Raw genomic sequence first — 66,900 nt, 5'->3', positions numbered from 1 at the left:
ATATATATATATATATATATATATATATATATATATATATATGTGTGTGTGTGTGTGTGTGTTTTTCCACTGATTTTTAAACAAGCAGGCAACTGTTTATTCATGAGAATCATGAGATATAACGTGAAGACGCTCAGGCTGAAAGAAATACAGGTAATTTACTCCTCCCCTGTTCTGTGTAAACCCTGTGTAACTTCTTAATTTTGCTCTCTGATGGACTTATTTTTAAATAACCTCTTACATACCAGTGACACAACTTTAGATAAACAAATCAAAATGTATCTTCCTAACACTCAAACTGAAAACAAATCTCTACAACTTCATATAAATGAATTAACAATATAAAATCCAGCTCCCTGATGAAGTGGTGTAGAGGAGGATTTGTTTAAAAAAGAAGACCAGATAGTTCAGCTACAATTTGCCAGAAAGTACATTTTTGATGAAAGCCTAGATTTAATGTTTTGATGAAAGAAATTTTTGTATTTCTTCAGAATTGATGAAAACAACATCCAAGACATATTCAGTGACTTGCAAATATTCATGTTTCCATCCCCTGACTTGTCTGAAGAAAACTGGCAATAAAACTGATTATTATTTCCAGGTATTATCAAGTTTTAGAGATTTGCTTTCAGTTTGAGTTTCAGGAAGATAATTTTACAAATTTGTATTATTTATTTTTGTATTTCTTGTATTTGAAATGGCATAAACAAATTAAAATGTGTGAAATACCAAGTGTTTCTGTGCAGGCCCTCAGTTGTCCAGGTGGTTTCCATAGTAGAGAAGCTTGAATCTTCGACTGGACTGGGTTGCTTGACGTGAGGACGTTTCGCTTCAAATCACAGAAGCTTCCTCAGCTAAAATTCTTGCTCTGGTAGTCTGACTTCTGTCTTGACTCTTGTAGAGAGTCTATGGTGTCTAATCAGCATCTTGATATGGCACACTTGTGAGGTGGGATGGATTATCTCAGCAAAGGAGAAGTGCTCACTATCACAGATTTCGACTGGTTTGTGAACAATATTTGAGGGAAATGGTGATATTGTGTATGTGGAAAAAGTTTTAGATCTTTGAGTTCATCTCATACAAAATGGGAGCAAAACCAAAAGTGTTGCGTTTATATTTTTGTTGAGTGTACTTACCCAAACAAATACTGTAAATCTAATATATCCTTAAATTTTGTTATATCTTACCAACTGTTGGCTGCTGCACACAGACAGTCTTTCCCAAAGGCCAGAACTGGTGTGGGCCTTGAACTGACCCATAATGGGCCTGTGGGCTTCCTGTGTGCAATATCAACTGTGATATCCACACACAAAACCCACAGGTGGCGCTAAAGGGTAAAATGAACTGTGGACCCTGTACTATTATTGTATCCACATAAGTCTTTGCACGTTGAGCCCATGGCCACTGATCCTCACTGGCCCTAATCACCAGCAGATGGCACCTCTCCTGCAGTGCACTGTATTTAAATAGTGCTGAAAATAAAACGTAACAGTGTGTGTCAGCAGGATAAAAGCCAGCAGTCAGTCTGTCTCTGCGGCTTTATTGGACACAACAAGACAGAATATCACATCAGCATCTATATGCTGCACCCTGTGGCGTCAACGCCCCAACAGCACCACCCTCACAGCCACAGAGATCTGTCAAGTCAGCCAAACGCAGGCCGGACTCTACAGGAAGATCATCTTCAAAATAAACACATGATAGCCTTTTAAAATGTATTTCATGTACTAAATGCAAGATGAATTCACTCATCCACTTCGCAGATCATGTTTGTATGTTAGAAGACAGCAAGCACTGACCTGACGTCACCAAATCAACAAGCGTTGAGCTGATTTCGACCAAAATTTATATATCACTGATCATCAAAGTGGAATGTTTCTACAAAATTAAGATTCATTCACAAGAACTGTATGGATCTACTGACGTTAAAGTAACTGGGCCAATGATGATCACGGCCTGTCCACTGAATTTTTTTCCCTCAAATTTTAGGTAATAGAATTTTATTTTTTTAAGAAAATAATTTCATCCCAATCTTGATGCATTGATAAAGCTGCATTTCTGATCCCAGTGCATTGATATCAAACTTTGTTCCAGTCCCAGCTTTGATCCAATTCTAACATTACAACTTGAAATAGGCCCAGTGTCCATGTCATGTTTTTTATGGGTGCCAGCAACTTTTTTTTTTTTTTGAATTGTTCTAAATGAGGCATGTGACTGCAGGTAGGCACTGACAGAAAACAAACAAACAAACAAACAAAACAACAACAAAACTAACTATAGCCACTGCTCACATTTTCAAATAAATCCAGAGGAATCAATTGGTGGGATCAATAAATAAATAGGCAATAATAATAATAATAATAATTAGATATTTGATCTATTGAAAACCCAGGGAATTGACTAAGAATTGGGCACCACAGTCTCGTTTGGGGACGGGCGCTAAAGGGGTAAAATATGATGCATATGATGTAATTTCTCTACTTCCTGGTGGAAAAAAACACAACATTTTCTCTGAATTGTTGGGAAAATTACATGCAAACAAAATGAAAATGCAAAGAAAAATTGACGATGCGGTGGAAAGTGGACATGTGTTGCAGTTTGTTTCTGACCCCGTGCACAAACATGTCGAGGCGGTTTTGCATTCGAGAGAATGCAACTACCCTGGTTAGCCGTGTAGGCTAACACTTAGCGACACGACGTCTTCCATTTGCCTCGTCTTCCCTTCTCCACTGAGAACTGAAATATAACCACTTTTTGCGACTGCTTTGGTCATTGGAGCCGAAAACAAAACAGTACACTCTTTTCCATGTGAAGTTATGCTGTGTATATATTGTACAACGGGACTGGCGGCCCACATAAGTGGTCAAATCCCGCAGTATCACGCAGGGTTCAAACGAGACTGCGCTGCCCTATTTGATTAATAATGAATTAAATATAACTGCCCTCCATTTCAGTGAGACTTGTTAGTTGTTCAATAAGTCTCCTGAAAATGGGCTTCTGAAATGCCATTTATCTTAATAAAAGAGAGAGAAAACAATGAAATACATATTGTTCTACTGTAAAAATTTCAAATCTGACATTAAGATGCAAAATTCAAATTTCAAATATTGTTGCACTTTATACTGTAATTACTGTACGACTGTCAAGTGAAAGTTTATTAACTTTGAAGGTCTTTTCGGGAAATGGATGGAATGTGTTTGTTGGTTCCAGACATAGTGTTCTCCTGTGTTCATCTTTGGATAATTTATGGTAATTTTTGTTTAGGTTTTGGCCCTGCATGTGTTTTTGCCAAACATTTTTCTCCACAAAACACAAAATAATTATACAATAACATGATATGGAAGAACCCTATGGTCGATTATCGGCCCTCCATCTACGGTTTGCAGACGCCATTTTATTAGCAGCATCGGGCTGCTAACCATACAGTAGTGTTCAGAATAATAGTAGTGCTATGTGACTAAAAAGATTAATCCAGGTTTTGAGTACATTTCTTATTGTTACATGGGAAACAAGGTACCAGTAGATTCAGTAGATTCTCACAAATCCAACAAGACCAAGCATTCATGATATGCACTCTTAAGGCTATGAAACTGGGCTATTAGTAAAAAAAAAAGTAGAAAAGGGGATGTTCACAATAATAGTAGTGTGGCATTCACTCAGTGAGTTCGTCAATTTTGTGGAACAAACAGGTGTGAATCAGGTGTCCCCTGTTTAAGGATGAAGCCAGCACCTGTTGAACATGCTTTTCTCTTTGAAAGCCTGAGGAAAATGGGACGTTCAACACATTGTTCAGAAGAACAGCGTAGTTTGATTAAAAAGTTGATTGGAGAGGGGAAAACTTATACGCAGGTGCAAAAAAATGATAGGGTGTTCATCTACAATGATCTCCAATGCTTTAAAATGGATTAAAAAAAACAGACGCGTGGAAGAAAACAGAAAACAACCATCAAAATGGATAGAAGAATAACCAGAATGGCAAAGGCTCACCCATTGATCAGCTCCAGGATGATCAAAGACAGTCTGGAGTTACCTGTAAGTGCTGTGACAGAAGACGCCTGTGTGAAGCTAATTTATTTGTAAGAATCCCCTGCAAAGTCTCTCTGTTAAATAAAAGACATGTGCAGAAGAGGTTACAATTTGCCAAAGAGCACATCAACTGGCCTAAAGAGAAATGGAGGAATATTTTGTGGACTGATGAGAGGAAAATTGTTCTTTTTGGGTCCAAGGGCTGCAGACAGTTTGTGAGACGACCCCCAAACTCTGAATTCAAGCCACAGTTCACAGTGAAGACAGTGAAGCATGGTGGTGCAAGCATCATAATATGGGCATGTTTCTCCTACTATGGTGTTGGGCCTATATATTGTATACCAGGTATCATGGATCAGTTTGGATATGTCAAAATACTTGAAGAGGTCATGTTGCCTTATGCTGAAGAGGACATGCCCTTGAAATGGCTGTTTCAACAAGACAATGACCCCAAGCACACTAGTAAATGAGAAAAATCTTGGTTCCAAACCAACAAAATTAATGCCTTGCAGATGTGAAGAAATCATGAAAAACTGTGGTTATACAACTAAATACTAGTTTAGTGATTCACAGGATTGCTAAAAAAGCAGTTTGAACACAATAGTTTTGAGTTTGTAGCATCAACAGCGGATGCTACTATTATTGTGAACACCCCCTTTTCTACTTTTTTTTTTTTTTTTTTTTTTTACTAATAGCCCAATTTCATAGCCTTAAGAGTGTGCATATCATGAATGCTTGGTCTTGTTGGATTTGTGAGAATCTACTAAATCTACTGGTACCTTGATTCGCATGTAACAATAAGAAATATACTCAAAACCTGGATTATTCTTTTTAGTCACATAGCACTACTATTATTCTGAACACTACTGTACATGGAGGGCCAATAATCAACCATCGGGTTCAGAATAAAATCAGAATCAGAATCAGAAGAAGTTTATTGCCATTGCCAGTGAACAGGATTCACAGACTAGGAATTTGCTTCGGTACAATGGTGCAACATTAAGAAGAGATAAAATGCTAAGATAAAATATAACATATGTGTCAAAATAAGATAAAATATAAGATAAAAAAAAAGAAATATGAAATATGAAAGGCTGTGTGCAACAGAAAAACAGTGCAGTGGGAGGAGTGCAATTAAAAACCAAAGTACACTGTCTAAAGGGACCCGTGATAAAATGATAAAGTGACAGAGTTAAGCTTAAGGTGACTGAGTTATGAGGAGTTCATGAGTCTAACGGCAGAGGGGAAGAAACTATTCTTATGGTGGGAGGTTCTGGTCCGGATGGACCGTAGCCTCCTGCCCGAGGGGAGTGGTTTGAACAGACTGTGTGCAGGGTGAGAAAGGTCAGCTGTGATCCGACCTGCTCGGCCCAGAGTCCTGGAGACGTGCAGGTCATGGAGAGATGGAAGGCTACAGCTGATCACCTTCTCAGCAGAGGCCACAATGCGCTGCAGTCTGTGTCTGTCCCTGGCTGTGGCCCCGGCGTACCACACCGTGATGGAGGAGCAGAGGATGGACTCGATGATGGGCGTGTAGAATTGCACCATCAGCTGGACAGGCAGCTTGGCCTTCTTCAGCTGCCGCAGGAAGTACATCCTCTGCTGGGCCTTCTTGATGAGGGAGCTGATGGTTGACTCCCACTTGAGGTCCTGGGTGATGGTGGTGCCGAGGAAGCGGTGACAGACCACAGTGGTGATGGGGCTGTTGGTGAGGGCGAGGGAGGGCGGGGGGCTGTGGCTTTCTGAAGTCCACGATCATCTCCACTGTTTTCTGGGCGTTGAGCTCCAAGTTGTTGCTGCTGCACCAGGTCACCAGCCGGTCCACCTCCCTCCTGTAGGCAGACTCATCCCCATCCGAAATGAGTCAGATGAGGGTGGTGTCGTCCGCAAACTTGATGAGCTTTACAGAGTCGTGGCTGGAGGTGCAACAGTTAGTGTAGAGGGAGAAGAGCAGAGGGGAAAGGACACAGCCCTGTGGAGATCCTGTGCTGAGAACCCGAGTGTTCGAGACATTTTTTCCCAGCCTCACACGCTGACTCCGGTCCGTCAGGAAGTCTGTGATCCACCTGCAGGTGGAGTTGGGCACGTGGAGCAGAGAAAGCTTGTCCTGGAGCAAAGCTGGAAGGATGGTGTTGAATGCAGAGCTGAAGTCCACAAACAGGATCCTAGTGTAGGTTCCTGGAGAGTCCAGGTGCTGCAGGATGGAGTGCAGGGCCAGGTTTATGGCGTCATCTACAGACCTGTTGGCTCTGTAGGCAAACTGCAGGGGGTCCAGGAGGGGGTCGGTGATGGACTTCAGGTGGGATAAAACCAGGCGTTCGAAGGTCTTCATGACTACAGACGTGAGAGCCACAGGCCTGTAGTCAGTGCGTCCAGTGATGTGTGGTTTCTTGGGGACTGGAACTATGATTGAGGACTTGAAACAGACTGGAATATGGCATGACTCCAGGGAGGTGTTGAAGATCCCCGTGAAGACTGGGGCCAGCTCATCAGCGCAGTGTCTCAGGGTGGCAGGAGAGACACAGTCTGGGCCCGGGGCCTTATGTGGAAAATCATGTTATTATCATTATTACCATTACACCACACATGGACATAAACTATACCTACTACCGCTCATCAAACAAAGAGCATCCAGTGATGCAACATGACGACTAGATGGTTGCTAAAGAAAAAAATAAAAACAAATATGGCGGAATACTCTCCCAGACAGTTGCATTTCTGTATAAATCTCTTTAGCATTTTTTATATTATATTATGTTAGATGTTTGAATAAAGAAACACTGTAAAATCTGAAAACCTTGTTTTTGTAACCAGATAATACCTCTGAGATCATTTGCAAGACATCTGACTGTGATGTTAGCAAGCTAACTAGCATTATAAGAGTCACACTGTGACACACGTTTTACTGAAACAAATCAGTCAAATGTTGGTTCCATCTAGCATTTGGGGACCTGCCGGGTGCTGCTGCTGAACAGGGTGCAGTCACATTGTACAGATCAGTGTGACAATATCACAGTATTTAAAAAACATACTCTGTTCCATAGCCTAGTAAAGTCATGAGTAGGTGTTGACATTATCAGCTCAGCTTTGGCAACCGGTTACAGAGCATCAGTGTCCATGTGGATCCACCATCTACATCCACTGAGTTTGAACTCACAGTCACTGGCATAATAGGTCCTTCAACCATGAGGGTAAAAACTCATGGCAAAAATGTGTGCGTCATTAAGTCCGTTTTTTTGGCACTGGAGTGTGAGGTTTACTTCACTGTACAGCACTTCCTGCTAGCCACCATTACACAAAGTAATGCTCACCTCCAGGGAATGCCCCAGTAAGTAATAATAATAATTCATTCATTCATTTTCTATGCCTGCCTACCCCAATCAAGAAGCCTTTCCCAGCAGTCATAGGGCATAAGGCAGGGTACACCATGGACAGGACGCCAGTCTATATCATAGGGCCACATATAGACAGACAAACACACTCATTGCCACTTTTGTCACCTAACCTGCATGTCTTTCAAATTGAGAGGAACCCATGCAAACACAGGGAGAACATGCAAACTCTACACAGAAGGGACATGATCCCTTCTTCATGTGAGGCAACAGTGTTAACCAAGAAGCCATCATGCCGTCCATAATAATAATAATAATAAAAAAAAATAATAATAATTATAACATGATCAAAGCAACAGTGCCACAGGGGCTGGCTGAAGCTCACTGTATGGTGAAGCGAAGACGAAACCGGAAATGCCAAATGTTGAGTCGACACTGAAACCGGAAATGCCAAATGTTGAGTCGACACTGAAACTGGAAATGCCAAATGTTGAGCTCTGCCCAGAGTGACAGTGGAGGAGATCTCACACTAATAGGAGATATTGCGCGAATTCAGTGGACAGTCGACAATGAAACCAGAAATACTAAATGGTGAGACGACACTTAAACCGAAAATGCCAAATGTTGAACTCTTCCCTGAGTGCAGATCTCACACTAATAGAGGAGATCTCACATGAATTCAGTGGACAGTTGATACTGAAATTGGAAATGCCAAACGTTGAACTCTTCCCATAATGATAATAGAGGAGATCTCATGCGAAAAGAAGAGATCTCACACTAATAGAATAGATCTTGCGTGAATTTAGTGGACAGTTGACACTGAAACTGGAAATGCCAAATGTTAAAATCTTCCTGCATTGATAACAGAGAAGATTTTGTGCTAATAGAGATCTCGTGCAAATTCAGTGGACACTCAACACTGAAATCGGAAACTCTAACCTGAGCGGTGGCACACACCTTGACGGCCCTTGAGGTCAGTTAGTGACAATCTAGCGTGTAAATTTCATGTAAATAAAATAAAAATTTAGATCTTTGAATATAAGTACATTTCTCTATCCAGAATAGTCAAAATTGATAACTTTTGCATTATCTCTTAAAGAAAGGCTGTAATCATCCACACATTTGCTTGTGAATGGCTGAGGCCTTTGGGGATGCTCCGTTTATACCCAATCATGACACTCACCTGTTTCCAGTTAACCTGTTCACCTGTTCCAAACAGGTGTTCTTTGAGCATTCATCAACTTTCTCAGTCTTTTGTCGCCCCTGTCCCAACTTTTTTGAAATGTGTTGCAGGCATCCATTTCAAAATGAGCAAATATTTGTACAAAAACAATAAAGTTTATCCGTTTGAATATTAAATATCTTGTCTTTGTGGTGTATTCAATTGCATATAGGTTGAAGAGGATTTGCAAATCATTTTATTCTGGTTTTATTTACATGTTACACAACGTCCCAACTTCACTGGAATTGGGGTTGTAAAAAAGTGAACTTTTTTGAAGCAGTTTGGCTGTGAAATAACACATTTGACTGTTTTACTTTGAAAAGCAACATCGGGAAGTGGCTTCTGCACAGCGTGTCTAGCTTGACATCAGGTTGCGGGCTCCTGTGCCGCTGACGCAGGGCAGATGGAAAAAACTGATCCTTGAGGAGAGGGCAGCGGTGATGCGGGGCGGACTGTGTCTTTAATTTCACAGGTTCAAAGCCTGAAGCTCGGCCTGATAGAGGACATGCGAGTCACCTACATGTAGGCTTTCACCCTCTCATTCAGGTAGGCGTCACCCAGTCATAGCAGTCATGACAATGCAGCTTTTCTTTTTTGTGCACATTCATAATGTTTGCAGTTTTTAAATCTACTGTTGCGTGAATGTAACACCTAGTTTTCCTCCAGGTTTCTGCACATGGGAGAGCAGCTCATCCTTTCTGTATCTAACCTGCATCCGATCGGAGGATTTTTGGACGTTATTTTTTGCGCAAACCTCCATCATGAACTACCTGCGTCGGCGCCTCTCTGACAGCAATTTTATGTCCAACCTGCCCAACGGCTACATGACGGATCTCCAGCGGCCCGATCCGCCGCAGCCAAACCCCGCAGTGTCACCCGGAGCGGCGGAGAGGCGCCAGCAGCCCCCCGCGCAGCAGCACTCAGGAGGCGGCGCAGGATCCGGATTCTTCTCATCCATATCCAATGCTGTCAAACAGACCACCGCCGCCGCCGCGGCCACGTTATCCGAGGCGGCGGACCGCGCCGGAGTCACCAGTAGTGCCAAGATCCTCCTGGTTATCGACGACCAGCAGATCGACTGGTAGGAGCCGTGCGCATTGGCACAGTCTGGCACCGTTTGGCACAGTCGGGTCCGTACATGCGCCAGGCTGCGGGCCGCAGTGGCCCGACAGCTACGTGGTCACGTGATTCTACTGTTAAAAGAGGTGGTAGGACTGGTGTTATTTTGGTGCGCAGAGATGCGCCAGATTGGAGCCAGCAGTGGCAGATCCAGAATTTTTTAAGGGGGAATGGGGGGGGGGGGGTGATTATTAAACCTTATAGGCAGGCAGCATGAGGGATGTGTCCCAGGTCCCACATGCATCTGTTGCATCACGTGACACACACTCATCTAGACTTCAGACCTAGTGCCTATTTTTTATTTATTTATTTATCCAGTGCATGAGCAGCATGCAACTAAACAGAATAACTGACATCATACCGACAACATTAAATCATTAACACCTTTTACTGGACATTCTGTGACTGGGAAATAACTCACAGACATAAAAAATGTCTTTCAGATGACTATTTTGTTGTTATTGTTGTTGTTGTTGTTTTTTTTGTTTTTTTTTGCTTTTGTTGAATTTTTTTAGATCCACATTGGGATTCCTGACACAACTCCAGTCTTACCTGGAAAAACACACACATGAATCAGGACCACAGCCCTGAAACAGAAATAGAATTAAAAAAAAAAATTTCAGTGGTTTGAAAAAAGTCACATGAGTGTGGTCTGCAAGTTCTTTGACTCACAAGAACTGGATGATAATAAAATCATCTAAAAGGACAAAGTTGATGTGAGTCTACAGTTACCATTTATATTTTTATGTTATTTTTACATATTAAAATGTTTGACACAAGGTGCTTTCAGGCAGGGTGCACAGCTGTATGTGCTGAGCCAAAAACAAACAAACAAACAAAATGGGTGAATGTGAGGCATAATTGTAAAGCATGCTGAACTTCTGATGCAGATGGAAAAGCACTATAAAAATGAAGTCCATTTACAAAAAAAGAAAAACACGTGCGCACACACACGCACACAAGAAAGCCCAAACTGAATGGGCACTATGAGAAGGGTTACAGGAGATAGAAATTAATTATCAAACACATATGGACAGATGGACCATTGATGCACCTCAAAATGCCGCTGAAACGCTGCCCAGTAAATGCACATGTCTGACATGGTGTGATCGTGCTGTCTACAGTATGTTTCAGACGTAGGTCTTGGACAGATGAAATGTAGGTGAGTGAGCCGTCAAATTCATCCCAGCCAGGCTGAGTAGACAATCATTCAACAAGGCCATCTTCTTGTAACTCACCAAATTCAAAGTGCTGAGTCCTGCAGAACATATTTTTCACACAGCAGGAATCGTGGGTGTGGCTGTTTTTTGGCTGAGGAGTAGTTTTGCTGTAAAACAAATGCTTGCAGTTGATTCTGGATCATAAAAAGCCAGTTTGACCTCTCACGAGAACTAAATTGACATTTTCACTTTTTTTTCAGATAGGATTAAGGTAGGACCCCAACTTTCAGCAAGTTGTCACAGATTTTCTTGTGGGAGTTGAATTTAAACTTTCTGAAATTTGTTAATTGACACCTTCACCAACACACGTGAGGAAATTTCTTGGTAAGGAATTTCTCATAATATTCCCTGATTAATATAATGAGGACAAACCCTGTAGCATCATATTGATCAAAAGATAAACTTTATTGCCTCTGTCACCAAAGTTGGAGGTTATGTTACTGTCCCTGTTTATTTGTTTGTTTGTGAACAGCCTGGAGCTCACGCTATTTCATATGCTGTTATGAAATTTTTACTGAAGATTCATATCCTGATAGGCCAGAACTGATTCAGTTTTCAAAGTCATAGGTCAAAGGGCAAAGTCAGGAAAAATCTTGGAAACATCCCTGTCTTTAACATTGAATTAATTTTGCATGAGAGAACATGAGGGAACATGCAGATAGCTGAGGCTTGTGCATGTAACATGATTTATTAAGGTCAAAAGGAAACATAGATGGTGCTGAGAGCATCTGCATTTTGCACATTTGAAACATGCGTGTTAATTTATTGCAGTTGACGACCTGCTGGTTCAGCAGCCAAGATGCCTCCACGCAGACAGAATTTTCAAAAAAATAAAATAAAATAAAAATTTAAAATTCATTGTAAACATCACACATATTTATTGAGTTAATGCTCTACTTTGTGCTTGTTTCATTAAGATTAGATGTTTGCACAGGTGTAACACATGGACCAAAGTTCTGCGCTATTCCACACTGAACACAAAGTATATTTTGGTGCAAACTCCTGATCATTACTGTCATTCAGAGCAGTCCATAGGCCAAGTAGGTTGTTGGTACCACTTGAGGTAGCCAAACAGTGTTTAGGTAAAAATCTATGATCAGCATCCCAGGGTGGTAGCTGTAGCCAGGTAGGAGTCAATGAAGAATCATACTGGGGCAAAATAAAGTGCTCCCACCTACCAAGAATGGAGAGGTCTATAATTTTTATTGTAGGTAAACTTCAACTGTGAGAGACAGAATCTAAAAAAAATCAGATATGATTTTTAAATAATTAATTTGCATTTATTGCATGAAATAAGTATTTGATCACCTACAAACCAGCAAGAATTCTGGCTGTCACAGACCTGTTAGTTTTTTAAGAAGCCCTCCTATTCTGCACTCTTTACCAGTTTGAACTTGGTACCTATATAAAAGACACCTGTCTACACACTCAATCAGTCACACTCCAACCTATCCACCATGGCCAAGACCAAAGAGCTCTCTAAGGACACCAGGGACAAAAGGCTGGGATGGGCTACAGGACAACAGGCAAGCAGCTTGGTGAGAAGGCAACAACTGTTGGTGTAATTATTATAGTGGTGCAGCTTAGCAAAAATCTCCATAAAAATTGTTCATTTGTGATAAAAGTATGTAATTTGGCACAAATATTTTAAATTAACTAATGTTTATTTTAAGATATGGAGCCATCCTGGAGCTGACCTCTAATGAGCTACAGGGGTACACAGGGGTCAAAATTTAAAAATGCTCCAATCATGTTGAAAACTATACCACATTATTTGTCTGATCATAAAGATTCCAAAAAAGTATAGTTTAGACTATCTATGACTGAATTCCACGGAGTTATGGGGTAAAAAAAACATCAAAAATGGTGACAAAGGTCAGTTTCAGTTTGTACAGGGGTCAAAACTTAAAGTTGCTCCAATTTGGTAAAAAAAAAAAAAAAAAAAAAAAAAAGGATGAAAATTATTGGTTGAGTTAATAGCATTTTAAAAAGGAATAGTTTGCACCATCTGTCTTGCCTAGTTATCATGTTATGGGGTAACACATCATACGTCATAGAATCCAATGGTCATCAACCTTGTTTGACCTTTACTTTAGAGACCAAGCATACAACACAGTCAAAACTATTTCATTTATTAATCCCACATGTTTGAAGTTCGCCAGTGACCATCTGGATGATCCAGAGGAGGCATGGGAGAAGGTCATGTGGTCAGATGAGATCAAAATAGAGCTTCATGGAATCAACTCCACTCGCCATGTTTGGGGAATGAGAACAGCCCCAAGAACACCGTCCCAACCATGAAGCATGGGGGTGGAAACATCATATTTGGGGTGGTTTTCTGCAAAGGGGCCATGACAACGGCACCACATCAACGGGAGGATGGATGGGGTCATGTATCATGAGATTTTGGCAAACAACCTCCTTCCCTCAGAAAGAGCAGAAGATGGGTCATGGCTGGGTCTTCCAGCATGAAAATGACCCAAAACAAACAGCCAGGGCGACTAAGGAGGGGCTCTGTAAGAAGCATTTCAAGTTCCTGGACTCTTGAAAATCTTTGGAGGATGCTGAAACTCCAAACTTGTAAGATCAGGAGAAGAACTGTATGGAGGAGTGGACCAACATCCCTGCTGCAGTGCACAAACGTGGTTAAGAATTACAGGAAATGTCTGACCTCTGGAACTGCAAACAAAGAATTCTGTACCAAATATTAAGGTCTGTTTTTCTCAGTGGTGTGCACAGCTAATTGAAAAGTTACCGCTATAACTCTAAACAGATAAACCCAAGAAAAAGGTTAGCAGACGTTACAGCTAACCGCAAACTTTTGTATTGACTCGGCACACTGTTGGCTACTGATAAGACAGTTTCGAGTTTAAGCACTGCAGGGGCTTCTGAATAGATTCAAAGGCAATCACAAACCCAAAACAAACAACAAGCCAGAGCTTTAGTCATTTTTATTCCTCCTCCTCAAACACAATGCACTTTTCACTCATGGTTTCATTTATAAGCAAAACTAATTCCGGACAGTTTATCAACATTAACGGCAACTCTGTCATTTTATACAAAGTGAAAATATCGCACATATCTTTTAAAGTAATGCGCTAATTCTGAAGGTCTGAGCGTTAACCATTATGGGAAATGAGTCTCCTCTCCTTACTCCCCATACTCCCATCAAAATGCATTGAACACTGCCATCTACTGGATGGGAGTGTGAATAGCGACCAACATGTGATCGGTGATCCACAAATGTTGAATCACAATTCAAAAACAGAATTTTCAGTTTTGCAAATGCCCTTTTTTTTTTACAAATGAAAAAATGACATATTTACAAATACACATTTATTTGTAAAAACTAACACACAAGTTACAAATCATAGATTTGTGTTTGTGGGTCGCAAAATACGTGTGCAAATCAAGGACTATTTGTGGATCATCCTTTGTGCATTTGCAGGTATTAATGAGACAAATTTAACTCCATAAATAAGTGTCTTTTCACTTAAAAAAGTAAAGATTTGCATGTACACGCTGTCTTTAACGCAGACACACTCTTGATCGCTGCTGCAATGCATTATGGGAGTTTGGGGTTTGGGTCTCTTTTAAAATTATTATTATAGTAGTACATGTTGGTTTAGCAGTGTTGTTAGTGTTATAGATCTGTTGTGTTTTTATAGTTCAAGGAGTCTCGTTAGTTTGGTGAAGAGTTATGTTGTGATCATGCGTGAAAAGTGCCTTGTGTTTGATCTCTTCTGCCACTGTCTGTGTTGTTGTGTGTGAAAAGTAAATGGCACTTTTTTTGCTGGCGGAGGGCTGTGTTCCTCACAGTGGCCTGACTTGCAAAACACACAACAGACAGGAACTAATCTAATATGTATGATTTTAGGGTTTACGGATGTTTTTGACCATTAAGCTTTACTCGCTATGCCAGGAAAAAAAAAAGTTAGCTGACTGAAAGTTAGTGGAACTAAATTTAGCGGAAGCTACTGCTGATGGTTTTCAAAGTTAGCTGAAAGCTAATCCGTTAACAAAAAAGTTAGCTTTGCTAATTAGTGGTTAGTGGATTAGTGGAACTGTGCCCACCACTGGTTTTTCTGTTGTATCAAATACTTATTTCATGCAGTAAAAATGCAAATGAACTATTTAAAAATCATACAATGTGATTTTCAGATTTTTTTATTTTAATTTTTTTATATTCTGTCTCTCTACGATAAAAATTACACACATCTCTGTTCTTTGTAGTTGGGAAAAGTTTGAAAATCAACAGTGGATGAAATACTTAATTGTCTCACTGTAGAAATGTACATCACATTATTTGTCTGTTCATCAAGATTCCAAAAAGGTATATGGACTATTTATGAGTGAATGTTACATAGTTATTTGGTAAAAAAAAAAAAAAAAACAGCAAAAAATGGTGACAAAGGTCAATTTCAGTTTGTACAGGGGTCAAAAGATAAAGTTGCTACAATTTGTTGTGATTTGGCGCTATATAAATGAAATAAATTATCAAAATGTTCACCACAATCTAAGCTTTCAAGGATTTGAGAGATATACTGTACATGGTTGGTTGAGCTAATGAGGTTCTAAAAAGGATTCGTTTACACCATCTGTCCCATGTTACAGGGTAACATTTAAGCCCCCGTCACACATAGCAAGAATGTGCACAAACCAGCCTGACACAGCAAATATTGCCATAATCCGATGCAGTCGGGAGGAAAACAGGCATGGTCAGCCGTGTCAGAACACATCCGGAGTACCTCATCCACACCTGCACGATGGCACCCAAAGCGCATGTAGACAACAGGTAGATGACACAGACTGCTGTCAGAAGGCCATAAAAGGCGCTCAAGACTGCCCGATGTTCAAATGTCTGGATGGCAAACACAGGACTGGAGTGGAAAGGAGCGCTGTGTTCCTAAGGCGCACGTGCGCAGTGTGTGTGTGGCGCACGTGCGCTCCGCGCACACACGTGGGGCTGCAGTTATCACTCAGCCATATGTGTGTGTGCATGTGCGTGTGTGTGTGTATGCCTAACGCTGCATGAGCCACTAAACACACACGTGCAACTGAGCAGCTTTGCGGAAAGTTTGCTGGCAGTGTGCCATGCTGTCCCCTGTGTCAGACAGAGCCTTTCCAGCGAATTTTTTTTTTTTTCTTTTTTGCTTGCTTCAGGACCACAGCGCAACTCTGGACACCATGATGGTTGGATTATCACATGGGATTTATTTTTTTATTTTGGGTGAGAGATTTTTAACCACAGACTGCGGTTTAGCTCCACGTCCACGTGCGCTGTGAAACACTCCTGGACCACTGTTGGAGGTGAGATTCATGTTAATTAATGCTGTCACAGCCTGTCACAACAGTTTCATATCATATCTCCTCCTACAGAGTTAGAAGGTGATCATTTATTACATGGGTGAGGTCCATTCAGCTCTGAGCCTGACACGTGCAATGACACGTTACTGTGCACCACAGAGAGGGGCAGCTGCCTGTGTTATATACAGATATGATGGAGACAATAGTTCTCATTATTTATGTCACCCATGGGAAGGAATGGACAAATATCTGTACTGTAAGGTGTACTGTGGATATAACAGCCTGTTCAGATTTGCGGCGGTGTGCGCACAGTAGTGCACGGCACTTTCGGTTTGATAGCTGCTGTGCACATTCACGGTACATGATAATAATTCATAACTATTATCTGGATAAAGTGTGCCACATACATTTCAACAGTTCCTTTGCGCTTTGGGGGGGTGGAAATTATTATACGTGGCACGTGCAGGTCATACCGGCGGGCTTTGCCGTGCCAGATTCATCTTGCAGTTCCCTTATACACACTGAAATCGTTTCGGATCCTGTTTTGCCACCATCGGAATATGTAAATAGTGGTCAGATGGTCCTCAGACTGCACATGGACCGCCGTCGGATAGGTGAACCATTTCGACGGCGCCTGGAGGGTTTTTAACATGTGCATCACACTCGGAGCCTCCGGTCGATTTTGACCAACTATGTGGACTTTCACAGATGGCTGTCAGAATGTTTTGGAACTGAAAGATACTTTTCGGATGTGTGCCGATTTGTCATTCTGACGCCATTCTGTGCGATTCTGGCTATGTGTGAGGGGGTATTACTTTGGAGACCAAACATTCAGCAGAGTCAAAACTGTTCATTTTATTAATCCCTTTAGTTTAAGTTTAAGATGCCTTGTATTGTGCAACTACACATAGGTAGCCTATATGCCAGCAGCTGAACTCTTCACCCTACTGATTTGCCTGCTGTATCGATCAGGTTGCAGATTAGATTAGTCAAGACTCTATTCTGCTTTGCTCCAGATAGCATTAATACTGCACTTTGGGATTGCAGACAGGAGTGCCGAAAAGGGGAGAATAAGGAGAAGGATTCTACGGGCCCATGATTGACAGGGGCCCAGAGAGGCCCCTAATGCAGTTATAATACTGACAAAATAATAAGGGTTTTGTCCCAGTAAGATTTCTTTTCTTGGAGCTCAAAGTCCCTGCAGATGCTGTCCAGTGCTTTTGCCATGCTGATACAAATAATCTTGTGCAAATACTATTTTATTTTTAAATTGTGTGTCTTAAAATGGCCAGAATGCACATTTTCGTCTGGTCTTTCATTGAAAAACAACATGAAGAATAAACAAGTCTGAGCATTAAACTGTGCTTGCTCATGTTTGTTGGAAAATGCACAATATCTGTGCCAATGTGACGGTTTGGAGACAAAGTCAGAGAGGCAAGATTGAGATGGTTCGGACATGTGCAGAGGAGGGACCCAGGGTATATAGGGAGAAGGATGCTGAGGATGGAGCCACCAGGCAGGAGGAGAAGAGGGAGGCCAAAGAGGAGGTTTATGGATGTGCTGAGGGAGGACATGCAAGTGGTTGGTGTGACAGAGGAAGATACAGAGGACAGGGTGAGATGGAAACGATTGATCTGCTGTGGTGACCCCTAATTGGAACAGCCAAAAGACAAGAAGAAGATCTGTGCCAATGTGATATTTTAGTTTTTTGTTTAATACATTGCAAATAGTGTTAAAATTTGATTTATTTATTGCATCTTCAGTTTGGGGTATTGAGTGTCAAGGAATTAGTAGACAATTCTGTATCCCAGCGAGGAGGTCCTGTGTGCCCAGTGCTCTTTGTACATCTGGATTTGCATCAGGAAAAGCAACCGGCGTGACACTTGTGCCGATTCAATTCGCAGATCCATACCAGACCTAAACAGGAAAAACAAAAAACAAAAGTCATTTCGTCATGTGTATTTGTTTCTTCCTGAGGGGGAAAATAATTTAACATATGGAAAAGGAATGACATAAAACAATATTATGTGTATCTGACAAAATGTTTTTCTTGAAGCGTTTTCCTCATTGATTTTTATGTTTTCTTTTATGTCATTTTTCCATTGCACTTTACACTCAAATCCATAAGGCATTTAGAAAATATGAGAGAGCATGTCAGATGTCAAATTATTTTAAAATACCAACATTAGAGATCCATATTCTGCATGGATGGAGACAAAAATTCGATTCACTTTCTTGTTTCACATTTAGGGTGAAGATGTTTCGAGGAAGAAAAGTCCACAGTGAGTTTGACATCAAGGTTGAACAGGTATGTTTTAACACAAATACATTTCTCTTCTGTGTCCTTTTTATTTTCTGTACTATGAGGACAAGTAAAAGTGCAGCACAAGTAGTCGATAGAACATCTCTTCATGCTTTTAGTGGTGACAAACATTTTAGTTGCTCCAGTCAGCAGAAGACTCTTAATACAATAACATAAAAGCATCCGTATCTTAATCAGTTAATAAATGAATCATTCAGTACAAGAAGCACTTTTATTTCCCATCAACTACTTCACTGGTGTACAAGTGTTGATACTGTATAAAGGGGAGTGCTGCATTGATTTCTTACTGTAATGGTACTTCAGATCAGACTCAAAGGCAAATACTGATATTTTGTTTCACAAAAGCCTCCATAAGGTCATGTTATATAAATTTCTCATTGCTCACTATAGGCCCAAGGACTGAAGAATAACCAACTGATTACATATCACATGGACGGTAAAATAATGAGGGGAAAAAAAGAAGAATGTTCTAGTACAATTTATGCTTCTTTTGGTCAGAGGGCATGTGTCTCCTGTGTCATGTGTTCACCTGTCCTTCTGTTTGGCCATCTACATTAACATTCTTCTTTCGCTTTTTTTTTTTTACAATAAGTACAACACATTTTCATGGAATAACTGGAAGACATTTGCACAAGATGTTTGATAATATTGCACATAACTGAATAGGTCTGAATAACTCATTCATTCATTATGTATTCATCCTGCAGAAGGGGAAGGAATTATTCAGTCTGATTGCCACAGGTAGGAAGACCTCCTGCTGCATTCTGTGGTGTATCTTGGTGGTCTCAGTCTATGGCTGAAGGTGCTCTGACAGACGTCAGTGTGGCATGCAGGGGGTGGGAGGTGGGAGCAGTTTCCTCAGCATCCTCCTCTCCAACACCTCTACCACAGACTCCAGCTTAGTCCCTTAGTCCTCCTGATGAGCTTGTTGAGTCTGTTTGTGTCAGCTGCCTTCAGCCTGCTGAAGAACACACCACTGAAGAAGATGATGCTGGAGACCACCAAGTGATAAAACATCTGCAGCATATTTCTACAGGCATTGAAAGATCTGAGCCTGCTGAAGAAGTACAGTCAGCTCTGAAGTTTCTTCTACATAGCATCTGTGTTTACAGTCCAGTCCAGTTTGTTGTCTAGGTGGACACCCAGGTACTTGTAGTAGTCTGCAATGCCCACCTCAGTTTCATTGATGGTAAATGAGTTCAGACGGGTTTGGATGGTTTTTGACAACTTTTTTCTGGTCATGGATGATGTAAACGTGACCACTGACAGAGACAGGGCTGGTTACAATGACTGTATCAGTGATTGTGGATTTAGTAACTTCAGCGAAAATAGCTCATTGCTCCTTGACTTTATGAAGATTCCAGCATTATGAGTTGCTGGATCCACCTTTCAGCACCCAGAGCAGCATCATCAGCCATGGCATTGACAAAGACATGAATGACCATTTTCTCAAAGGAAGCTGCTGGAGATTTCTGCAAAACTGTAGGGTCTCTAGAAGTAGCCAGTTTGTGAATTGTCACCATAGACTTCTTGTAGCTTCCTGAAGGATTCAGTTGAAGCCTTGCAAACTGCTTTCTGCTGAGGCTTCAAGAATAAATCTGGGTACATGTCAAGATTACACAGTTTCACAGGAGTTTGCATGAAATCTGGTTGGAGAACTTGCAGACATGAACACAACAGGTGGCCAGAATGGAAGGATTAAGACCAGAACCTGAAAGTTGATTGGCATTGCATTGAAGTTGCCAGTGTCCACAGGAAGAGATGTTTTGCATCTGATGGAATTCTGAATGTCATCCAGAGGATTCATAGAAATTCCAGGTTGGGTAGAGAGCTAAGAAAGTGGTTTTGATGGCCCAAAGAGTAGATAAGGTGGGGTTTGTTAGAAGAATATGGGATCAGGTGTCTCATCATCTATGGTTTCGTGACCCATGGGTTGCTGACAAAGGAATCAAAGCATGAGGGACAATGTCTCTGTCCTGACTGCTGACTCTGCTGTACTGTCCCATTGCAGGGATTAAAGTGTGGCAGTGTGTTTGAGTGTGTTACAGAGCAGTGAGGACTGACACAGCGAGCAACGAGCAGAGTTTTACAAACAGATTTTTAAACTTTTCTTTCAAACTCTGCTCTGAGTATCTCTGTGAGTGTCCTCGCTGTTGTTAAACTACAAACACAGCTGCAGAACCCTCAGGGCATTAACAGCAAACACTAACGCTTTTTCCCCCACATTAAGCAGTACAACTAAATTGAGTGGTATCAGGGAAAGAAAATAGTCATCAAAAATCCTCCAGCATGCCTCCCTGGACATCAAAACCCCAACGTTTTCTGGGGGCCTTGAGCAGCACCCAGATTCCCCGCTGACTGAGTCCACTTTGACCAAAAAAGTGGACCCCCCCCCCCCCCCCCCCCCCCCCCCCCCCCCAACACACACACACACACACACACAAAACAACCCCCATTTCAGAGTTTGGCTACAGAACCTGAGATTTTAATTGGTATTGAATGAAGTAAAATTTCTGGAAAAGCTGTCCCCTTAAAATGTGTTTATCTTTAAGTATTCAAATAATATATTAACGTCTTTCTATAATATGATGCTGCATTAGAAAAGAGCAGCAGTGGTTTGTGTGTGAAATATAATCTTGTCTAGCAGGAGAACAGTTTGCTGGTTTTCTTAACTGTCTCCACGATCGCAGAGGGGTTTCTGTTAAAAGGTAGCTGGAGAACACCTTATGATGTGACCGTGAAAAACATTTTCAGTCAGATTTTATTTTTTTTATCTTAATCCCTACCCACTGGCTAGTTGCTTTGAGCAGTTGTAAAAAAGGTTACAGTGCTAAACTAGTCTGCAGTAATCTATCAACCCATCGCCAGACCTGGCCTGCCTGGAACCTCAGGACCTTTCCTCTGAAAAGAGACTGATGAGGTCTCTGCTGTCTGTCGGTGGGGGAAAAGGTGTGTGTCTATATGGCTGTCTCACCTCTTGCGAACAGCTCACTCTCCTTGTTCGGAAGAGAGAAAACTGACCCACCTTTCGTCAAAAAAGTGACAGCTGCCAATCAAAATCGATGACGTCACTATGTCCCGCCCCTAAACCCCTCCCCTAGTCCCGCCTCCAAGCCCCGCCCCTTATGATGTCACAGCCAATCATAATCGATGATGTCGCTATGCCCCGCCCCTAAGCCCCGCCCCTAGTCCCACCTCCTAGCCCCCGCCCCTTATGACGTCACATCCAATCAGAGTCGATGACGTCAGTATGTCCCGCCCCTAAGCCCCGCCCCGGCTCCTCCCCTAGTTCCGCCCCTGACTCCTCCCCTAGCCCCACCCCCCAAGCTCCTCCCCTAACCCCGGCCAAGCACCGCCTCCAAGCCTTACCTCCCCTCCCACCCAGGGTCTAATATTTTAATGTCATTTTATTTCATGAATTAAAGAACGATTAAAAATACCTAGATCTTTTTAATGTATTAAAGAATTAACTAATTCTGAAATAATTAAACATAAATCAGTGTCTATTATTTAATGCCCCTTTAATATTTTTAATTCTTAAATTATTATGTTTCCTTTTCTGTTTTTTAATTCGTAAATTAAAGAAGGGGGTACAAATAGCCGTCTCTCGGCTGTAAGTCTTTGCAGCAAGACGGTCAAATACCCACGCATAGAGCCGCTCGCGGAAACATGACCCCACGGCTGTAAAACCTGTTGCAGACGCTGTGTCTGTGTGAGTGCGTGTGTGTGTGTGTGTGCGTGCGTGTGTGTGTGTGTGTGTGTGTGTGTGTGGCGGGACACCCGCTGAGCGGAGATGCTGCCCCGAGGTGATGAACCCGAAGAACAATAAACAATGCTCCTTATCACTCACGCCAGATGATGTTTTCTTTTAAGATATTAGCCGATCGATCATGGTGCGCGGGACACCCGCTGAGCGGAGATGCTGCCCCGAGCCCGAACAATAAACAATGCTCCTTATCACTTACGCCAAACGGTGTTTTTAGAGCAAAAGGTAAGGAATTACGCCCCGCGGACGAAGAAGGGTTTAAAAATCCCCTTTCCGACGATAGAGTGACATACAGCATTCACCATGGCGAGACGAACTCCGATCCTCTGCTACATCTGCGAGACCCCGGTTAACATCACCATGACAACAGAAGGCTCGCTTGCTCCAAAAAAAGCGAGAATGTACGTCAGCTGTCTGAGCCAGCCGATACCGGAGGAAGATCTGACGTACAGCCTGGAGGGGCACGAACGTTTAACTTACACGTTCGACCCGTATTATGCCCAAGTAAGTTTCTTCACTCTGGCCGAGGGTGAGACCGCCACTCGAGGAACCCCACGGGTGGCGCTTACTTCCGCCGATTGGGGTGTCTTCTCCGCGGCGGCGGGCTCGATGATTCGCGACACGGTCAACCCTGAACCTCCAGGAGATCGGACGCCGGAAAAGAAGAAAACACGCTTCCAACTCACCTGGCTCAGCGCCCAGGGGCCTCGCTATAGGGTGATATTCCAGCGTGGACCTCCTGACACTGTCTCTGAGGGTGAAATTAAGTTGGAGCGGGTTAGTGCCAGCGGCCACGTCAGAAGCGTCACAGCTGCGGCTGAGAGCTGGCATGAGATGTTCAACACCTGCAACGACAGGATTACGGGCCTCTTTACAAGGTGCCTGGCCTGGAGGGACGTTATCGAAGTCCGAAAAAACTTGGCCCCTCTTTTTACTTAAAAAAAATAAATAAATAAATAAAATAAAAAAAATAAAAAAACCTCTGACGTAGCTCCTCCCCGCATGCACGGGGATTTCTATAAAAACCAGGGGACCACATCTCATTCAAGCATCGGACGACGAACCAGCATGAGCTCCTCAACCTCTCCCATTGCAGCGGCCGACGACATCGCTTGTGACTGCGCGCTCGACTGTGGAAGAGACCAGCCCTCTCTGAGCCAGGCTTCACGGACCCGCGGTGGGTACGAGAGCCCGTGGGGAGTTCAGCTCGAGGCGGTCTGGGGCGAGATCCATCCTTCTCACGCGCTTTCCAGCCCGGGAGGCGTGGGGTCTCTTCCCGCTGTCACGGAGGCCGCGAGTCCGCGGGAGGTACAAGACCTCGAGCCGGCTGAGAAATACGCCACATCTTTCGCATCTGACCGGCCTGACGGGTTCCTGTCAGAGGAATTCCTGAAAACGGTGAAAGTCGGCGTGGCACACTTACTTTTGGCTGTGATCAAAAGTTACAGACAAAAACTCTGTTACGGGTGTGAGATCGATCACCCCAGCCAGCGCCAGCACGAGTGCCTGGACCCGTTAAATGAATATTTCTTTACCGGACATTTTGAGAGATTAATGGTGAGACTCTGGAGACCGACCTTCATCCCGGCTGTGGTAAAGCTCCTAGCCCAGCGCTTCCTCAACCCATCGGCTGCGAGGGTTCAGGGGGTGGTAGAAAACATCCTCACTGAGCTGAAATACACTGATAATTTTGAAGCAAAGATCAACGAACTGTACACATGTTTCGGTGAAGACGCAGATCTCGACCTGGAGGGGATGGTAGCCGTCTATAACCCAGACGACTGAAGAAAAACCTGCTTTTTTTTGTTTGTTTGTTTTTTTTTAAATATCATTATATTGTTTTACAGTCATGGGTAATTGTGTGATGATTCTCTTTCAAAGCTTGCGGGAAGTTTATATTATACGTGGACTCTCGTATAAGCTGGAGCGGGTAGTCATTCGCAGGCTGGAGATCCCAGACGCCCCGCCTTCATGCGTTATGGAGAGGGTCTTCGACGTTATCAGACGTCGCCCCGGGCCCGGAGTCTGGACAGATCATATCTACAGCGCGGCTCTCCATTCATCTGAAAAATCTCTGTACAACGTATTACTGAAAATCTCTGTTTTGACCACTGACGATTTTACACGGTGTAATACGATGCATCTGCTTACATTATACACTCTGTTTGTGGATGTGATAGCGTGCCGGGTGAAACAGATGGGGGTGTCCAGAGGGGAGATTGTTCCTACACTTTTACAGCTGAATACTGAAATAAACCGTAAATGCGGGGGAGATGTATTACTGAGAGTTTTCCAGTTTTGTACGTGAACGTATGCTTTTTTCCTTCACGTATGCTGTGTTTAATAAACATGAACAATTGCTTTTTTCTCTGTGTGTGACTTTAATGAATGTAATAAAGCACATATTCTAAACCTTATACGGCCTGTGTTCTTTCCTATAATATTGTTGAAAAAGGGTGAAATGTTTTTCATATTGCAAGACAGAGTCATACAAACGAGGTTTTGGTGGAAAAAAGGTGCTCGTATGAATTAATGAGGGGTTTTAACACGGTCTCATTAAAAGCTCGAGGCTGCTCTGTGAGCGCTCTCCGCGGTGCTGAATCAGAGTTCAATTTAACGTTTCCAAGAGCTCCTATTTAAAACGTATACTTTTTTCCTTCACGCATGTTGTGTTTAATAAACATGAACAATTGCTTTTTTCTCTGTGTGTGACTTTAATGAATGTAATAAAGCATATATTCTAAACCTTATACGGCCTGTGTTCTTTCCTATAATATTGTTGAAAAAGGGTGAAATGTTTTACAAATCAAATTTATATAGTGCCAAAACCACAACAAAACAGTTGCCTCAAGGCGCTTCATATTGCAAGACAAAGTCATACAAACGAGGTTTTGGTGGAAAAAAGGTGCTCGTATGAATTAATGAGGGGTTTTAACACGGTCTTATTACAAGCTCGAGGCTGCTCTGTGAGCGCTCTCCGCGGTGCTGAATCAGAGTTCAATTTAAAACAAAAGACTAATATTTATGGTCGCTAAAACATATAAAAATGCAAAAGGACTATCCGGTTCATCATTCTGAAGAGATCCGTCTTAAAAGATGGGTGATGAGGGTTTAATGAAGGATGTATATTATAGTCCGGTAAATCCGGGGAGTTTTGGAGGGCCGGAGCGTTTACGCAGGGCTCTGCATGATCAACACAGCTCTAAAATTCGTATGAAGCATATCAGAGATTTCCTGTCGGGGGAAGATGCATACACATTACACAAACCTGCCAGGACGCATTTTCCAAGAAATAGAGTATTTGTCACAAACCCGCTTAACCAATTTCAGGCGGATTTATGCGACATGCAGGGGTTATCAGATTTTAACGACGGGTACAAGTACCTGCTGACCGTTATCGATATCTTCTCAAAAAAAGCGTATGCCAGACCTCTGAAGTCAAAGCAAGGGCGCGAAGTCTCACAGGCCTTTGCCTCACTCTTAAAGCAGAGCGGGGTGCCTCTGAAGATGCAGACTGATGCCGGGAAAGAGTTTTTTAACAAACCGTTCAAGGATTTAATGAAAAAACACCGGATTCTACATTTTGCCACCGCAAGTGATCTGAAAGCCTCGGTTGTCGAGAGGTTTAATCGCACGCTAAAGACGAGAATGTGGAGATATTTTACTGCTAAAAACACGAGAAGATACATCGACGTCCTACCGTCTTTACTCACGGCTTATAACGAGAGTTATCATAAAAGCATTAAGATGAGGCCGAATGAGGTTAATGATCGAAATGTCGATCAAGTGTGTCAAAATTTGTATGGGGCATCCACCCTACGCAGGAGGCCTGTGAAGTGTAAATATAAGGTTGGAGATATAGTCAGGGTCTCCAAGCTCAGGGGAGTTTTTGATAAAAAAATATGAACAAAGTTTTACGGATGAAATGTTCACGGTGTCAGAATGTATACAACGTACGCCGCCCGTTTATAAATTGAAAGATTATGACGGCGAGATCATTGAAGGTTCATTCTATGAACCGGAATTGCAGAAGGTTAAAATAGCAAAAGACAGACCGTATCAGGTTCAAGAAATTATTTGTGAACGTTTTACCAAGGGAAAGAAATTTGTATTTGTCAGATGGAAAAATTGGCCCGAGAAATTTAACTCCTGGGTTCCCGCGGACCAGCTGATGGCCGTATAAATATGAGAACTTCCATCTTCAACCGACATATGAGAAATGGATCGGGATCTGAAACACGGATTTTATATGACTCTGCCTTCAAACGCCAGCCTAAAAGTATTCCCGGACAACACAATTTCATGCTACCAGGTGGACTTGGCTCGACACCTGGATCTAGAGGGTGACTGGGATGTGGCGCTGACGGAAATTTGTTATCCGCACACCTGGTTAAATATCCCGGAAAAGCCTTCCTGTACGTTCCAGGTGATGAAAATTACGGGCAAGAACAAACTCGCCGTTCACTCGCGATATTTTGACACGGGATATTATGATAACTTTGAGGTTATTGCAGGGCTGATAAACCCTCGTTTGAAGACTATAGATCCGAATCTGACTTTAAAATATGACGATATCCAGAAAAAGTTTCTGTGGGAAGGAGACGGTACCAGCCAGGTATATTTTGAAGCCCCGACGGCGTACATGGTGGGGATGCACCCTAATCAATGGCTGAGATGCGGACCCGGGGTCACGAGCTGTCCCCGCTACCCCGATATAAAAGCAGGGATGTATCACCTGTTCTGTTATACAGACGTTGTACAGCCTCAGGCGGTGGGTGACGCTTTTGCTCCTCTCCTCCGAGCGTTCGAAATTGGAGGTCGTTTCGGGGAAATAATTACAAAGAAATTCAACCCCGCTTATTACATCCCGGTCTCCAAAAGACTTATTGAGACAATACGCATCGAAATCAAAAGCGATCAAGATCAAACGGTGGATTTCAGATACGGTAAAGTGGTTGTGACATTACATTTTAAACCGGCGGGATAAAAAAAATGGCTGGGGCAGCGCACAAAGCCGACATTTATAGATTTGTGCCTTACTATGAAAATCAAGTCGGGAACGGCCTTCACGGCTTCCACGGCGCTCCTGTTATGTACGGGCGCGGGCTCGGGAACATATTTTCGAAACTGTTCAAATTTGTGTCGCCACTGATTAAACAAGGATACACGATCGCCAAACCTCACCTGAAAAACGCAGCCCGAAGCATCGCTTCCGACGTAGTGAGCCGCGTTGTTGAGAGGGCCGGACGGAGTCAGGAGCCCGAGCAGCAGCGGGGGTCCGGGATCATGGTGCTCTCAAGAAGGCCCCGGAAACGCCCCCCGGGGAAACGGGTCAAAACGGTTAAAAAGCGGAAGACCCCCGGAAAAAGCAGAACAGTTCGAAGGAAGCATAAGAAGAGGAGGTTGTCCGGGGATATTTTCTCTTAAACAATGTCTCTTTTGCGAAATAATTCCCCTGAATGCACCATGAGCGAATTGGATTTATTCGCTGTCCCCGGGACCCAGCTGTCCATCGAGCAAAGCCAATACGTTGAAGTCAGCCCGTTATCAGCCCTGACGGACATGGGCCCTATCGAGTTTTTTATCCCCGGAGACGGTGAGAGGTATTTAGACCTCAATAATACGCTGCTTTATCTGCGAATGAAAATTACAAACGCCGACGGGACTGACCTGGCTAATGACGCCCGCGTGGGCGTCATAAATTATCCTCTCAATACGATTTTCTCACAAGTCGACGTGACTCTGGGTGACCGGCTGATTTCCCAGTCCAGCGCGACGCACCCGTACAGGGCAATGATTGAGACGCTGCTGAACTTTTCCCCCGCTTCATTGAAATCGCAGTTCACGGGCGGTTTGTTTTACAAGGACACCCCGGGTCAGCACAATTCGACCGCTGTGGATGACGCGGGCCCGAATAAAGGCCTCGTGAGCAGAGCGCGCTTTAGCGCCGAATCGCGTGAATTTCAAGTTCAGGGTCCGCTGCACGCGGACATATTTTTCTGCGAGAGGCTTCTTCTGAATAACATTGATCTAAGAGTTAAATTAATTCGAGCCAGCGATGCTTTCTGCCTGATGGGGCTGGCGGCCTCCACTTTCAAGCTGAAAATTCTGGGCGCGTCCCTATTCGTTAAGAAAGTCACCGTATCCCCTGCAGTGAGATTGGGCCACTCCGCGGCTCTCATGAAAGGGAACGCCGTGTACCCGTTATCACGAATCAACGTTAAGACTTACGTGATCCCCAGCCATTCCAGGATATGCAACCAGGAGAACCTGTTTTTAGGAACCATGCCCAAATATGTGGTTCTGGGTATGGTGAATCACAATGCATTCAGTGGGAGAAGAGATCTGTCCCCGTTTGAATTTGCACACTATGACCTGGAGTACCTCGCACTCAGTCAAAACGGGAGACAGCTGCCGGCTAAAGCTTTCCAGCCTGAATTTAACAACGAACTCTCTGTCAGGGAGTTTTACAATCTCTACACCGCGACCGGACGACACCTCAAAGACCAGCCTCTCTGTATAGACCGGGAGGATTTTGCGCGCGGCTACGCGCTGTACGTCTTCAATTTAAACCCGGAGGAGGACAGCGGCGCTCTGAGCCCCGTCTCCACAGGCACCCTGCGACTTGAAATGAGATTCAGAGTCGCGACTCCGCATACCACCACGCTGATAGTGTACGCGTGTTATGATTCTCTCCTGGAGATTAATTCCAAGCGACAGGTCCTTGTGGATTTTTACTGATGAACACCCTGGAATTGGACGCTGTTATGAGGGGCTTAATAGGAGACCTGTTTGCCGGTGTTTTTGCGTCTGACGAGTTATTCCGGATCAAGCCGGGCCCTCCCGTATATTTCATTGTAAACACCCACCCTAGACATTTACCGGGAGAACACTGGTTAGCGCTCACCGTTGAAAAAAATGGTCGAGCCACATTTTTTGACTCGTTCGGCCTCAGCCCTGACTTTGATTACTACCCTAAAAGCATCCTGCAATATCTGGAGAATCTCCCAGATGTTAAAAACATTCTGTATCACAACAAGCAGCTTCAGCACGAGTTATCCGATGTATGCGGACAACACTGCGTGTATTATCTGTATAACAGAGCCAGTGGGAAGTCGTACCGGGACGTGGTGTCTTTATACTCCGAAAATACTATCGCGAACGATGATTTGGTTTCTGATTTTGTGAAAAGATATCGTTATTGCCTTAAGAAAAGCTGCAATACCTCCTGTAACCAGCTAGCAGGGCCTCTGCATGAGTTTAAATATTGTCACGGCTTGTGTTAACCGGCGTTCCTATTTTTTTATGTTTTTCCGTGTGAAAATGTAACCCCCGTCTTAGAACGCTCTCCCGATCATACCTTTAAAGTTTTATCGCGTTTGGAAAATTTAAACCCCCGTTTTTTAAACGTAGAAAGAAGCTTTGACCTTTGACCTTTAATTTTTGTATGTGTTTTTTTCGCCTGAAAACGGGGTGGATGTGTGAGAGCGGCCTTCCGATCATAACTTTAAAGTTTTATCGCGTTTGCATGATGTAAACCCCCGTTTTTAAACGTAGAAAGAAGCTTTGACCTTTGACCTTTGATTTTTTTTATGTGTTTTTTTCGCCTGAAAACGGGGTGGATGTGTGAGAGCGGCCTTCCGATCATAACTTTAAAGTTTTATCGCGTTTGCATGATGTAAACCCCCGTTTTTAAACGTAGAAAGAAGCTTTGACCTTTGACCTTTGATTTTTTTTTATGTGTTTTTTTTCGCCTGAAAACGGGGTGGATGTGTGAGAGCGGCCTTCCGATCATACCTTTAAAGTTTTAACGCGTTTGCATAATGTAAACCTCCGTTTTTAAACGTAGAAAGAAGCTTTGACCTTTGACCTTTGATTTTTTTTTATGTGTTTTTTTTCGCCTGAAAACGGGGTGGATGTGTGAGAGCGGCCTTCCGAACATACCTTTAAAGTTTTAACGCGTTTGCATAATGTAAACCTCCGTTTTTAAACGTAGAAAGAAGCTTTGACCTTTGACCTTTGATTTTTTTTATGTGTTTTTTTTCACCTGAAAACGGGGTGGATGTGTGAGAGCGGCCTTCCGAACATACCTTTAAAGTTTTATCGCGTTTGCACGCTTTAAAACATTGTTATTAAGTACAGAAAGAAGTGTTAATCTTTGATCCTAAATTTTTTTTTATGTGTTTTTTTCGCCTGAAAACAGGGTGGATGTGTGAGAGCAGCCTTCCGATCATACCTTTAAAGTTTTATCGCGTTTGCATGATGTAAACCCCCGTTTTTAAATGTAGAAAGAAGCTTTGACCTTTGACCTTTGATTTTTTTTTATGTGTTTTTTTGTGAAAAATGTTCCGAATGTGTAGAAAATGCACCCCCGATCATACCTTTAATGTTTTTGCATCGTTGTTATTAAGTAGAGAAGTGTTGAAAGTTGTTTTTTAAACCGTATACCGAATAAAAGTGATGAAGGCCGGAGATGAGTTTCAGTCGGTGTTTTATTAGTAACAATATACAAAAACGTGACTGACTGCGATGTATTTTAAAGAATCTTGATCATAATATCCAGTCAGTTTTTAATTCGATACCCTCCTTTTATGGTGAGAAACCTTCCCAGCGTTGGAAGTCTTTTTTTTCTTAAGTTTCTTCCTGGCCGGCGAATCGGTTAAAAGAAGGGATTCATCCGGCGAGCTGCTCCGGCCTTTTTTAAGCTTCTGAAGCTGCTCGCGGGCTTGCTTGCGGGTTTGATACGCACGCCACCGGGATGTTCCGCTCCTGTAAAATATTGAGGAACTTCACCCAGCCTGTAGGGGGGCTCGATTTCTTGAACGAGGATCCGAGATGTTTCATAAGATCTATGGCGTGAGACCCCCTCACGACTTTCCCCTTGTAAATAAATTCCCCCGACGGACTCCAGCGCGTATCACCCTTCGATAATTTTCTCATAATATATTCAGCGTTTCTACGCTCTCTGGAGGGGATATTCTTCAGGACCTCTGTGACAGTCTCATCCTCCTCCTCCTCCTCCTCCTCCACCCCCTCCTCCTCAGGTTGCTTAGCGACGCGAGTCTCTTGCGGGGGTGAAACGCGTGATTCGAGTTCCCCCTGCTTGATCAGGGTTAAATAGCGCTGCAGCAGAGCCTCATACTTTTTAATTTTTTCATAAGGAGAGTGAGTACGTTCTTCCAGTATACCTCGCATTCACGAGTCTAAATCATTTTCCGCCGTTTGTCTGATGTTATTTCCGCTCGGCGGAACGGAATGACCGAGTTGAAGCATCTGCTGTGGAGTGAGTAAAAACATCTTTTGCGCCGCTTTGAATGCCATTATCCTCTGGGTACTATTAGACTCGTTATAACGGGCAGGGCCGCGGCGAGCAGAGGCAGGAGAAAGCCGCCCGTCTGAATCAGCGCTCCCCGCTTCTTTTTATAACTGGTTTTTCTGTCGGCCAGAAGACGTAAAACTCTTTTTCGTTTTTTCAAGGCCCGGAATTGAGAGTCGCTCAAGGCGATATTCCCCTTTAATATATTCAAAGCGATCTCGGATAAAGTTTTCAGAAGCTCCGGCCTGCAGGTCTTCAGGCTGTGGTGACGCTCCCTCGCCCCGGCTCTGATTAGCGCTTTAAGAGCGGGGGCGTTCCTTTTTAAAAGAGAGCTCATGTCCGTTTATCTTTCTGTAAATAAACTGTGGGCCACTCGTGCGGGAGTAATCCCGATCTCAGTCTGAACTGATCTGGACACTCCTGCGTGCAATCCAGTAATAAATACCCGTAAGGTACGCTCGTAGCATCATCAAGTGCCTCCAAAAAAAATTGTTTTCTGCCGGGAAACATTTGCTGAGCCAGAATGTTCATCTGTAACTTGTCTCTGGGATTTTTAAACAGCACCATATAATTACAATTCAAACTGATGGTTCGACTGTATTTCCCTTTATGAAACACGTTCTGTGTGATCATGATGACGCTCATATTCCGGTGATGTCTGTACTGGGTGAAAATTCTTACAACTTCAGGATGATCCGCTGCTTGAAAGATGAGATCGTCCAAAATAACCAGATGGCTCTGACCTTCAGGGAAAAGGCTGTCGTCCAGAAATGAGTCAGGGAGTCCTCTTACAAATTTAATATTTTTATTCTTCAGTTCAGAATACAGAGGTTGTTCAGACGTATACAGCCATACAATGTTGTCAGGCACATATCTCATAGCGTGGCTACAATTTTCCAGCAATGTTTTCACAAACACAGTCTTTCCCGAACCACTCGGTCCAACGATGAGACAGGAGAATGGGAGCTGAAGTCTGGGGTCAATCTCCACCGTATTTCCAGAGTGAGACATGTTTCAAAATCCGAACGGTTCGGTTTCCCCGTCCTTTAAAAGACGCCGCTTGTCATACACCACCCTGAAGGATTTTTGAAATGACACGTTTGTCAAACTGAAACTGCTTTTATGACGTTTAATTCCCTGCTGCGGCGTTATGATAGATGCAGCGAGGGCGGGATCTTTTATATAACCCTCGACCAGATCTTTGACGCTGTCAAAGTTTATTTTCTGACAGCTTTCGTGGGTTTGAGTGATCCCCTTCACACGCATGACCGTTTTACCTCGTGCGGTTTTATATGCGTAACTTTTAGGTCCCGCCGCTGCAAACTCTGTGATGACGTCGCCGTTCAACTCGTCGGTGAGCTGCCCCAGATAATTACCGGTAGGCAGCGGGGTTTCACCCCGCCTACAAACGTAAATCAGGCTATCGGTATCATAATACAGAATCCTGTCAGGATTTGCCACAGCCTCCATAAAACCGTACAAGGTCAAACGCGCGTACGCCGTTGTAAACGCCGCGATGAAAATATTGACGGTTTTACCCGGTCGGCTGACGTGCCGCGGGCCGTACCTCCATTGAACCATAGCCGCCTGACTGCTGAGGAATGTTAGATATGTGACCTCGTACTCTTCAGAAAACAGATACCTGAACAGATCGTCAGCATTTTTAACGAGCGCGGTCTGCGTCAGATTCGCCCTCTGGGCGAATTTCCCCCAGAAGGAGTTGAGGCAGATCTTAGCCATCTGTCGTTTTGCCGGATTGTGACTGATTTTTTCTGGGTCTAAACGAATCTTCTGATTCAGCCAGTAGTCCGTGATGTATTTTTCTCTGCTCTCGGAGTCTTTATCAAATTCGGGAGGGAAACCAGAGGCTTCCTGCTTGTGTTTTAAGAAGGTGTTTATGTACCCCTCAAAGATTTTATCACTTTTTTCCTCAAAATGCCAGACTTCAAAAATCTTAGCTACAGCATAGCCTGTATCCAGAGCTTTGTGGAATTCCGGGGTCGTCCAAGTCCCAGACAGAGCTCTCTGCTGCTGACTGTGTGTGCACGCTGCAGCTTGATTATTTTCATCAGCGCAGGTGCGACACAGAGTAAACACCAGTTTACCGTGAGGAGTTCTGTGTGGGAGGACGGGAAATTTTAGCCCCTGGGGCGGGTACACGATGGCTTTGATGAGCCCGAAATAAGTCCTGGGGTCTCGGAAATTTCTCTCGATAATTTCCGGATGCCCCGTGGGATATGTGAAATTTACGTTAACGTAAGGATACAGCGAGGTCACGTCGACGTAATAGACCGTCTCATCTTGCTGGAAGACTTTCATACACGCCGAGGCGATTGTAACGCAGGTAAAAGGATCCACGAGTGTTTCAGCGATGAATTCAGACATAAATTTGGAGCAGGCTGCAGCCAGGATTTTTGTATCGTTATCACAATACATAACGGCCTCGGCTTTAAAATCGAAAATTGCGTTTTTTTTCCGCACGTACCACGCGTTAAATTCCTCTCTTTCTCCCTCTGACATATTTGCGACCCCGTAAGCCGCTGAGTCCGGGTACGGACCGACATAGTTCAGATTTTTTTCTGAACTGAACAGGTGCGGAAAGTAACCTTTGCGGATGATTTCGTCTTTCAGCCGGATCCCCAGGGCTTTAGGCATCTGAGATAAGCGCATTGTAAGGAAAGATAACGAATCTATATATTTCTGTTTAAAGGCGGCGTCTGTCATGAGTAATAGTTTACTCCCGGTCATAATCACAGCGGGGGTTACGCCCTGCTGGACTAAATACTTTAGAAGCAAATAGCCGTCAAAACCTTTTGAGTTGTGAGCGATGAACACGTATTCTTTGAATTTTCTCGTTCTAAAATGTTTAAAGAAGCGGGCTACGCAGTCTGTCCCCCATGCGCTCCAAAAATCACCCGTCTTTGTTACAGTGCTGACGTAAAACGGTATGTGTTCCCCGTTATTATCGACATACGTTTCAAAATCATAAAAAACATATTTCTCTGAATGCGTCTCTTCAGCTTTGACCGGCGTCATATAGCAGAGGTGACCCTCGCTCGGCTCCTGGAGAGCCTCGCCGCATATATGACACCTCTTCTGCTTACACACGTGCGGAGCGCTGTTTTTAGAAAACGCTATGTAATACTCACGTTTACATCGAGGGCATTTTTTTCTGTTATCACACACATTAACGAACTTACCGGCGGAAGGACGATACTTCGGCTGTTTATGCAGGCTGTAACAGGTGGGAGAGCGACACTCCTTGTTACATTCGCTGCAGAATACAGGGTTATTTTTCTCATAACACTGCGTGGATTCACAAATTTTACAATATGACGGACAATTATGGGAGGCGTGGTTATTGTACCCCTCAAAGCAAAACTTACATACATATTTCACTCCCAAAAATCTCTTTAAATCGATGATTCCGTAAAAATGATTATTAAACAGAAAAACGAAAAGAGTTTTCTGCTGCGCCGGTATTCCTGTCTGGAATTTTGTCAGCTTTCTCTCCCCTTCGGCTCTGAAAAACACCACAATTTTACAACCCAGAGCGTTTTCAAATTTTCCCACCTGCTCTAAAGATACCGGCGTAGCTTCCGTTAATCCGACGCTATTTTGTAACGCCAGCCCGCGCTGCTCTGCCTCGTGCGTAGTCAGATGAGGATTCAATAACTGAACGAGGTTTATCGCGAAACATAAACTGCTGTCAGGATTATACACAATATTAAGGCATTTGGATTTTTTCCTCAGAACCTCGTGATGGAGGAGGTCATCTATTCTGCGCTTCCCCGCGCCGTTCTGGTTGCGGATGACTTGAACCACTAATTCCAGAGACTCGTCGGCTAAAACGTTGGAATTCGATTGTATCAATCGTTCTAACAGATTTTGGAAGCCCGTCACATCGCCAGCGTCGTTATATGAGCTGATCAAAGCGGCCTCGTTGTAGACTGAGTCCCCACGAATCTCCATTTGGATAAAGTCCCCGGCCCTGGCGTGTGTTAAAGCCTTTTCGACCGAGTTATGAAGAGCCCCTACGACGTTACGGTAAAATTCCGCGTAGTCGGGAATTTCGTCGGCGCGCTGGAAATTGAGAGGCAGCCTGATTTCGATATTGTTAAAAGCAGGTCTCCTGATGACGTTAGCAGCCCCACCGCCCGTCATGGGAGAGTGTCGGCTGGGTCCCGGTCGTGCATCATCCCCGTCTTCCATCAAAACAGAGATCGCCGCGTTTATCGGGGTTAAACGAGCTCTGTTTAAAATCTCTTCTCCGCGCGCATTGCGCGGGGAGGGACTTCTTAAAGGTGAAAAAGCGCGAGCGTCGTTAGGCGTTTGATTTAATTCATCCACCGCGGATTGGACGTGAGGATTAACTTCACACGCGAGGAGGTTTACGGCGTTATTTAACGGAGTCAGGCGTACCTGGTTCAACGCCGCGGGACCAGACTCGTCTGGAGGTGAGGTGTGCGGGGGGTCAGGGGGCTCTTCAGTATCAGACTGGACCGTCGAATTTATAGCGTTAATCGCAGAAATGATGTAGGGGTTAATTTCTTCCGATTCTCGTTCAGCCGCTAAATTGTTAAGAGCCTCATTTAACGGTGTTAAACGAACACGGCTTAAAAGTCTCTCTCCGGACTCGATGTTATTTCGAGGCGGCGAATTTAACGCCTCGGGTAATGGACCATCTGCTCCAGGAGCGCTCCCTGCTGAGTCGATTATTGAAGCGTTTAAATCCAATACACGTCCGAAGTTATTTTCCCGATGTGAATTCTCTCCTTCCATCTTTTAAAATCTGTAGCAGGAAGAATCTACCTCAAGAAATTCAGTTAATATACCTCTTCAAATGAATTCTCCCGTTCCATCGGAATAAGAGAAAAAATAAAAAAATAAAAACAGACTACACATTTTCAAGAAAGTTGCGTGATGAGGTTAATCCCAGCTCAGAATATCTTCGAGCCTTGCGTGTCGGTGGAAAATAGACGGTCTCCCTCCACCGCGTGCTGAAAAAAGAGAAAATCGTTAGTTATTAACTATTTAAAATAAATAAATAAATACATAAATTCCGACTCCTTACCGTGTACATCCGCGGATCGTTTTACGGGTCTCTCCCGCTGACCCGCTTCTCCATGGGCTGTGACAGAAAAAATCGGGTTATTCCAGAGTTTTTAACCGTGATTTAATCTCGATCGCTGTACTTACATCTGCGTGGTGAAGTCGGGGCTTCCAGCCTTCGAACTTCTTCAGGGGGCTCTGACTTGATTTCTAGAATTAACATAAATAAATGAATACAAAGCATCACCCTTGCAAGCGGATATTCTGTACTATTTCAAATATATTACCGAGGACGGGTCCGAACGCGCTCTGGACCGTCTGCGTGGTTTTGTCTAAAAAAAAAAAAAAAAAAAAACAGTTTCAGACGGCGTGCATCATTTAAAAACACTCATTTCTATCAAAACAGATTACTTAAATCACTTACCCTGAAAGCTGATGCGGTTTTCGCACTCTGCTCGAAGACAAGAAAACTTAATTAAACAACATGGTTTTCCAGGATTTTTTCCGCAAATTTATTCTATTTTATACCCATAGCTGGGGGTCCAGGCATCTTCACTCTTCACCGGTCGTAGTGGAAATGCTTGCTGACTCGTTCCCAGGGACGTAAGTGATAAGGAGCATTGTTGATTGTTCGGGCTCGGGGCAGCATCTCCGCTCAGCGGGTGTCCCGCGCACCATGATCGATCGGCTAATATCTTAAAAGAAAACATCATCTGGCGTGAGTGATAAGGAGCATTGTTTATTGTTCTTCGGGTTCATCACCTCGGGGCAGCATCTCCGCTCAGCGGGTGTCCCGCCACACACACACACACACACACACGCACGCACGCACACACACACACACACACGCACTCACACAGACACAGCGTCTGCAACAGGTTTTACAGCCGTGGGGTCATGTTTCCGCGAGCGGCTCTATGCGTGGGTATTTGACCGTCTTGCTGCAAAGACTTACAGCCGAGAGACGGCTATAACGTACGTACCCCCTTCTTTAATTTACGAATTAAAAAACAGAAAAGGAAACGTAATAATTTAAGAATTAAAAATATTAAAGGGGCATTAAATAATAGACACTGATTTATGTTTAATTAATTCAGAATTAGTTAATTCTTTAATACATTAAAAAGATCTAGGTATTTTTAATCGTTCTTTAATTCATGAAATAAAATGACATTAAAATATTAGACCCTGGGTGGGAGGGGAGGTAAGGCTTGGAGGCGGTGCTTGGCCGGGGTTAGGGGAGGAGCTTGGGGGGTGGGGCTAGGGGAGGAGCCAGGGGCGGAACTAGAGGAGGAGCCGGGGGCGGGGCTTAGGGGCGGGACATACTGACGTCATCGACTCTGATTGGATGTGACGTCATAAGGGGCGGGGGCTAGGAGGTGGGACTAGGGGCGGGGCATAGTGACGTCATCGATTATGATTGGCTGTGACATCATAAGGGGCGGGGCTTCGAGGCGGGACTAGGGGAGGGGTTTAGGGGCGGGACATAGTGACGTCATCGATTTTGATTGGCTGTGATGTCATAGAGGGGGCGGGGCTTAGTGACGTAATCGATTTTGATTGGCAGCTGTCACTTTTTTGACGAAAGGTGGGTCAGTTTTCTCTCTTTCGGACCCTTTGTCCACAGCATCTTGTTTCTGGTCTGTGACCATCTCGCACTTGATAATCACTTCAGGTTTTTGTTAAAAGGGTGGAAAACACACAGACACCATGGTGTGACCAAAACCACTCTCTCTCACTCTTCGTGACTGTTATAGGTTGGCGAATCACCCTGGCACACTTTCCCCAGCAGGTGTCAATCAGTGTTCACCCTATGGTAACCTGCCTAAACTGTGCCTACTTCCACACACAGATAAAAAAAACCATTACACACATACATAACGATGAGGCTCAGTCATCTCCAGGTTCAGGGTTGCTGTGCCTGATCCTCCAGTTAACTGCGAACCACAAATGTAGGTGAGACAGAGGTAGTGAAACAGCTGATCCAGAAATGTTAGGTATTGGAGCTGAACTCCTTCAGGCAGTTTAAGATGCTGTTCTTGAGACATTGTAAACAGTGTTTGTTTCAATCTGGTGGAGAGGCATTATTCCTGTGGACTGGAAGAAAGGGCTTGTCATCCCACTCACAAAAGGAAAGAGTGATTGCCTAGACTGCAACAACTTCAGGGGTATTTCACTTCTCTTTATCCTGACAAAAGTGCTTGGAAGAATTATTAACAGGATTCAGTCCCAGTTACTTGCTGCTCAGTGACTCCATAACCAACAACCTCATCTCAGCAATGCAAGTACTCACTGAAGTATCAGCAGTACTTCTTTGCAGGCTCTGCTGATTTTCACAACACATTTACTTTGGTTGACATAGCTGCCGCCCAGGATGTTGTGAAAACTATTGGGATTTCTACTAAGTTGCTGTATGTCTCCTTTGCTACTCTCCTTTCACCCACGACTGTGTCCCTGTTTGTGGCTCAAATGCCATAATCAAGTTTGCAGATGATACCATAGCGGTGGGTCTGATTAGAGGGAAGGATGAGACACCATACAGGGATGAGGTTCAGCACTTGGCTGCATGGTACAAAGACAATACCCTGGCACTCAATGACCAAAAGACCAATGAGATCATTGTGGACTTAAGGAGAGTCCAAAGCAAAACAAACCCCCATTCACATCAATGGAGTTATAGTGGAGTGTGTGCTGAGCTTCAAGTTCCGTTGCGGTCGACATCACAGAAAATTCCTCTTGGTCTCTCAACTCCTCCACCTTGGTCAAAAAGGCGCATCAGCGCCTATGCTCTCAACGGACTCTTAAGAAAGCCGCCTGCATCCTAGGATCCTGAGGGTCTTCTACCACTGCACTATTAAGAGTATCCTTACAAACTGTATTTCTGTGTAGTACAACTGCACTGCTGCTAACCACAAAGCACTGCAAAGGGTTGTGAAATCTGCCCAAAGGACCATTGGCTCCCAACTCCTCTCCATCCATGACATTTACCATAAACACTGTTTGAACAAAACCAGATCCATTGTTAAGGATGCCTCTCCCCTTAACCATGGTCTCTACACCCTCCTACCATCTGACAGGAGACACACGTTCCTGGGCACCTGCACAAGCAGGTTTAGGAACAGTGGTTTTTACACTGCTGAACAAAGCTCCACCTCCTGTCTAGCGCATGCACTTTACCTCACACTGCTTACTGCACTTTTTTTGCAGGGTCACAGTATATGTACGTACCTCCATAAAGCATCTGTTCCTTATTTCCACCTTGAAATTCTTATATGCACTCCTGTATATATCTATTTATACACGAATGTATATACAGTTCATCTGGAAAGTATTCACAACGCTTCACTTTTTGCACATTTTGTTATGTTACAGCCTTATTCCAAAATGGATAAATTCTTTGACACACAATACCCCATAATGACAATGTGAAAAAGTTTTGTTGAGATTTTTGCAGATTTATTCAAAATAAAAAAAAACTAAGAAATCACATGTACGTAAGTATTCACAGCCTTTGTCATAAAGCTCAAAATTGAGCTCAGGTTGCATCCCTTTTCCACTGGTAATCTTTTAGATGTTTCTGGACATGATTTGAAAAGGCACACACCTGTCTACATATAAGGTCCCAGAGTCGACAGTGCATGTCAGAGCACAAATAAAGCATGAAGTCAAAGGAATTGTCTGTAGACCTCAGATACAGGATTGTCTCGAGGCACCAATCTGGGGAAGGGTACAGAAACATTTTTGCAGGTTTGAAGGTCCCAATGAGCACAGTGGCCTCCATCATCCGTAAATGGAAGATGTTTGGATCCACCAGGTCTCTTCCTAGAGCTGGCCGCCTGTCTAAACTGAGCAATCGGGGAGAAGGGCCTTAGTCAGGGAGGTGACCAAAAACCCGATGGTCACTCTGTCAGAGCTCCAGCATTCCTCTGTGGAGGGAGGCGAACCTTCCAGAAGGACAACTATCTCTACAGCAATCCACCAATCAGGCCTGTATGGTAGAGTGGCCAGACGGAAGCCACTCCTTAGTAAAAGTCACATGGCAGCCTGTCTGGAGTTTGCCAAAAGGCACCCGAAAGACTCTCAGACCATGAGAAACAAAATTCTTTGGTCTGATGTGACAAGGATGGAACTTTTGGTGTGAATGCCAGGCATTATGTTTGGAGGAAACCAGGCACCATCCCTACAGTGAAGCATGGTGGTGGCAGCATCATGATGTGGGGATGTTTTTCAGTGGCAGGAACTGGGAGACTAGTCAGGAATGAGAGAGAGATGAATGCAGCAATGTACAGAGACATCCTGGACTGTGAATGTCCTTGAGTGGCCCAGCCAGAGCTCAGACCTGAATCTAATTGAACATCTCTGGAGAGATCTGAAAATGGCTGTGCACCTGACACTCCCCATACAACCTGATGAAGCTTGAGCGGTGCTGCAAAAAGGAATGGACAAAACTGCCCAAAGATAGGTGCAACAAGCTTGTGGCATCATCTTCAAGAAGAGGTGAGGCTATAGTTGCTGCCAAAGATGCATCAACAAAGTACTGAGCAAAGGGTGTGAATACTTATGTACATGTGATTTCTTAGTTTTTTATTTTTAATATATTTTCCAAAATTTCAAAAAACCCTTTTTTCTAGTTTTCATTATGGGGTGTTGTGAGTAGAATTTTGTGGGAAAAATGTATTTATTCCATTTTGGAATAAGGCTGTAACATAGCAAAATGTGGAAAAAGTGAAGTACTGTGAATACTTTCCGGATGCACTGTACTGATATTTGTATGTCACTGTTGTCATCTATTTATACATTACTGTAATTGTCATCTGTATATTATCCATCTCCTACTTGCCTACCTCACTCCTAATTGTACATATTACTCGACTGCACTTGGTATTTAATGCTGTTTACCACTTTTGGTTAGATGTCAACTGTATTTTATTGTACCTGTACTCTGCACAATATGATGACAATAAAGTTGAATCTAATCTAATACTGATTCTAATATCATAGCCACCCTATACACAGAGACTGAGTGGTACATCAAGCTGGGGTAGAGTTTCGAACTCCTTTCCAGTGAATTCTGGCATTCGCCAGAGATGTGTTATGGCTCCTTTTCTGTTCAGTGCTGGCAAAGGCTGGGTGTTGACCAAGGCTGTGGAGATTGTCAGTTTAGGTGCCTTTCTCAGTGATGAAAGGTATACAGACTTTGCTTTCAGGGACAAAGCTGTGTTCTTTGTCGAGTCAACAGGTATTGAGACAGTCAAGAATAAGATCCAGGCATTCATTGATTTCCTGCTGTCATCCATCAGTATGCAGATGGAGATGTATGATTAGATTTTAGCAACCAAGAAGCCTAGTTTTATCAAACCTGGTGGGAGTAGTTTGGTCCAAAGGTCAAATGTCGAGTTCAAGGAAAACATGGTCAGAAAATACCCTTTTTTATATCCCAACAACCAAGAAGACTAGATGGATGATCTACAGCATGTATGGTTCAGCAAAATATGTGTGATTGATTGGTCCTTATAACTTTATTATGACTTCCCAGAAATCAAATAATATAGTCATACATCATAGTAGAGAAGCTTGAATCTTCGACTGGCCTGGGTTGCTTGACGCGAGGACGTTTCGCTTCAAATCGCAGAAGCTTCCTCAGCTAAAATTCTTGCTCTGGTAGTCTGACTTCTGTCTTGACTCTTGTTGAGAAGAACAAACAGAAGCCACAAAAGCTGGAGTTTTAAACCTAACCAGACCCCTCCTACTGAGAGGCCTGCTATCGGCTAGTGACTAAACAATTGCTTCAATTACCACCTATTGTGCTCTAGTTAGCACCCTCCTAATGACAGGGTAGCTGTCCCTCCTAATGATGGGACTGACGGCTCTCCTGATGACGTGAATGACTCATTACCATGAACAAAAGACTGAAACTGGTTTGACCTGAGTACCCCATTGTAAACAGGGGACAAAGCGTGTCTCATACCCCCTCCTCGGTTAAGGCTGGGTTTCAACTGTTTCACATACCCAGCCCTGTCTGTCACTCTATATTTTTCAAAATATGAAACATCATATTAAAATTAAAATCTGTCAATATATTATATCAGATACCACTAAACCTGAGAAAACATTCTGTTTCATGTAGAAATGAAGTGTGTAATTAGGGCTCAAGCAACGACAAGTAAAAGTCACCCGACGAGGACCCTTTTGAAATCGCACTGTTTATTATTATTATTATTATTATTATTATTATTATTATTATTATTATTATTTATACTTTTCAAGCCCCAATTTCAGCCCTTCCTTTCCCATGCTCAAAAACTCACCAAACATTGCAAAGTCGTTTGACTGGGTCTGAAATTTGATATTTTGGGGGTTGCGCACATGCTCACAGCGAAATGACACCCCATACAAATTTTCAAAAGACCCTCCCCATTGGGGGTTTTTGGTCGTAGCCTCACAAAATTTGGTACACATATTTACCATGCAGGGATGCACAATAAAAGTCTCTTAACATCGTGGTGAAATGTGGACAGGAAGTTGGCCATTTTGATTTGAAGTTTCAATTTTGATGTAATTTTTGGCCATTTCCACTACTTACATTTGAACGAACTCCTCCTAGGGATTCCATCCAATCATCTTTAAATTTGGTACACATCATCATGACCCCATGCTGATCAAAAGTTATTAAAAGAATTTCTGTAGGTCAAAAAGCATGGCTACTAGGGTTCATCAAACTTTGGTGAGCGTTTCGGAGCATGCCGTTTCACTTCGAACGGCTGTCAGGCCCACATACTTCATCGTAGATCCTTCAGACTTGCTGGATATGATGAGGGCTCCGCCCTGAGTATACATGAACAGAACACATAACAGCAATGTATACATGAACAACTTCAACAGCTAACATATCACCTGCGTCAAGAGTGGGAGGAGATTTCGGCAGGTTCTGTGCTGTGTTCTTCTGTTCAATCCAAAAATTGCTTACCCTTAAATGTTATTTAGATTCTATATAACATTATCTTTTACTTTTAGCTGAGGAGCTCAATCTCAATTGCCTCAAATTCGTGGTTTTAATTATAACTTAGTCTCTGGTTATTTGGTCTTGACCATGACACTGTTTCATTACATTTTAATCTACTTTATAATATACCCTCCCAACAGAGATGACTGACACAGTTCCAGATGAGTATTATTTTAACTGTACTTGATCCCAAATACCATCAATACTCCTGAGAGATGATGAGAAAAACTCATGTGGGCTTGGGGGGGGGCTTAAGCCCACCCAATAATGAGCCAAGCCCACCCACCTACCCCCAACGCCCCCAATCCAGTTGTTAAGCGCTGACGTAACGCATCATGTGATAAATCTGTTTCCGGGTCCAAAGACCTCAAAGTTTACAATTAAAGTTACGTCTGCTTGATCCTTTTAAGGATTTACAGTTTAAGTTTAGTTTGTGTTTACATTGTGCGCAAACCTCCGTCCCTCCCTTCTCCGCCTCCACCTCCGTTAACTGAATTCATCTGGTTCTATGGTCAGAACACTTAATAAAACTTTTTTTTATTTTACTTTACATATTTTATTATGCACAGGTAAAATATACATGTCTGTTTGTTAATAAAAAAATTATTTATTAAAATAAACAGGACGTTAAAGTGCAAACTTCACTTTCTCCCCGAACGACATGAACAGGAAGCGATCGCAGCTCGCAGCAACTCCCATTGAAAATAATGGAGAAACAACCTGAGCGTCTGACATTTTCACATAAAACAAACGCAGTAACAACATCTAAAAACCCAGTTAATGTATCCAGGAGAGTTTTAGGCACAATATAAAGAGTTTTATGTTGCGATGTTAATGCTGTTGTCCATGTCCAACGGTGTAAGTGCAGCCTGATCAGAGCGTCTCAGTGCAGTTCTCAATGTTAATGACAACGAGCCTTTTTTGTTTGGAGCCGGAAGTTGAAAATCACATGATGCGTTACGTCACACTTAACTACCGGATAATTCTGCCAATAATGTGGATAATGTGCCAATAATGCCAATTTGTGGATATCAATTGCAGTTCTGCGCTGAGAATGTCTCAATATTGCATAACTGTGCAAAGATCGGTGATCCACCAAACCCAAACCCTTCACAAACAGAATTTTCAGTTTTGCAAATAAACATCCATCCATCCATCCATTTTCTTCCGTTTTATCCGGAGTCGGGTCGCGGGGGCAGCAGCTCAAGCAAAGCTGCCCAGACCTCCCGATCCACACACACCTCCCCCAGCTCCTCCGGGGGAACCCCAAGGTGTTCCCAAGCCAGCCGAGAAATGTAATCCTTCCAGCGTGTCCTGGGTCTTCCCCGGGGCCTCCTCCCAATGGGACGTGCCCGGAACACCTCTCCAGCGAAGCGTCCAGGGGGCATCCGGAAAAGATGCCCGAGCCACCTCAACTGACTCCTTTCGACGTGGAGGAGCAGCGGCTCGACTCCGAGCTCCTCCCGAGTGACCGAGTTCCTCACCCTATCTCTAAGGGAGCGCCCAGCCACCCTGCGGAGGAAACTCATCTCGGTTGCTTGTACCCGCGATCTCGTTCTTTCGGTCATGAGCCAAATCTCATGACCATAGGTGAGGATCGGAACGTAGATCGATCGGTAAATCGAGAGCTTTGCCCCCCTACTCAGCTCTCTCTTCACCACGACGGTCCGATATAGCGACCGCATCACTGCAGACGCTGCACCAATCCATCTATCGATCTCACGCTCCATCCGTCCCTCACTCGTGAATAAGACCCCGAGATACTTTAAGTATCTCGGGGTCTTATTGAGGCAAGGACACTCCACCGACCTGAAGAGGGCAAAGCACCTTTTTCCGGTCGAGAACCATGGCCTCGGATTTGGAGGTGCTGATTTTCATCCCGGACGCCTCACACTCGGCTGCAAACCGCCCCAGTGCACGCTGAAGGTCCTGATTTGACGAAGCCAACAGAACCACATCGTCCGCAAACAGCAGAGACAAGATTCTGTGGTTCCCAAACCAGACCCCCTCTACACCCTGGCTGCGCCTAGAAATTCTGTCCATAAAAATAATGAACAGAACCGGTGACAAAGGGCAGCCCTGGCGGAGGCCAACGTGCACTGGAAACAGGTTTGACTTACTACCGGCAATGCGAACCAAGCTCCTGCTGCAGTCGTACAGGGACCGGATAGCCCTTAGCAAAGGACCCCGGACCCCATACTCCCGGAGCACTCCCCACAGGGTGCCCCGAGGGACACGGTCGAATGCCTTCTCCAGATCCACAAAACACATGTGGACTGGTTGGGCGAACTCCCATGAACCCTCGATCACCCGATGGAGCGTGTAGAGCTGGTCCAGTGTGCTGCAACCAGGACGAAAACCACACTGCTCCTCCCGAATCCGAGGTTCGACCATCGGTCGAATTCTCCTCTCCAGTACTCTGGAATAGACCTTACCGGGGAGGCTGAGGAGTGTGATCCCCCTATAGTTGGAACACACCCTCCGGTCCCCCTTCTTAAACAGAGGGACCACCACCCCGGTCTGCCAATCCAGAGGCACTGTCCCTGATCGCCACGCGATATTGCAGAGGCGTGTCAGCCAAGACAGTCCCACAACATCCAGAGACTTAAGGTACTCAGGACGGATTTCATCCACCCCAGGAGCCTTGCCACCGAGGAGCTTTCCAACCACCTCGGTGACTTCTGCCTGGGTAATGGATGAGTCCGCCTCTGGGTCCCCAGTCTCTGCCTCCTCTTCGGAAGACGTGATGATGGGATTGAGGCGATCCTCGAAGTACTCCTTCCACCGCCCAACAACATCCCCAGTCAGAGTCAACAGCTCCCCACCCGCACCGTAAACAGTGCCAGTGGAGAGCTGCTTCCGCCTCCTGAGGCGTCGGACGGTTTGCCAGAATCTCTTCGAGGCCGACCGATAGTCCTCTTCCATAGCCTCCCCGAACTCCTCCCAGACCCGAGTTTTTGCCTCTGCGACTGCACGGGCTGCGGCACGCTTGGCCTACCGGTACCTGTCAGCTGCCTCTGGGGTCCCACCTACCAACAAAGATAAGTAGGACTCCTTCTTCAGCTTGACGGCATCCCTTACTTCCGGTGTCCACCACCGGGTTCAGGGATTGCCGCCGCGACAGGCACCAGAGACCTTGCAACCACAGCTACGAGCGGCCGCCTCAGCAATGGAGGTGGAGAACATGGTCCACTCAGACTCCATGTCTCCAACCTCCCCCGGGATCTGGGAGAAGCTCTCCCAGAGGTGGGAATGGAAGACCTCCCTGACAGAGGGTTCCGCCAGTCGTTCCCAGCAGACCCTTATGATACGTATGGGCCTGCCAGGTCTGACCGGCTTCCTCCCCTCCCAGCGGATCCAACTCACCACCAGGTGGTGATCGGTCAACAGCTCTGCCCCTCTCTTTACTCGAGTGTCCGATACACGTGGCCGAAGGTCAGATGATACAACTACAAAGTCGATCATCGACCTCCGGCTCAGGGTGTCCTGGTGCCACGTGCACTTATGGACACCCTTGTGCTCGAACATGGTGTTCGTGATGGACAAACTGTGACTAGCACAGAAGTCCAACAACTGAACACCACTCCGGTTCAGATCAGGGAGGCCGTGCTTCCCGATCACCCCTCTCCAGGTCTCATTGTTGCCACCCACGTGGGCATTGAAATCCCCCAGGGACTCCAGGAAGGTCGGGTACTCTGCACTGCTGCTCGGCCCGTAGGCCAAGACAACGGTGAGAGACCTGTCCCCGACCTGAAGGCGTAGGGACGCGACTCTCTCGTTCACCGGAGTGAACTCCAACACATGGCAACTGAGCTGGGGAGCAATAAGCAGTGCAACCCCAGCTCTCGGTCTCGTCCAACCCCTCTCCGGGACTTGGGTACCAGAGCCCATGCTGTGCGTGGAGGTGAGCCCGACTATCTCTAGTCGGTATCTCTCAACCTCCCGCACAAGCTCAGGCTCCTTGCCCCCCAGCGAGGTGACACGTCCCAACAGCCAGGGACTGTGAGCATGGACCGGGCCGCCGGGCCGCCCGCTCTCGACCGCCACCCAATCCTCTCTGCACCCGACCCCCATGGCCCCCTCTGCAGGTGGTGAATCCACATGAGGGCGGGCCCACGTTGCTCCTTTGGGCTGAGCCCGGCCGGGCCCCATGGGCTAAGGCCCGACCACCAGGCGCTCGCGCGCAAGCCCCAACCCCAGGCCTGGCTCCAGGGTGGGACCCCTGCTCCGCCATACCGGGCGACGTCTCGGTCCTTGATCTTTCACTGGTCATGGAGGGCAAATAAACATTTATAAATATATATATATATATACATATATATATAATATAGGAGACAGCGGATCTCCTGGTCCACCATGTCGTCCGTCTGCATGGGATACCAACAGACATCGTCTCGGATCGCGGTCCCCAGTTTTCCTCGCAGGTTTGGAGAAGTTTCTGCCGGGAACTGGGGGCCACCGTGAGCCTCTCATCTGGGTATCACCCTCAGACCAACGGACAGGCTGAACGGGCTAATCAAGAGCTGGAGCAGGCCCTGCGATGTACTACATCCGCACACCCGACGGCTTGGAGTGAACACCTGGCCTGGATCGAGTACGCGCATAACAGCCAAGTGTCCTCTGCCACCGGCCTCTCCCCGTTCGAGGTGTGTCTGGGGTACCAGCCCCCTTTGTTTCCTGTGGTGGAGGGAGAGGTCGGTGTACCCTCGGTCCAGGCCCACCTGCGAAGATGCCGTCGGGTGTAGCGCACCGCCCGTTCGGCCTTGTTGAGGGCCCGGATGAGGGCAAAGTCCCATGCAGACCGTCAACGGTCCAGGCTCCCGCATATCAGCCCGGGCAGGAGGTATGGCTATCCACACGGGAAATACCCCTCCAGGTGGCTTCCCCCAAACTAAAGGACCGCTACATAGGGCCCTTCCGGATCCTCAAGGTCCTCAGTCCCGCCGCAGTGAGGCTCCAACTCCCGGCCTCACTGCGGATCCATCCAGTCTTTCATGTGTCTCGGTTGAAACGCATCACACCTCACCCCTCTGTACACCCGGTCCGGCGCCGCCTCCTGCCCGTATCATCAACGGGGAGCCAGCCTGGACAGTACGCCGGCTCTTGGATGTCCGTCGAATGGGCCGGGGCTTCCAATATTTGGTGGACTGGGAGGGGTATGGACCCAAAGAACACTCCTGGGCGAAGAGGAGCTTCATCCTGGACCCGACCCTCCTGGTCGATTTTTACCGTCGCCACCCGGACAAGCCTGGTCGGGCGCCAGGAGGCGCCCGTTGAGGGGGGGGTCCTGTTGTGTGGGCCGCCAGAAGAGGAGGTACTGCTGGCCCACCACCAGAGGGCGCCCTGCCTGAAGTGCGGGCTTCAGGCACGAGGGGGCGCTGCGGCTGTACAGGAACAGCCGAGGTGACAGCTGTCATTCATCAACTATGACAGCTGTCACCGATCATCTGCACTTTACCTTGGATAAAAGCAGAATGACACCTCCACCACGTCGCCGAGATATCGTACTTCTTTGAGAGGTAACTTTCTCTGCCTGCATACTATATTGATTGATTGCAAGAGCTACTTTGTTGCAGCTGTCTACCCAGAGGACCGGCGTGGGTCGCGACTGTTTCGTTCTACTTCCCACCAGATAAGTGGTACTCAGACGCTGCACGAGTGTGTGTTAGAGGTGGAGGTGGAATTCCCACCGTTATTGTTACGGGGTGTACACACACCCACACTTGACTGTCTTCGGGTTCGGTGGCGGTGGAAATCGTGTGGTTCCGGTTCATCTCCAGACGGACGTCTCCTATCGTCGAGCCTGCCCACACGACACCTTTATTCATTGACTTGTATTTATTCTATAATCTGCTGTGTGTGGTTGTGTCATTCACAACAGTAAAGTGTTCACATTTAACTTCCTCTATTGTCCGTTCATTTACACCCCCTGTTGTGGGTCCGTGTCACTACACTTTCCCAACACACCATTTAGAACTTAAGCTATTAAAAGGAGCATGACACAAAGTGTTACATATTGTTGCAACAGTAGCACCTACAAACTTGAAACTTACCACAAGGATACAGTCGAAGGAGCAAAGTTGGATACCAAATTTGGTGTTTGAGATGAACCCTACAATTTGGTGATGATTGCATAAAGTCTCATTATGTCTCATTATCTCTCATTATTATCTCAGTCTCATTATGCAAATTACACTTGGAAAAATTTTAAAAAATTCATCAAAAATCACCTGTTTGTCCTACAAAACTGAAACCTTTTCATCATATCCACTGATTGTAGACCAAACTTTCACACACTGGTACGTATGGTCTATTTTGAAGTCCGTCACTCTATATTTAAAAAAAAAAAAAAAAAAACATATTAAAATTAATATCTTTTCATATATTCCATCAGATACCACCAAAGTTAACAGAAACACTCTCTTTCATGTCAAAATGAAGTGTTTAATTTCATTTTACATTTGGTCCGTCTTTGCCATTTTTTTTTATTTTTCAAAATAAAACTTACAGTATGAAAGGGGGCCTGTCCGCACAGCAACTCATGCATGTGTTGGGAGGAACAGCTGTCATTCAGTGTGTGCACTGAAATAGTACGGATGTCTTAGTTAAAGTTAGTCCTTTTGCCGCCAAAGTTGGTGTGACAGCACTGTCGCCCAAGTGGCTCAGGCTCGCATCTTATATTACCGCTACATCATTACGAGTCACATGTGCCCCGCAAGGGCTTGGGAGGCGGCCCACAAAGGGGGCTTGAACCCAGTGTATCACTGCTGGCAGGTCTAGTTTCTCTTGTAGTTGCTTAACAAGAGGAAATGTGTGCCAGGTAACATTTGCTGTCTTCTAATTAAACTCTATTCATCTTGCTGTGAACGTGATCATGGTTATTTGCATCATGTGTAGATTTGAACTTTCTACTTTCAGGCAGAATTCTCCGAAATCAACTTGGTAGCCACTGCTACAGGAACCTACAACGTGAACATTGATGCAATCAGGAACGGACATAAGATTAACAAGTATGCATCTTATAGAACACAGCATCTAAAATCTACTCCAGAATGTTTGACCGGTTGTGGTTCAGTTTAATGTTTAATGAATGTCATCTTTTCCAGATCATTTAAGCCAGACTTTGTGTTGATTAGACAGCATGCTTTCAGCATGGACAAAAACGGAGACCATCGCAACATCGTCATCGGCCTGCAGTACGCAGGGCTTCCTAGTGTTAACTCTTTGCACTCTGTCTACAATTTCTGTGACAAACCGTGGGTGGTAAGTCCCAATATTAGATTACTGGACATTACATGTGATGGCACCAGATGAGTAGAAATATAACATACGTGCTGCATCCTGAAGCTATGAGTGTGTTCCAGTTTGCTCAGATGACTAGACTGTACAAGCAGCTGGGCCCGGAGGAGTTCCCCCTGATTGAACAGGTTTACTATCCCAACTATAAAGAAATGGTGAGTACTTTGCTGTCTGCTCTTCTTCTTCTCCCCCACCATCACTTTGATGATGTCTCCATGATGGATAGTGTTAGCTGCAAGGGACACACTAACAGAATTTACTGATACATCAATATCCCATCTGACTGAGCAACAAAGACCAATCTAATACCGTGGGCAGATGTTTGAGCTTCCTTTGCAGTATAAACACATTGCTACCACTTTTAGTCCAGAGCAGTTTGGCTTCACACCCACAAAGTCAACTATCAACTGCAATCTGAGCTCTGCAAGTCCTGATTCAACACAGCCACAAATATTACCAGTGCTTCTTTGCAGCCTCTGTTGACTTTCACAAAGCACTTGAATAAGTTGACCAAGCTTCCTGGTGGGGGAAACGTATTATGGTGCCTTGACATTTGCACGCATTTAACCCCCGCACTGCCGCGCAATTCGTCGTGCCAATGCCACCCGCTGTGTTCCCAGGTGGATGCTGCGCTTTGTGTGCTGGACGCTGCGTATATGAAATAATTATTTTGTAGCGGATTAATCATTTTCAATCTGATAAAAACACCTCTAATCGCTTCCGGAATCACAGAGCAATTTTCTACAGCTGCAACTTTTTCTCTCTCTCTCTCTCTCTCTTTCTCGTGCACTTCATGAGGTGGAGAACACATTTGGAACAGTCTAAAAGGTAATTATTTGAATATTTATATTGTCATGGCTTGGTAAAACAGTTGCATTTTCATTCCTCCTTATGAGTATCTGTAAAATTATGTTTATGATTGATTTAACATCTCGTCATAATCGTTCAGATGAGCTGCGATGTTATGCGGTGTGCTGATGCAATGACTCGCAGTGAAACTCAGTGTTTTTGAATTGTTTGCGCAGTGTTCACGTGAAGTTCACATAAATAATGCGTGAGAGAGATTTCCAAAATTATCTTTGTGCACTTGCACGAAGTCGCCTACAGTTTACAACAGTTTACAATGGTTTACAATGAGTTTACAACAGGTTTACAACAAGTTTACAACATGCTTACAAGTTTACAATCTGATTGTGTACCAGTGGGCATTTAAAAGGATGGTTTGCGCACAGACACAGAGCACTTGCACGAAGTCGCCTACAGTTTGCAACAGTTTACAATGGTTTACAATGAGTTTACTCTCTGGCACGACAGATTGCGTACCAATGGGCATTTGAGTGGATGGTTTGTGCACAGACACAAACTCCCTGGGAATGTGTGGAACACCCCAGGGGTGATGAGGGGGCCTAGGGTGGTCTCTCCCAGAAAATCTTTGAAAAAATGTAATTTATACTCAACAAAAATATAAACGCAACACTTTTGGTTTTGCTCCCATTTTGTATGAGATGAACTCAAAGATCTAAAACTTTTTCCACATACACAATATCACCATTTCCCTCAAATATTGTTCACAAACCAGTCGAAATCTGTGATAGTGAGCACTTCTCCTTTGCTGAGATAATCCATCCCACCTCACAGGTGTGCCTTACCAAGATGCTGATTAGACACCATGATTAGTGCACAGGTGTGCCTTAGACTGCCCACAATAAAAGGCCACTCTGAAAGGTGCAGTTTTGTTTTATTGGGGGGGGGGGATACCAGTCAGTATCTGGTGTGACCACCATTTGCCTCATGCAGTGCAACACATCTCCTTCGCATCATCCGTGAAGAGAACACCTCTCCAACGTGCCAAATGCCAGCAAATGTGAGCATTTGCCCACTCAAGTCGGTTACGACGACGAACTGGAGTCAGGTCGAGATCCTGATGAGGACGACGAGCATGCAGATGAGCTTCCCTGAGACGGTTTCTGACAGTTTGTGCAGAAATTCTTTGGTTATGCAAACCGATTGTTCCAGCAGCTGTCCGAGTGGCTGGTCTGAGACGATCTTGGAGGTGAACATGCTGGATGTGGAGGTCCTGGGCTGGTGTGGTTACACGTGGTCTGCGATTGTGAGGCTGGTTGGATGTACTGCCAAATTCTCTGAAACAACTTTGGAGACGGCTTATGGTAGAGACATGAACATTCAATACAGGAGCAACAGCTGACATTCCTGCTGTCAGCATGCCAATTGCACGCTCCCTCAAATCTTGCAACATCTGTGGCATTGTGCTGTGTGATAAAATTGCACCTTTCAGAGTGGCCTTTTATTGTGGGCAGTCTAAGGCACACCTGTGCACTAATAATGGTGTCTAATCAGCATCTTGATATGGCACACCTGTGAGGTGGGATGGATTATCTAAGCAAAGGAGAAGTGCTCACTATCACAGATTTAGACTGGTTTGTGAACAATATTTGAGAGAAATGGTGATATTGTGTGTGTATATATATATATATATATATATATATATATATATATATAGTGGTTGAGGGTTTTTTTTCATGCTCTGTTTGCAGATCACATCGCCTGGGTTCCCTGTTGTGGTGAAGATGGGCCATGCTCACTCAGGAATGGGAAAGGTACTGTAATTACTTCACAGAATGTGATTGCAGCACCTGTGTGATGTCTTATTATTCATGTTACAACTCGGACAATCCAGGTCAAAGTGGACAATCAATATGATTTTCAAGATATCGCCAGTGTTGTGGCACTGACCAAAACGTATGCCACATCTGAGCCCTTCATTGATGCAAAGTATGACGTGCGCATCCAGAAGATTGGCAACAACTACAAGGCTTATATGTGAGCAAGACGAATTAAGCTTTTTATACAATCATTATTACATTATTATGTCATTTTAAAATTAATGTTTATTCTGTTTACCAGGAGAACTTCAATATCTGGCAACTGGAAAACCAACACTGGCTCATCTATGCTTGAACAGGTTGCAATGTCAGACAAGTACGTACTCGCAGATACGTGATGAGACTGTAAACCACAGCACTATGTAGTACGACATAGTATTACAGTGCACGTATTATCATTATTAGCTGTGTTTGATGTCTTATTGCAGGTATCAAATGTGGGTGGACTCCTGTGCTGACATATTTGGAGGGTTGGATATCTGTGCGGTGGAGGCTCTGCATGGAAAAGATGGCAAGGACTACATCATCGAGGTACTGGGACACGGAGTAGTGTTATCACAGACCAATCTTTGGGAATCTGTCTCAGCCTTGACTTGTTTTTTAGGTTGATGACTGTTCGATGCCGTTGATTGGGGACCAGCAGGATGAGGATCGTGCCCAGATTGTAGAATTGGTCATTTCAAAAATGAACCAAACTGTAACACGCACTTCCAGTACTTCCACAGTTCGTGCAGCGACAGGACAGCCATCACAGGTGCTCAAACCACTGACGGTCTGTACTTGGTCTGTATCAAGAATCTCCAGTTGAGTTTTGTCTTGAAATACACTTTAAAAACTTCAAACAGTTTCAGAAATTTGTGAGCAAAGGCACTTGTCATGATTAAAAAAGTGATTTGGTTTTGGACATGGATCTGGATCCTGGATTTTATTTATTTATTACAGTATTGTGTATTTGACCTGATAGCATCAAAAATCCTAGGGGGTGGTGACCAAGTGATTAGTGTGCTTGGTTTCTGTGTGGAAGGTTCCCGGTTCAAACCCCACCTCTGCCACATTTGTCCATGTAATGTGGAGTTGCGTCAGGAAGGGCATCCGGTGTAAAACTTGTGCCAATTTCATTTAACATGCAGACCCACCTTGGATCTGCAGTGGTGACCCTGAGTGGAGAAAACAAGGGAGCAGTCGAAGGGACTTACTATCATCAAAAATCCTGAAAAACAGAAAACTAGAACATTCATAGAACATTCTCAAACAGAAATTTAAAGGATGATGGTGCTAGAGGTCAGGCGCATGGGAGGTTCTAGCATTTTGCCTTTTTCAAATACCAATGGAAGCCATTTCCTTCATCTTTAACTTCAGCTTTGCATCTCATCTAAAATGACAAACGAAAGCCTTGTTTGATGTTTGAGTGGGTTCCCCTCCGGGTGCTCCAGCTTCCTTGCCCTTCTAAAGACAGGCAAGTCAGGTGACTTGGCGATTCTAAATTGACTGTAGATGTGTGAATGTTTGTCTTCACGTGTCACTATGATAGGATGTACCCAGCCACTCGCCCTATGACTGCTGGGATCTTCTCCAGCCCCCCATGACCCTTAATTGGAATACATAGGCTGATACAAAGGAAATTTGCTGAGTAAAAATTTACTCTGCTGGGATAATATTTGGTCCTAGTCTAAATAGAGTTAAATATACTCTACCACGGGGCTAAATCAACACAACATAGTGTAAAACCACTTGCATTGACTAGACGGTGTCGTAGACCAAAGGGTTTCCCCTAAAAATCGGTCCGCCCTGCCTTCACTGCACATGCGTCATTAGCCGCGGTTCACTGATTATTACCTCATTTCTGCTTCAAACTGCACTCCAGTCAGCATCTAGCTCAGTGACAGATATCTGAAGCTTTTGTACCAGAGTCATTTCCACATAAATTCAGCATTATTTCATCAGAAAAGGCGGAGGAAGTGATCACAGCTACACAGCTGCTAGCTGTTGCGTTCACTGACCGTACGTCATTTCAAAACGTCACAGATTAAGGCTTCGTTCCTGCTTAAAACTGCCCTGTTTCTGCTTCAAACTGACTTTAGAATGATTTAAGAGGGTTTACCTTGTCATCTGATGGTTAATAATCCCATGAATCCATTTGATCGCTTTGAAGACAGCTCGTCCACAGGGTGTCTGAGCTCTGAAATGAAGCAGTGAAGGCGGGGCGGGGGGACCATTTGGTCAGCAACAACGGTAGAGCTGATTTCACTCTACAATAGAGTGTTTTTACTCTATAAATGACTGAATATTTAAATAACAAAATCAACAATGAGAGGAATGTGTGGAAAGAGCATTATAATGGAGGGGTAGGGTCAGCTGCTTATATTAAAATTATCACTCTTACAATTATACCACATTATTTGTCTGATCAGAAGGTTTCAAAAAGATATCATTTGGATGACCTATGACTGAATGTTGTGGAGTTATGGGGTAAAAACAGCAAAAATGTTGACAAATGTCAATTTCAATCTGTACAGTGGTTAAAGTTAAAGTTGGTCCAATTTTAGTAAAAAGTGATCAGATTTAATTATATACATTCTAATATGATTAGAGCATTTTTCAATTTTGCCACCTAGCTACAGCTTCCACCCTGTGATGCCCATCATACATTTTTGTGTCGGCCGTGGTACACTGGGCTGGATTTTAAGTGTTACGTAGTCAGTGGTATCGAAAACCTGCTTGGTCCATGGACTTACACACATGAACGTCTGTCAACTGGTTCTACTTAAAACTCTACAAATGTAGACATCCAGCTTTATGTGGTGTTTTCTGCATAAGGCACTGTGACAATCAGTCAGCTGTCCATTGCTCAAAATATTATATTTAATCCTAATTCTCTCACTTAGAAAGATAGTATCAGACTGGTTTATGCCATTTTAAATTATTTATTTGTTATTTGTTATTCAAAATCGTTGTAAAGTGTCACTAATGTTTTAGAATGTATTTGTTTTCTGTCCTATTTACAGAAAGCACCGTCTCCTCAGCCTGTCTCTCCATCCAAAGTGTCACAGGCTCAGCAGCGCCCCCCACCCCAGGGTTAGACAATGTCTTTTTCAGAATATAACCTAATTCAGTAAATCGATTATAAAATGACATTTATAGATGTTAAAAGAGAGTGACGGTTATGCAGGAAGTTCATATTGTGTGGGCTGGGGTCTGTTTTTGTCACTTAGGGGGCCCCCAGCAAAGTCCCCCATCTCAGCAGCGTCCACAACCTCAAGGCCAACCGCCGACACAGGCCCAACAGTTGAGCCAGGACACTGTGGAGCCCAGTGTCCAGACAAAGCCCAACACCCAGCAACGGCCATCAGATCAGGGAGCACCTCATGGCCAGAGAGCTTCTTCTGGTCAGGGTTCTCCTCAGCGAAGCCAGGGAGGGTCCCCTCAAGCTCAGAGACAACAATCTGTCTCCCAACAGCAGAAAGCTCCAGGAGGTCAGAAGCCCCCGGGGGTGCAGAGGCCTGCTCATCCGCCCAGGCAGCAGTCACAGGGAGGGCCACAGCAACAGAGGGGTCCTGGTCAGCAAAACCGGCCTGGAACAGCCACAACCCAGCAACCCCAACCTGTCGCCCCAGGACAGGGAGGTCCAGGTGGGCGACCTCCTATGCAGCAGAAGCCTCAGCTCCCACAGAAACCAAGTCAGGACAACACACCTGGGGGTGGCCCTTCACAACTAAAGTAAGTAAGTGTGCATCAGAAATGAGCCATTGGACATTTCTACAACATAAAGTGAGCATGTCATGCGATAAATCCCATAATGCACTCTGATGAGCCACATGAACATGCATGACTTCCAGTCTTCACAGTTTTCATTGCTTCAACATTGCTTCAACAGTTTCTACCAACAATTTTGACATGATATACACACACTGCTAATGGAAGTCAGTGACAACTGCATCTCAGTCTAGATCTAGAAGAGTCACAACCTAAGACATTCTAACTCTTCACTCTCCTTCTTGTGTCCTGCACCTTGGACATCCATTGATTCAATAAAAATCACAGCATTGTCTTCAATCCAAAGACAGTGAACCATTCCTTACCAACAAAGGCACCCAAGACCCTGGACCTTACCCAACACCAAGTCCAGTCAAGCACTAAAGAACATGCCAGTATTGACTGGGAAGACATCAATGACACTGTCTCCATTCTACACAGCATTCTTAGCGTCTGTATATAGGCCAGCAGTGATGTCCAACAATTTAGTACACACAATACACAATACATACACAATATCCCACAAACAGTCTGACCAACCAGTCAATCTACACAGACTGCAAAGAAGTCCCACTGTTATTCACATTTATGCTCAACTAGGGGAGGGGATACCTAGGTGCGAACTTTCATAGACATTTATGACTGCTTTGCTTCTGACAGTACAACCAATGCTTTTATTATCTTTGGTTCAAACCATCAACTGCATCAAAGATGCAATTGAATGAGATTAAAGAAAACTTTAATGCCTTCCTACAATGTTACATTATAGGAGGGCATACCCACAACTAAAAGTCATACCCACAACTGACTTAGAAATAAGATGATGATGACTGAGCTAGGGTGTGGTCGATGGTTGACTTGTTGTACATGAAGTCAGACTACGCTAAGCAAGAAGCAGGTGACACTAAATCCTTTTGAGAGTGACCCTTGCAGTTACATAATCTGGCACATAGGGCAGCATAGTACCTTGAAGGTATTGTAATCAAGGAAATGATACTTTACTTTCCAGAGAGTGAAGCTCTTTCTTCTAGTTTGTTGCGATGATACTGTACTTGCCTCCCAAGGAGAAGAAAAGATTGCTTGTAATTCCTGAAGAGCAGCATCTCCACCCATCTGAAGACATTGAGCCCCAGTACCATGTGCAGCTTGTCCCACTCTGGGCGCAAACTCACAACATCCAGGATCATCTTTTAGCTTTGGGGAGTGAGGCTTACAAACGTCTTCTGTGCAGCACCACCTGTTGGCCTTCATCACACATAGAACTCTGCAGCTTTACCCAACCTCAGCTGTTTCATCACCTTTGCAGTGTCACAGAGATTCAACAGTTCACAGCTGACTGGAGGACCCACCTACAAGAACCCTGACACTGGAGATGTCCAACACTCAGACTGAAGATACAACCTTACACACCTGTAAAAGTAGCTTCGCCAACAGTGCAGCAGAGTCATCTGTCAGGACCGTACCATGACTTGCTTCTCGTGCTATGACTGCGAGGTATAGGTTTGGGGGAGTGAAATACATCAGTTCCTATGTACAAGCATACTGAGGGTTGCAAAACCACAGATTCACCTGCTCACAGTTTCCTCTGCCAGATGACTCTTTGCATGTCTGTAATGGCTTCATAGCTTTTTGAAGTACCTATAAGCTCAGAATTGTCTCTAAGATGTGGTTACGACCGCTCTGGATTATATTCAGAGCGCCCTCGGAGAAGAAAAATCTCCTCCAGTAACTACAATGTAGTGCCTTGAAACTGTGATGCTGAAGTCTAGATCTGGGACACGAAGCAGATGGCAGTCTGAGTGACTTCAGCTGAACTTTTAGGGAAGCAACACCAAGACTACAGTCAGAGTTAATGAACTGAGCAATTCTGCAGACACGGCAGTTCTACAGGATGTCTACTTCAACGCGCAAACTAAGTAGACACACTGTCCACTTAGCTACGCAGGCGTTGGAGGACCATGTCCAGCGCTGCAGCCCTGGATGTGAGGACCAGAGTTCATCTGCACATGTTGCCCTTCATGACTGGCCTGTTCAAACCTTGTGATGCAGCAAATGAGGTTTGTCCCTGCAGTCTGGTCCATAAATATTTGGACAATGACAAATTTTGTCATTTTGTCTTGGTTCACCACCATAATGTAGTTAAAATAAAAGAAAGAGTGTGCGTGTGACGTACACCTTCAGCTTTAATTCACAGGGTTTAAAAGAAAACATATCACATAAACCATTTAGAAATTACAGCCATTTTTATTCATAGGCCTTACATGTCAGGACTAATAGGTAACTGGAAAAACTAAACATAAGGATTTTTTTTATTTGATGCAAATCATCACTTTTATAGACAGTTTTCTGCAGACTAGGGGTCTATACCAGGTTACGGTATTATTGAACCACTGACATTAGATATTGGGTGCATATACACAGTAAATTGTGCAGAGTAAAATATACTCTGCCAGGATAACATTTGGTCCCAGTCCAAATAGAGTTAAATATACTCTATCACAGTGCAAAATCAGTTCTATCATAGGGTAAAATCAACTTTATCATGCTGTGAATGACTCTTATTGCAGTTGAACAATGTGATTTGACAAGACGTTAGAGCTGATTTCAGTCTATAATAGAGTGCATTTAAATCTGTTTAGACTGGGACCAAATGTTATCTTGGCGGAGTATATTGTACTCTGCAAAATTTACCTGTTACCCATCCCCATATTTTCGATATATCAGGGCTAAATGTGGCAAGCAGTTAGTCCACTTTTTTTTGCACAACAGCTTTAAAGTATTAAAAAGCTGGATTATTAAAAAGCTTGGACTTAAATCAATCATTAGGAAATGCAAACTATACAGTGTGGTACTGCATGGAAAATTGCACCATAGATTTATGCTGGTTTTCTTTCTTCCTGGATTCACTGGCTGGGATTGCTACGAAGAATCTGGCCACAGCGGGAGCTCAGTGGCTGCTTGGGGATAAAAAATTGCAATAATCAATAATCTGTTCAGTAAAACAACCAGTCCTTATATCATAGAACTTGTAGTCCTTGTTGTAGAGGGTCTTGGTAGCTCGGCCACATTGGGTGCACAAGCCAGTGCATTTGGCGTACCAATCCCAAGACTGGATAAATGAGTAGGATTGGGTCAGGAAGGACATCCAGCATCAAATCTGCCAAACCAAACATGTAGATCACAGATTGAATTTCCATATTGGATTGGTCGAAGTCAGAGTTAATATCCGCAACCTTTACTGTTGCTAAGCACGGCAGACAGAAACTGTGCTACTGTTGAGAAAAGATGTTTTGGACCGCATGTCCAGAGGACGAGGGAGAGGAGGATAGAAGTGTGGAAGTGAGACTCAGGGACTTAGATCGCTTTCAGTGTGACTGGTCTTGGCACAACCTAATCATGCTTAAATTTTTAGACTCATCTGAGTCTAAAAATTATATTTTGTTATTGTTGTGATAACGTATGTGTTCAAAGGTACTTGAAAACCTAATCTGCGAATGCATAATTTAGCTCATTAGCCGTTAGCTGATTAGCTACCCCTGGATACAGTTTTTTTTATTATCTTGATTCTGTACTATATTTATTTACTCATTAAAACATGTCCATATTGAAAACGTATCATTTTGCATCTTGAAATCATTCACTATCATATTCAAACAGTTTGAAATGATGAAGTAATAAATGAAGTCCGAAAAGGAGGAATGCCCCCTGACCTCTTTTGCCATGCTCCAGTCTATTCATTCCATGCATTTGCTGCATGACGTTAATAGCATTTCCTTCTCCTCTATTGCCATTTTCCTCTCTTTGTAGCAAGTCGCAGTCTCTTACCAATACCTTCAACATTCCAGAAATCCCGGCGCCACGAGCCAGCCTTAGCCAGGACGAGGTGAAGGCCGAAACCATCCGCAATCTACGCAAATCTTTTGCTGGTCTCTTCTCGGACTGAAAAGGCATTAGCCCCTCCCCCTCACTCTGACTGACAGAAAGACGGACAAGCATCCTGGAGGACAGATTTCTTCTCTCCGCAATGGACACGGACCAACAGGATGCCACCTCCTACTTACCAACACTGACGCTCATCACAAAACACACACACACACACACACACACACACACACACACGGAACACCCACTGCCTAAATACTTCAGACATTTTCAAAGTAAAATACATAGAAAATTTGGGTACAGATGTCTGAAACATTCCTCGCCTCAATCTCAAGTAAGTCACATAAGCTTGTGTGCTGCATGCATGAACACACAGACACCGCTTCCACTCGTTGTTGTTGCCGTGACGCCATTGTGACCTCTAACGCCGGCTGGTTTTCGACGAACAACAGGCGAGAACACGATAATGCAGTCGTCGATGTTGTTGAATCTCTGGAACGCTCTTGAACACTCATTCTGACATCTTACTGCATGTCAACAGGAGGCAGCGGATGTTGTCCAACACCCCCCCCCCCCCCCCCCACACACACACACACTGGTGCTTATAGCTGTGTTGTCACATGTAGCTGAATTAGTAAAGTAGTCTGGTAGCTGTAGGAATGTTTGTTGCTTCCACTTTCTTCTCAAATATGTCGCACAAGAACAAATGGCGGAAAGCTCTCCACCTTGAACGCATGCCTTACTAACACGGAGAAGACAGTACGGTCAGACGGAGGTGTCTCAGGGATGTCCAAGTGATTGTCTTCCGTGATACATTTGTTGAACAGTAATGAAGGGAAAGTTATAGATTTAGTTTGGGCGTTTGAACTTGCACACAAAGTACTGCAAAATAATACTTGAATACACTGACTGATAAAGTGTATATTTTCAGGTTTACTTTGCTACCAGATTTTCTGACAGGTGCATCACGGTATGACACAGCACTGGCAGGGTTGGTGAGCAGTGGAATGTTAAAATGTAGTGTTTTGGAATAGTCACTGAGTGAAACTACATATTATATATATATGTATGTATGAAAGGTTCAGATGCAAAACCTAGTATATCCAAAATTACAAATTTTTAGTTGAGGCCAACATGCACTTGCATGCATCAGTGTGCAAAATATTAAAGAATTTGAACAAACACTTTCCATTTTATTCATGGAAATCTTTGCATTTTGCATTGCGCTTTCTTTTCCATCCCCATTTCAAAGTGCAGTTGTGATTTTTGCATCTGAACCCTTTACACACACACATATATATATATATATATATATATATATATATATATATATATACACACACACACGTGGGTGTGATTGCTGGTACTTTCCACTGGAGGTTGGCACATAGGGCTTGGAAAATTCTCTTATCTCACGATACAAAGCCGATCATGATATTTGGGTGTAGATTCAAGTTGCATCATGATACGCAAGAAATGCAACTATTGCAATTCAATATTAAAGGATTATTATCCGAGCACAGGGTCTGTACAGGAAAATATCAGCCGAGGTGTTGACAGTACGGGCCGAGCATAGCGAGGTCCATGCACAAAAACAGAGGTCTGATATTCCCATACACACTGAGCAAGCAAGGTTAATAATTCGTTTATTATATCTAGAAACACGCAAACTTATGGTATCGCACAAACATGAAAGCTGCTGATGGTTTTGGGCTCATAGTCAGACCTGTCTGGTAAAGCAAATGGGTCTGACTATGAGCATTTTGCACAGCTACTTCAAGCACGTTTGCTGTTAATTCTTCCATTTTCTTTGTTCGCTTTTCGTTTTGTTTTATGTCGCACAGTGAAAATTGTAAACAAAGTCGCAAATCTGATACGCAATCCGGACTGTAATGGTCTGATATGGGAAATTATCAGACTGGAAATCAGCCAGTCAGAGTGCATGTGCCGCCGTAGCATATAATAATACAGTATATTGTGATTTTTGTTTGCTTTTTGTAACATTACGCCATGAGGAAAAATATTTCACTGGGCTTCTTCCATTTTTTTTGGAAATGGCACCAGTGCTAAAACGGAAATTTGTCACAGTGTATAGAAGGTTGCAGGTTACTTAACATTCATTACAATGTAGCTTATAATATAACACAATGCTAAAATACCCTCAGCCATATGAGCATAAAAATAGGAAAGAAAATGTGACCTTTTGACCTCTTAAAATAGGTCAAGGTTAGCCATCTTTGAGCTTATCCAAGGTCTGCATCCCAAAAATGCTCCCTGTGAATAATCCTGCACATAATTGATTTGAATTCAACCAATGAGTCATTTGTTTGTGTGATACACTCAAAAAACTGACTCATTGGATTGGTTCCATCTAATAAATATATGTAGTCCCAACTCAATTAAATTAAATTATCTTGCATGGATGCATTTTATTTGAGTTGTGGCTACATATATTTATTAGATGGAAACCCTGCACATAATTAAATTGAGTTCATTCAATAAGTCATTTGTTTGTGTGATACACTCAAAAAACTGACTCATTGGATTGGATTCCATCTAATAAATATATGTAGTCCCAACTCAGTTAAATTACATTATCTTGCATGGATGTGTTTTATTTAAGCTGGGGCTACATATATTTATTAGATGGAAATCCTGCACATAATTGATTTGAGTTCATCCAATGAGTCATTTGTTTGTGTGATACACTCAAAAAACTGACTCATTGGATTGGATTCCATCTAATAAATATATGTACCTCAACTCAGTTAAATTACATTATCTTGCATGGATGTGTTTTATTTGAGTTGGGGCTACATATATTTATTAGATGGAAATCCTGCACATAATTGATTTGAGTTCATCCAATGAGTCATTTGTTTGTGTGATACACTCAAAAAACTGACTCATTGGATTGGTTCCATCTAATAAATATATGTAGTCCCAACTCAGTTAAATTACATTATCTTGCATGGATGTGTTTTATTTAAGCTGGGGCTACATATATTTATTAGATGGAAATCCTGCACATAATTGATTTGAGTTCATCCAATGAGTCATTTGTTTGTGTGATACACTCAAAAAACTGACTCATTGGATTGGTTCCATCTAATAAATATATGTAGTCCCAACTCAATTAAATTAAATTATCTTGCATGGATGCACGTTATTTGAGTTATTATTAGATGGAAATCCTGCACATAATTGAATTGAGTTCATCCAAAGAGCCATTTTTTTTTAATGGTCTCACACACACACACACACACCAAAGTAATCTATGTGCAAAGAAACTGATTGCATTATTTTTGGTTAGCTGATCAGTACTTTGCAGTTTGGCACTGACAGAACTCCAACCCTGTTTCTGTGTCATACAGTGGGACAGAGTTTCTGCTTCCATGTCTGCCTGTGTGTTTTCAGCACATTCAGTCTGCAGGTACAGTCTGTGCTCCAAAGTGAACTCAGCTAAATGAATGTATTCATTTAGGTCAGTAAAGAGGTTGAGGAATGCCTCTGTGGAATGCACCTCTGCATTAGTAACTTTCCCCGCTGTAACATCATGCCTCCTTTCCTTCAACTCTTTGAGCGCTTCTCGGAAAATCCCGGCTGTTACTGAAACTCCGGTGTAGAACGTATCAGTTTCTCGCCTCTGAAAAATGTCTTCCAGAAGGAGCGCTTTCCTTTCAGTCGTGGCAATATCGCGCATTTCGCGACTGAACCTGGCGTACCCCAGTGTCCCTGAAGATTGTTCACACTGCCCGTGCTTATCAGTGTGCTTGTGAATCCATAGTGACCCTTGTGCTCAGTGATGCATAAACGTGGATGTTCTGTAACTGGTCATACAAATAGATGTTGTACAAAGCTCTGAGCGATGCAGAGTGTCACCGCCGCTGCTATCAACACTTGCTGATGTTACATCTGTCATGCCTTTTTACATGTATTGTAATTATTTTAATCATTTGTACAATTGTGTTTTGTATATTTATTGTTTCTGCGGGGCCAAATGACTGTAGGATATTAGGTTTTCATTTGGCGCTTCACTTTTTAGATTTGTTGCAGCAAAGCTCAGTATCAAAAAATAATTTATCAAGGTCATTTATCTGTCAGCATGGGTGGTTAACTTCTAAACGTATCATTTTTACTCAGTCAGCATCCACATTAAGACGTGCTACTCTGAAATTAATGATGCAAAGAAATACCTTTTTTAAATTTATGTTAACTCCTGTTATTTATTATAAAATATCTTGTTGTATTATTTAATGCACCAGGCCGTGAATGTAGATTGTTTACTTTGTTTAAAGCCAGTTCTATTCTTTTCCAGATGCAGTGTAATATTTGTGGGAAAAAATTATTAAATACGTTGCAGATTTACTTGACACACGCTTATTAAAAACAAGATATTGCATAATGTAAATCATAATGGAGTGTTGGATTCAATGTAAAAACAATATTTGATGTTATATGCAATGTAGCAATATGATGTGAAAATCAATATGGAACTAAAACATGCACATGTCCAATAAAATCTATGACAAGCTGACTGTTTTTAATGAGTACTGAGTGTATATTGAATAGTTTTCCACAAGCTTTCAGGGTGTTATGACACAGGTTATGCTGCTTGTTTTTGCTCATTTATGTGTAATATTGGTTGCTATGATTGAAGCACAGTTGCTGGTGAAACGGGTGAAATGCATGCATGTGTGTTGTGACAGAAATCAGCATCAATTTGACCACAAGGTGGTGTGGGCTTGCAAAAGACACAACTCAGGGTTACATCATTTCATCCTGACGCAACATTCTGTCTCTTTTCCATCAGAAATGTTCTGCATCATTGTTGTTATTGAATCTTGTTCCCTCGGTCACTCACATGGAGTTTGCCTGATGGTGGACAGGATAACAGATGGCATTAGGGATGTATTTTTATTAAACGCTTCAGCACAGGGAACAAGTAATTAGATTTAAAAGGTGACTCTAATCTTGATAACGTCTGTTCACATTTTTCAAAAATTATTTTCGAATTTCGATATATTGCTCTGTGTATCTATTGAGAATTCTATAAGATCCCCACAGGTCTTGGACTGGACGCCATAAAAAAAAAGAGAGGGAAATATACTTCCAAGTGTGGTTTAGTCTGAATCTGATATGAAAACAAAAGATCTTCACAACCTGAACGCTCCCCTGCAAAAATCTTTAAGATACAGAATGCAGTAGTGACGTTTATTCAGACATAATTAGTGCAGTGGCACACCTGCATATGTACTGAAACCAATTACTGATTGCCATCACCTGACAAACACCACAATGAGAAAAAGATAAAAACATCTTGTGGTTATCTTAACTTAAACAATAAAATACAAACCTCAGGTGTAAATCATCATATGGAATTATAATGTTATCTGGATATTAATTATATATAATTAATCCTCTTAAAGGGAAGCAAGAAGCACCACAGCCAAAAATACCTACAATGATAAAACCACAATTATAATATATATATATATATATATATATATATATATATATATATATATATATATATATATATATATATATATATATATATATATATATATATATACGAGGTCTGTCCAAAAAGTAT

At 43.7% G+C, this 66,900-nt stretch overlaps 1 protein-coding gene across 4 annotated transcripts; it reads left to right on the top strand.

Moving 5' to 3' along the window:
- The first annotated feature begins 8,937 nt into the window (after nucleotides 1-8,937).
- syn1 (synapsin I) lies at nucleotides 8,938-62,347 on the top strand. 4 transcript variants are annotated; one of them, XM_034169784.1, is made up of 14 exons: nucleotides 8,938-9,126; nucleotides 9,247-9,661; nucleotides 18,477-18,534; nucleotides 50,605-50,696; nucleotides 50,793-50,949; nucleotides 51,051-51,140; nucleotides 53,541-53,603; nucleotides 53,684-53,826; nucleotides 53,911-53,985; nucleotides 54,098-54,200; nucleotides 54,274-54,423; nucleotides 56,675-56,744; nucleotides 56,882-57,386; nucleotides 61,230-62,347. In XM_034169784.1, exons 2-14 carry the CDS (start codon nucleotides 9,342-9,344, stop codon nucleotides 61,363-61,365), a joined length of 1,962 nt encoding a protein of 653 aa, XP_034025675.1. In that variant the 5' UTR covers nucleotides 8,938-9,126; nucleotides 9,247-9,341; the 3' UTR covers nucleotides 61,366-62,347. The 4 variants fall into 4 exon arrangements, with proteins under 4 accessions (XP_034025675.1, XP_034025677.1, XP_034025678.1 ...); XM_034169786.1 differs by having other exon boundaries at nucleotides 56,882-57,390; nucleotides 61,268-62,347; XM_034169787.1 differs by having other exon boundaries at nucleotides 56,882-57,390; nucleotides 61,230-61,338.
- The last annotated feature ends 4,553 nt before the right edge of the window (nucleotides 62,348-66,900 follow it).

This window comes from Thalassophryne amazonica, chromosome 5 (assembly GCF_902500255.1).
Source record: "Thalassophryne amazonica chromosome 5, fThaAma1.1, whole genome shotgun sequence".
NCBI lineage: Eukaryota > Metazoa > Chordata > Actinopteri > Batrachoidiformes > Batrachoididae > Thalassophryne > Thalassophryne amazonica.
This window is presented reverse-complemented; position numbering and strand designations above follow the sequence as displayed.

Bases quoted from the DNA above. Each gene is read 5' to 3' on its own strand.
- syn1 (XM_034169784.1), top strand. From the start codon at position 9,342: ATGAACTACCTGCGTCGGCGCCTCTCTGACAGCAATTTTATGTCCAAC. The intron at 18,535-50,604 runs GTATGTTTTAAC...TTCTACTTTCAG, and splicing joins TTGACATCAAGGTTGAACAG to GCAGAATTCTCCGAAATCAA. The intron at 54,201-54,273 runs GTACTGGGACAC...CTTGTTTTTTAG, and splicing joins GCAAGGACTACATCATCGAG to GTTGATGACTGTTCGATGCC.